This window comes from Ambystoma mexicanum, chromosome 2p (genome assembly GCF_040938575.1).
Source record: "Ambystoma mexicanum isolate Mex_15411 chromosome 2p, UKY_AmexF1_1, whole genome shotgun sequence".
NCBI lineage: Eukaryota > Metazoa > Chordata > Amphibia > Caudata > Ambystomatidae > Ambystoma > Ambystoma mexicanum.
In genome coordinates, this window is record NC_090923.1 from 1,438,819,420 (window position 1) to 1,438,891,508 (window position 72,089).

Below are 72,089 nucleotides of genomic sequence, written 5' to 3' on the forward strand. Positions count from 1 at the left end.
GATGTATGTTCCCAATAGTTACACCGGTAGTGTACAATTTCCAACATCATAATCTCTTAAAAACTACTTCTGCCCCCCCCCCCACACCCTCAACCCCTTGCGGATGTTTTGGGTTTACAGTATAATATGATACGTCTTCTGACCGCTAATTTAATAAGAAGAAGACATGATTTTCTAACATGATCTGCTCTTTTTAGCCCATCACTGCTATCCAACATGCACGGTTGGGGTTTGGCTAATAGTAAGACCCAAAGTCCTGTCCATACCTTTAAAAACACCCTTACAATCGTGCTTGTACTATAGGCACAGGCACCCTATGTTCTTAATTCCCTCACTAGATCAGATATTTCAGAAACGAAAGCAGCAAGAGGCCTGCAAGAGGGGATGAGCACTAGAACCTGTATAGACAGCGTTCCCCATGTGCTCCTGGCCCAGAGACAATACCCCCTGAGGTCTAGCAAGCTTTGCTCCTGGTGCTAACCTAGCCCCATATCAACACAAAGGCTGACACTCCCCTTCTCACTCCTAACCCACGCTGTGTTCCTCATTAGGAGGATGGCAGAAGTGCCTGTGGTAACGCCACCGCGTCGCTGCCCTCGGGCAGTGAGAGGAATCCTGAATGTTGTTACCCGCCATGGCTTCCCATTGGACTTCAATAGGGTTCTGAAGAATTAACTTCAGGGGGAAAAGTGCTGGAAGTATTTCCTTAACTATCCTCCGCCCTCATAATATTTCACAGTGGTAACAGTGCTGCTGCCTCTTTTACCAACATGTTCTTACAGCGACCACCATCCTCGGTGTGAGGCTCTTCGTCTTCCCATTTCCTCTACATTCCTTCATTCCCCTCTTCCCACAGTCAGCTAAACACATTGTACAGCCTCAAGACATTGCCAGTGATGTCACTATTTTAAACTATTGCTTTAATTATTCCACTAAATTGCATTGTATTGTAGTAGTCATTTATATAGCGCTTAAAATGAACACTTACTTGGCTTCTGGACTTAATAACTGTGATGTCTATTGGGTTAGCACACATTATCAGCTACACTGCATGCCTCCCCTGGGATCCATTGCCTCAGGAGCTTTCCTCATCCAGCCTTTTCCCATTTCATAGAGATTATAAGGGTTAACCTTGAATAGACTTCCGATCAGCGGGCAGCAATGCCCCAACAAGGCTTAGCATATACTTGCTGTTTCAGGGATTCCTGATGTAGTGTGAGCCCAAGCAATTTAAGGCATTTTAATCTGTGCTCTACCCTGCTCCAAGCTGGATGTACATTTAGTATGAAATTATGTCAATGATGTTTAAATTACCATCATGTTTCACATGTGGGATGCTAGGATCTGAACACATACACATGCGTACATTAATACCATATATTTCAGCATTATATTAATGAAAGCTATCATTGTATCTTGACCAGTAAGCCCTTTAACATACTATATAGCTGTGGCTGAATAAGAAACTTAAGGGTAAAGAAGGGCTCACCCCCACCTCTATGTTGTACTTAAAATATTAACATTTGTGTTGAATGATGCAATCATATTTACAAGGCAAAAGTTAATTATTAGCTATTTACTCCTAAAAAGAATATGCTCTAAGAATGCATGGCATCAGTGGCCTAGATAGGGAGTGGTGTGAGGGGCAAGGCCCATCCTCACTGTCCCAGGGCCCAGGGAACTGCCATGGTGGCCAGTGACCAGCTGTGTTCAGAGTTATTCTGACAGCTAATGAGTGTGCATATTTCCTTATTTTAAGTTAAAAAAAAGTGTAAACCGATATGTGGAACTACACCTGTTATTTTCATTATGCATACAAACAAGCAGCTTGTGTAAAAAATGACTACATGCATGTGATGTTATCGCACAAACTCTTCTGGGGTATGTGTCTAAATCCTGTAGTAGTGCAACTCATTTGGTATAATCTCAAGTTGTTCCATGCCAGGTGCGAATTAATGAACCTTTCTCAGTTTTTGGACTCACATTATAATGCATGCTGTTACTTCTAGTCCTGTATGTATACATAATACAGGAATGTCAAACGACAGGTGCTAACAATGCCAAGACTTACTTAACATTCTTTGAGGGCTCAGTTCCAGCACAGCTTTATGAAACACAAGTTTGAATGAAGTAACTGGGTGTGAAAAGCAGACAGTGGATTCTCTGCATTATTAGATTTAAAATTCTAAGTCCAGCACATATTTTGCTTTCAGATTACTGACGTGAAGTTGAACTCATTTACCTATATGTGCATATATGCAAGTGTAGATGTACATCAGTTATCTAGCGCAAACCTACCTACCATGGAATGAATTCATAAAAGGAGGGGAGAATTCAGAGAGAAAGACCACCGCAAAAGGCCCTGAAGGGGAGGTTGATTATTAGGGTAATCCTATTGGTATGCACGTTCAGATCTACGCCCCTCCTAGACGATTTAGATTGCGAAAAACATATTAAAATATGGAAATGAGAGCCAGATGGTAGAGGAGCAAGGGGGGCGTGTTATAGGTGGGGACAATTGGCGGGAGTGGGAAATTATATAGGGGGAAGTTAACCAATAGTGTTTTAATTGAACTATGCAGGATGTAGTACATGTATATATACACAACAGTCATAACATGAACTAACACTGCGTTTACAAGTAGGCCCGAATCCTCGCAGGCCGTGTTTTCACAGAAACACAAAACAACAAGGTTTGATCTCTTGCCTCACCATTGCACCTCAATTCCAATGCCCGGCAAAGAACACGCATATACCCCCACTTCAGTCAGGCCTTTGAACCAATTAGGTAGGAATGTGAGCAGCCAAAGAAGTGAAGGGCTGCAGCCTAGTGCTAAGGGCGTATACCTGAGAGTGAAAGCAGAGGTCTTGGGATGCCAAAACACAAACCAAGATTTAAGACATTAGCGCCCCCATAATGACGGTCACTCTACTTGAACTACCAGATGTGCAGGGAAATGGGATCTAAATCCTTTGTGAACTGGATTGATTAGTGAGACGTTAGACTCAGTCTTGGGGAGGGGAACTGATAAAGGCGAAAGCACAGAACAACATGATCTATGTTTTGTGCCAAGGGGAACTAAGAATGACGTCCATATACTGGCGAGGGCATGGTGGGGGTGCCAATGTGTCGGGATGATGTTCACAAGGCCCAGGCTGGCCTCGAAGTTGCCCACTGAGTTCACTTTGATAACCAGGTGCATGTCAAGTGGTTAGGATCAAAGGTAGGGTGGTGCCAGTTGATGTTAACCAGTTGCTTTGTAGCATCCCCTGATTGACAATGACGTTACTTATGTGTGGTGAAGAGGAGCTAGAAGACAGCGTAACCAATTGGAAGATGGGCTATATGTAACCATTAGCATGTATATAGGTGATAGACAATGAGGGTGTGGGATTAATACTGTGTATCGAGTGCATCATGAGTGGCGAATTGTGTGTTGTTTATAACCTGGATCTTTTATGAAAGACATCAAAGAGCTTGTTGGAAGTGCATTTGTAATGCTCAGTTGCCTTATTCTTTTGTATACAAAATAAAGCTCTTGTCTTTCTCAAAAGAGGGTGCAACTAGCCTTTTTTCCCTAGCTGGTTGTATTTTCTTGGTCTGATCACTGGGAGTTGCCCTACAATCCCATGGGTCCAGGTTCATAGATATATATATAGACTAAAGAACAAACTAAGGTCCTCAAATACGGCTTCAATGTTTGCTCCATGGCACACTTTGATTATTCCGAAAGCATAATTGACTTTGACAAATACATTCAGAAAATTCAGTAAAAAAAAATGTTTCTGTGTGACTTCACCAAAAGCCAAAGCAAACATCAGATGGGACGGCACGATAGAAGATCTCAGCACGTTATTGGATATGGCACACTTACAATCTCGTGCCCTGGCAGATGTAGTGGTTCCCAAACTCAATTTAGATATGCTGAATATCAGTACGGATTGGCCTGTGAAGAGCAAATTGAAAAACAAATCCGATCCAATCCACTGTTCCAACCAGGTGGGCATATTGAAGCCTTTCAGGATTTAGTTATACATGATCGCAAGAAGGCTAGGCTACAGAAAAGTAATGTAAAGAACAATTGCACAAAAAAAAGAGAAATTCTCAAAGAATTACTGAACCTTCCTGACTGAATCATTAAAGCCTCTGACAAGGGCACAAACATTGTCATCCAAAATTAAATTGATTATTGTTAAGTAAGTAAAATGGCAACTCTCTGATGGTCGATGTTATCAAAAACTTGAATCAGACCTGTCATTTGAGATCAGTACAAAATTGACCACCCTACTTTCTAAATGGACAGATAAGGGTATCCTTGATGAGGATGATTGCAGCTATCTCCATACCAAGTTCCCTACAATGCCTACAATCTATTTTCTGCCCAAACTGCATAAAAGCATGACAAAACCCCCGGGTAGACCTATAGTGACCCTAAACACAGCATTATTGAAAAATATTTCTAAATATGTGGACAAATCTTTGCTTCCTTTGGTTGTCACCTTCCTACATACCTTCAAGACACCAAGGATTTCCTGAGTAAAATCATTGGTGTAGCGTGGGAAGCCAATTTCATGTTAGCAACATTGGATGTTGTTTCATTACATACCTCAATACAACACTCTGATGGAAAACGAGCATGCAAATATTTTTGGGAAAGTAGGTCACTCACTGGGCCTCATTACGACCCAGGCGCTAATGGGTTAACAGCGCCGTAAAAGGCTGTGGCGCCGTTAACCTATTAGTGCCTAATTACGAGGTCCCTTTGCGGGACCCGACCTTAACGGCTGGTGTAGACCAGCCGTTAAAGTAGGGACCCGCAAAAGGACCTTGCTGTTAATTACGGTGCCGCAATTTGCGGCACCATACTTAGCGCCTTCCCCATTCCCATTGAGCCCTATGGGGCAAAAATGGGAATGGGGAAGGGCCATGGAGGAAGGGGGAATTACCGCCCTGCCAACCTTGTAATGGGGTGGTAATTCCCCCTTTCTCCATGGCGGAGTCGGTAATTTACCGGCATGGACCATGGTGCTAATAGCACCATGGTCTTCCGCCAGGGTCGTAATGAGGCCCAATGTCTTGTCCCATGGAGAGATGATTTTAGAGAAGATTGACATTTGACTGACCAACAATGTTTTCTTTTTCAATAATGATTGTTACATCCAATTGCAAGACACAGCAATGGGCACTACATTTGCCCCATCCTATGTCAACCTCACTATGGGTTGGAGGGAAAAATTCATTGTTTTGGGCAGATGAAAATAGCAAACATACAGACAAGATCATTTTAGAGATGATTGACATTTCACTGACCAACAGTGTTTTCTTTTTCAATAATGATTGTTACATCCAATTGCAAGACACAGCAATGGGTACTACCTTTGCCCCACCTATGTCTACCTCACTATGGGTTGGTGGGAAAAATTCTTTGTTTGGACAGATGAAAATAGCAAACATACAGACAAGATAATTGTGTGGCTGCATTTCATTGACAACCTCTTCATTTTGTAGAATGGAGATGAAAAAGAATGGAAAGATTGTGTTCAAGTCCTCAATGTCAATACGCTTAACTTGAAGTTTAGAGAAAGACACAGCAGGGAATCTACAATCTTTTTGGATATCCTTGTCAAATCCAAACAAGGGGAAACTGTCACAGAATTATATTGCAAACCAACAAGCTCTAATGTGCCATTGTTTGCTAGGAGCAATCACCCCTCCACGTTAAAATGGAGCACATCATATGGGCAATGTGTTAGGATACGACAAAAGTGCACAAAGCTGGAATCTTTCGATGTCATCAGTGTTCTCATACAACATGTAATTAGTGATGTCATCAGTGATGTGATCTGTGATGTCATCATTGTGGTCATAGGCTGCGCAACAGGGGGCACAAAGTTAAAGTGGCTTTAGCTGAATTTCAGGGGTTTTGCTGCATTAAATTCTCACCTTAACATCCCTGCAACTAAAGTTCTTTCTTTGAATTTCAAAGGTTTTGTTACAATGTATTGCTCACCTTAAAATCCCTGCAACTAAAGGGTTATTCATTGAATTTCAAGGGATTTGTAATTCTATACATAATTAACATTAATAATACAGACCTACTCCTTAGACGAAAGCATTCAAGATAAAATAGCATTGGACTTTTAAAAAAAGTAATGAACAGCAGAAAAATAAATCGAGAGAAGAAATATTCCCAAAAATATGCTGGCAAAGTATAAAAGGTGGTCACCTTTAAAACCCAGCAATCTGTCATGAAATATTCCCTGGAAAACGAAATCCCAATACAAAACAAGTGCTTGTGGTCTTGTGAGTAAGTGACTGGGAATATGACAACCTGAGTAAACTCCTGGTGGCCAAATACTTGCTATACTTGAGCAAGCTTTCAAACCTAAATAAAAAAAAACAAGGGGTTCAGTCCGCCTTTTGAAAATAGGTTATGCACTTCACCCACATGTGTCCTTTAGTTGTGCCCTGAAAAGCAGCCAAAATCAGGGGAAAATAACTCCACCAATGTCCGGGATTGAAAATTCTATTGCCACATCGTGGGCAAATACTCATGACTTACTTGCCCTCTCATCATTTCCCTTCCTCACCCCCATGTCTGGCTTTCAGCAATACTCTGCTTTATATAGCTAACTTGAAAAGTACACATACCATAGTGTCACTCAAATGTAAAAATCATTATAGAACTATGTTAGGCAAAAAGAACTCACAATGTTTTAGGCAATGCACAGTGAGATTAAATTATTTGCCATGGAGCACACACTTTGGTAAAGCAGCGTTCTCCAAGCGGTACACCACTTTTCGGTGCCATAACTTTGGCACGGGCTGATTTGCCACGGGCAATCCGCTGCAGCGCCCATTTTGGCGTGCCCTTTTCGGCGCAAAATCCATTCCGGCTCCATTATTTTGGCGCAAGGGATGTTTGGACATGGCTGACATTGCAGCAATGTCTAAATGTCCTCATGCTAAATAAGATCACAAGGGTTCAATGCAACAAACTTCACAACTTCCCACTTGTGTTGCTTTAAAAAAAAAAATTAAATTAAAACATGCAGCCTTGAACCCAGGTCATCCAGAGTTTGAACCCCAGCATTTAGCCACTAGTCCACAATGGCTTGGTGCTTCACTGGGGCATACATTTCATAATTAGCCTATCATTTAATATGTTCAATGATAAAGGTCTAGGTATGAAACTTGTGAAAATCCAAACAATAACATCATTGTAGTATACGGGTTAAGTGCTGTGTCTTGAGCTTATTAAGGACAGGGTTCTCTGATAGCAATGATAGGACTGTGGACTGTCTGCCATCCATGCAGTAACTGGGACGGACCCTGCTTAGTTTCAAAGCGAGGAAGGATCCAGCCCCCTTACGCTATTTTTCTCTAAGTATTCTTCTAAGGTGGGGGGCATATATAAGGCAACATGTCCTTAGTGGGCTGGCCCCTTCCTCACTTTGAAGCCATCCCAGTTAATGCAGGGATGGGAAACCCACTGTTGCTGTAAAATACCTGTTTTTTTATTTTTTTTTTTATTATTGACAGGGATACTACAAATACCAGAATGCAATTCAGCAAAAGACAAAAAATTGTCTCTGAGTGCTAAACCTTCAAGGACTGACAGTAGCATGGTTTAAAAAAAGTAAATAATTCAGATGCCCATTCGGTCGTCCATCAATGCAGTAATTAGGACTGACCCTGCTTAGCTTCAAAGTGGGGCTGACCCTGCTTAGCTTCAAAGCAAGAAAAGGGCCAGCCCATTCCTCATAGTGGTCTTGTAAGTTAGTCGCATTTATCGGGCAACATGGCCTGGGGATGCTGGCACCTTCTTCACCTTGAAGCTAAGCAGAGTCTGTCCTGTTTGCTGCATGAAAGGGAGACCTGAATGGCAATTGAGTCACTGGCCTTTGGCTGTGGCCAGTAACTTTTCACCCCCGATGGGTACCTGCTTCTGGGACGCAGTTTGCTTTCAGGTGGTGGCTATAGCCGAGGTTACAGAAAGCTTTGTGTTGCAAACTCAGCCCCTAGACCCTCTCCAACGCCCAAATTTCACTCAGTGCTTTCTAGCCATCCCCTACCTCTACCCTGATGGCATGTGTATGTTTTTTTTCTTCCTGAAAATAGCATTTTACTGCGTTTCATATTCCCATAATTCCGGCTATAGCCTCGAATATCTCTTGCATCGAGAGAAAAACAAGATGGCGTTTCATTTCTGGAAAACCACGATCCCGCAATACACCATGGGAGATATAACCATAATTTCTGGAGAAGGGGCACCCCGTACTACGTCAAAATTTAAAATAACAATAGCACGGTCAAACCCCAAACCACACATGGCGTGCGGGTCAACGCTGTGTGCTTAAATTGTTTCGGACGTCATTCAAATCCATCCAGCGGTTGAGCTGTACGCTTTGGCAAAAATTGACCTTTTTTGTCTATGGGAAAATTAATGGGAAGTAGACCGCACTTTTGAAAAAAAAATAATCTTTGGACGCTTAATAACTTTGATTTTTTAACAAACCTTTACAAAACTTTGCAGTCTGGAGGGGCCCTGCACACTTTTAATCACTTTTGATATTTTTCCCAAATCCGTTACTTGAATCAAAAGTTATTAACAATAGAATTTTGAGGGGTTCCTATATGTCTCTGACTCACCTTAAGTATAGGGCGGCGATCACAGAGATCTTCCTGCAACCTACGCATATATGTTCAGATTCTGGTAGGGTCATTTAGTCCTTTCATCGTACAAAGTTTTTAAACTGAGGATCGTTTAGTTGGGTAATAGTAACACCTGTTATTTACATATCAAACGTTTGTGTGGGCATGGAGGCATGCAGAAGTATACACTCCAGTTAAAGAAATATAGTTTTTCAATTAATGGGGCCCTCGCCCTGTGCCACGTGTGTTTCATGCATGCCAACCCACTAGTGAAACTTCAGCCACAGCAGGGCACAGGGTGAAATGAAGTAAGGCCCGGGAGAAGGAATGTTCACACTTACGTCTTCACTATGAACGTGGCGGTAACAGAACCATCATGTGGGATTTTAAATGCCACTTCTTTTAAAAATATCGCCTGGCTAATATTTGAGTTCGCACAGAATATGTTTAGGACATACAAAGTGCTGCGTGAAGAAAATGTTGACTACGTTGCGCATACAGCGCTCTCTAGGCGCACCATGAGCTAAATGTGGCATGCAATGCCAAATCATAGTTAAGTGGTAGCTCATATATATGGGGTATATAAAATGCATGTTTTCACAGTTAAAAATATGGCCTCAAGGAGAAAACAATAGTGAAATGCTTAGGTGCTTGCGATGGAACTGTACTTTGTGCAGTGGTCGAAGTGAGTGGGAACGGTTAGGAGCGGTGTTCCACTACTTTTATGTTTTACTGTTGACAGCTCCACTACCTTTTGCAACCATTTTCACCATTTAACTGTTCTTTGTGAAGTTAAAGCACACTTCTCCATTTTACCCCCGGATATCAGTCACACCTAAACTGAAATCTGTTTTAACTCACTTAGCTGTCAATCAGCAGGACTGCAACCCTTGAAATATGTATTGCACGGTACTCCCTTCCTTCCTACTCTGTGCCCCTCCAGAGTCACATTTCGACTACTTTTTTTGTACACTTCTATCACTGAGTTCGTGGAACTGTATAGTGAGGCTCGCTCACCGACACGCACACGCACACAACTTGTGAGAAAATAGTCACCCACAAGTTGACTGTATTCATATACGAAGTGATATCCAACCAGTGCCAACATTGATTGTGATGGTCTTATTTGCAGACAGGAAAGGCCCCCTTAAACTATTTGTTTCCCTGACACGCGTGTCAAATATGAACGAGTGTACCAGAAACTTGTTTCCAAACTTTTTTTTAACATGCTGGAGATTATAAAGGTTTGCTATCTCGCTTAGGGCCTTAAACCTGACTTTGGAAAGCTTTATGCAATCTGCTTGAGACGGCCCTCTAGGGTGCCAAGGAAAAGGTACAAGGAGCCGGTCAAGTGGCAGAGCGAGTAGAGCGCTCGCTTTGACATCAGTGCAGAGCCTGCGAATGCAGGTTCGAATCCCGTAGCGCTATATAAATGCCAAATTATTAATATTATGGACTACAGATTCTGCTTTCTTTTCTAGTGTCTGCCCCGCCCCCTATCATCCCCCTATCCCCGGCTTCTGAAGGACCCTCCACAGTAAATACTCTACTAACCTCTGTGTTTACTGAATACAATTTTCCATAAAAAAAGAAAACCTTCCGGTAACAATTAAAATGTAATTAATCATCAAAAAGAAATAATAACATTCACTTCAAACTGCTACTCAAAATTAAAGTTGCCCAACAGATAGTCAAAAGAAGGTTTCAAAACGAATCCTTGAAATAAATCCTCAGGGAATCCCAATTGGTTTGGTGAATAAAATCACCTTACACATCTGTCGCAGCTTGCAATTATACATCGGTGAATGGCGTAGCTGCAGGAGAGGTCAACAGCATTTCCAATATCAGAGATCAGCCACTATGAGCTGGCAGTTATTTCCTGGAGGGTATACCTTATCTAAATACTGCAAACAATGGCCCCTGAGGTGGGGCGTAGTAAGTGAGCGCTCATGGGCAACGACTCGCTTGACTTTGGCGTGGCTTCGTAGAAAGATAGTGAGGCTTTTCCTAGAGGTGATGACGGCATGGAATGTATTTATTATTTTATTTATGCTTTTACCCCCTGACAAAGCCTAAAACATTCCCACTCATGGCCACTTCTGAACTCTGCCCTTCTTCGCTCTGTTTAGATGAAGACGATTCGACTAGGTGCCCAAACAAATGCGTTTGACTTGTGCTGATCCGATTGGTTCTGTGAATGAGCAACAGTGTAGATGAATGGGTGTGCAAGCATTGTCTCTTCAGAGGTTTGGGGCTACAACGCCCATCATCCTCCCTAGCCAGCATAGTCAATGGCGAGGGGTCATGGGAATGGTTCTCTGAAACATCTGGCGAGCCACGGGTAGCAGAGCTCTGAGGCAGATAAATAATGCCAGGGTGTTGCAGCGGAGGATGGCTCCAGACCCTCAGGAAGGGAACATTTCTCCAGAAAAGTGCATTATAAATCGAAATCTTGTTTGAAAAATGGTGCTTTCCGCTTCTTCCTGAGTTTCTGGGACTTTGATTGCTCCCTGATGGCCAGGGTGAGGTTGGACCGCAGTCGGGCACGAAGAGCGTTTAATGTCCTTCTTTCATGTTTATTTCTGCTTGGTGATGTGCGCTGAGCAGAATTCCATTTTTGGAGTTCTTTTGCCCAACTCTGAGGAGCCCCTCCACCTTTCGCTGCATTCCTTGTTTTTTTGTTACACTCCTCTTCTCTATAAACCAAGCTGAACCCCAAATCAGACTGAGAATGTTGCTCTGTTTTTATGCCGTTTGCTTTAAGGAGGGGCGAATACTTTTGTTTTTCCCAAGGGAAACCGGGGCGGTAGGAGTGGGGTGGGCAACGGCCAGGGGTGTTGCTAGGTCTGGAAAAGATCAGGGGCTAAACTAATGCCGGGACTGGCGAGATTCAGGGCTAGCTGTAGCCTTTTGGTTGTAGTCCCTGAGCTTCTATCCGGGGCTACAACCAAAATACCCGGGGTTGTAGCCCCCTCAGCCGCCCCCCACCCCCCCACGCCCCCCTCCACCCCTAGCAACGTTTCTGGAAACGGCTACAACAACAAAAAAACGTCCTATCATACGTATAGGGACTAATGGAAAATAGTGTACGTCCACTCCATCAGTGGCGTGTGTGTGGCTTCTGTGAATAACACTAGGCCCCATTTCATCCCTTACAGCTGCTTGAGCAATTCCTTTAACGTTATCCGGTCATTTTGGCTACTCTGAAGAAAAACGGCTTTGATAAATATTGACTATCCTAAAAGTCGAACCGGCCACGTGTAGCAAACATTCAACGCTATATGGAGAGGGAATCCATGACCGCCAGTGTCAAAAGGTCACTGGACACACTACAGAGCAAAAGGCTGCTGCCCTTCACACAGCGGCGCGTCGATATATGTTTAATGAGCAGCAGCAGGAGACGCTTGGAAAACCTAAATGCATTTTTCCGCACCGTGGCACAAATACATTTCTTTTTTTACCGCTTCGGGGCTCATTATGAGTGTGGCACTAATGGTCAGACAGGCAGTATTCCCAAATACCGCCTCATTTACCACACCACCGGATTATAGGTTTCACAACCCATAGGCAAAACAATGCCTGTTACCAGTAATATTACTCCCATTCACAATGACGGTAATGTTACTGCATGAGGAAATACCACTACTCCCCAATGCAGTTATGCAGTTCAATGGGACTTCAGAAGGGAAGTAGCTAGCACCCATAATCATCGAGTGAATTCAAATGTCCTCTCGCAGTGGCAGTTGGTGAGCAGGTCACATGGCATAAGCCCCACCCACCACCTTAGCCCTGCTTCTTCCTTTCTGCTCTTAACTCTTAGATCAAGGGCATCTTTCGCTAGGGCGTCCAAAGTGATGGGCAAACGAATAAAAGGGCAATTCCTGTTTAGACCTATTCCGACCGGGAGGACCCAGGGCCCGAACCCCTGCTCAGACAACAGGTAAGCACGCGCTGACATGTGTTTTCTCCCTCTATACTCAGACAACGCCAACATCAACATCGCCCCTCCTCTAAGGCATGGACTCCGTAATGCAGCAACCTCACCCACATCAACCTCAAGCCCAAGCCCATCAACACCCCCCCACCTTCCACAACACGGAATTTGATGCTCACCAACGCCTGCTAACCTATGCCCCATGCAGCAGACATTGCCGACCTCATCACTACACATGACCTTGATGCCATCTACATCACAAAGACCTGGGTGACACCCACCTCCGCACACATCCTAGAGGTCCTTGTCCCCGACGGCTACAGCATCCAACACAGACACTGGGCGATCAAGACAGGCAGAGGCCTTGCAGTCATACACAAGACCTCAGGCCCGGCAGCAGACTTGACATAGACAACATTGGCTCCTTCGAAGTCCTCTCCTGCCACTTCCCGCTGTCCCTGACGGACACACTCACCTTTCATCTCATCCACAGGCCACCCAAACCCAACACCACCGTAATTGGAGACTTCACCAACCTGGTCACAACCATGTCCCTCACGCACGCCAACATCTTCCTAGGTGACTTCAACCTCCCAGGCAACAAGGCTACCAAACCGATGAAGGAAGCTCTCCTCATTCTTCTCAACATCCCCAGCCTCACACAGCACACGAGAGACCCAAAACACAAGAAAGGTAACATCCTCAACCTAATCATCACTGCACTGTCTTCCCTCCACTACAGCACTCCTCTGCTGCTTGACTGGTCTGACCATCTAGCCGTACCTTTCAACAAGCTGCACACTACCCCAGTCAAGCACTCCCAGCAGAACCCCAGCAGACAAACCTTAGGGTCCTTCAAAAACTTCCCATTGGAAGCTCTCACAGAAGACCTTGCCAACCTACACCTTACATGGACCGAACACCCCCAACCAAACTGCGCCACCCTCTCAGCCCCCTTCGACCAACATGCACCACTGAAACTGCGCACCTGCAAACCGACATCGCCAGAACCTTGATACATGCAATAACTGAACCTCAGCAAAATAATCATCAGGAAACAAGAGAAAACCTGGCGTCGCTTCAGGACTGCATCCGACCTGGCACTGCTCAAGGAACTCTGAGCAACTTGCAGACAACTAATCCGCACATCCAAGGCCTCCTGTCAGAATACCATAGCAGAAGCCGACAACAAAAGCATAGCCCTCTTCAAAGCGGTCAAGCATTGCATCAACCCACCAACCAACCCTGCCAATACCATACTCCATTGTGCGGACCCAGGAATTGAATCTGTGTTGCTCTGCATCATCTTGCTTCCAAGGCGAGCACGTTGCCCTTGAGCTATCATGTCCCTCCTCGCAATATCTCCACAACCTGGACAACATTCAAGACACTCTGGTAGAAACCCTGGCTGCCTTCACAGCCACATCATATACAGATGACATTCTCCCACAATCCATCCTCAAGACCCTCCCCATAGAAGCTCTCCTTCCCTACCTGGAGATCATCAATAGCTCCCCAACTCAAGGCACATTACTATCAACTCTAAAAACAGGACAAATCCCCTCTCTACTAAAGAAACCCACTGTGGATTCCGACAGCCTGGGTAACTATCGCCCCATCACCCATCTTCCCTTCCAAGGTCAGATCTTCAAGAAAGCGGTAGCCGCACAAATTCAGCAACACATCGACACCAACAATCTCCTCTAAACCTACCAATCTGGATTCAGACGCAGATGCAGCATGGAGAAAGCAACCATATAGGTGGTCGACGACACCCCCAACATCCTTGATGACGGCCACCCCTTCTTTCTGGTTCTACTCAACCTCTTGGCCGCTTTCAACAAAGTAGACCTCCTGGCGCTTACAGGCACCCTACATCAGCTCATGGGGATCAGCAACCTTGTCCTAGGCTGGTTGAAGTCCTACCTCGTCAACCGCAAGCAGTTTGTTCAGATGGACTCCTCTAGATCGGCAATGTTGCCTGTTACCTGTGGATTCCGGCAGGGTTCCAACCTCTCCCCAGTGATCTTTAATCTATACATTGCACCACTGGGAGCCCTTCTATCCACACACAACATCCACATCCACCAATACACCAATGACATATAGCTATACCTCAGGATCGACTCCATCAAGGACCTCCATAGACTCAAAACCTGCCTCTCGCTGATCCTTTCTTGGATGCCCAGTGCATACTTGAACCTCAACCTTTTCAAGACCGAATTCCTACTCCTCACCAACAACACTGAACACCCAGACATACAGACCCGGCATTCAACCCTGAATTCTGAGGGCTTCACACCGGAGCTCACCTGTGCCAAGTCCTAGGGTTCCACATCCACCTCTACTTCAAAACACACATAGCTAAGAAAAATCAGACAGCTTGGTATCAGCTCTCCCTCTGGCGAAAAAGTCAAGCCCTTCCTCCTTCCTGGACAGCTTTAGATCCATTGTTCAAGCACTGGTCATATCCCACCTGGATGGGGGCGATGCATTCCTCGAAGGCCTACCGTCATCCTCCCTTGTGCTCCTGAGAAGTGTCCTGCACACAGCTGCACGCCTCATCAAGGGTCTATACAGATACGACCACATCATACCAGCCCTCATCAACCATCACTGGCTCTGAATGTATGCACCAATCACCTTCAAGTCTTGCTGCATCATCTATAAGGCAGTCGCCCTCAAGTCACCCAGCTACCTTGCAGAGAAACTCAGCATCCCCGGCGGACAGCGCACCACCAGGACACGTGCAGACTTGAAATCCGCTGCTGCAAAAAAAAAGCACCAAAAAACAAGCCTTCTCTTCCTACACCCCAAGACTATGGAACCTCCTCCCCGTCAGCACCAGACTCGCCCCCACACTCCTACAATTCAGAAAATAACTCAAGACCCACCTCTTCAAGGAGTCTCTCCTCCTCAACACCTAGGCCATCATGTCGCCCCTGGTGCCACCTGACTCGCTATATGCAGCCTGCCCCTCTCCTCCCCGCCACCCTGTATAGCTGTACCCTTCCTCTGTCCCCCTCTGTATCCTACCGCCCGCTGTATATCTGTTCTGTTATTACCACTGAAGGGCGCTTTATCATGCATCTGTAATTTGTACACCTCTGTAAAGCGCTCCGTTATGTATCTGTATTGGTGCATACCTCTGTAAAGCGCTATGTTGCTTCTTGAAGCTCAGCCCACACTCAGTAAATTCAATAATAATAATAATAATAATAATAATAATAATAATAATAAAAAGTGACACTAATTCAGTTTGGTGGTAGAGGCAATGCCAATCACGCCGCATTCGCAATTAGGTTCAAAAGGTCAAGTGGATATACAAGTCCAAGTTTTTAGTAGCACTTTACTGACTTTTTCCACATATCTACGCGCTTCAAATTTTGCAGATTAAAAGAGAGAACGAGCCAACAAAGAGGTAAAGTCACGTGCACAGAGGCGCCCACAGTGGGCCAGTGAGAGAGCTGGGCCTAGAATCTGGGACTTCCACGTGCTTCATCCAACACCGGCGTTCACCTGCTGGTGGAGGCTGCACCCGCGCGGTCATCTGGGGACCCGGGGGCTCCGTGCGGCGTGTTCTGTCCAGCATGCACACCGTCCAGATGGGCACCAGCCAGCGCCTTGCCTGTTGGGCGCAGCCGCTGGAGACCTCAGTTCTAGTACCATGCATGCATCCATCGTCATGAAAACCTCTGCAATGCCTCGCTTCGGTTCTGTGGAATGCCAGCTGAGGGCAAGATGCACATCAGTCCCAGCTGCTCCTGTGGGGACTCTGACACTTGTCCCTGTCGTTTGCTGTCTGCTTTTTCTTGTACTCCCAGTTTTGCCTCTGCTCAGATCCCTGTCCAGGCTACCTTCCCTGCCTCTTGTCTTGCTACCTTCTGGAGCCCTATCACTGTTCCCAGTCCTCAGCCTCTGCATGAATGCATTCTGGATTCATCTGGTCTCCTGCCTTAATCGTGCCATCACCTCCAGACAGTGCTTTCAGTGGCATGCCAAATCGAGCTGGGGCTCTTAGGTGGGCCGTAACCAAAAAGGGGCAGGGCCTAGCAGGGGGTCAGCGCCACAATTTAAAGGCAACACTTGCCTCGGCTGAATGCCGCCAGCTCGATCGTGGCCTAACAGGAGTCATTTAAATCAGGTAAGTATTGCCTCCTAATTGCGACACCGACCCCCTGCCAGACACCACTTTGTATCAATCATCACCCTTGCACCTGAGGCGCAATGGTGAGGAACCCTGCATTTCTAATGAAAGGGGTGCCTTGCAGGGGGCCGGTGCCGCAATGAAAAGGCAGGCAAGGCATTTTTCTAAAGCCTGAAGCCCTCGCGTATATGTGAGAGCTTCAGGCTTTGTCTTCTAGTGGGCTGGGACATTAAGTGGGTCCCGCACGGCACTGCCACAGACACAATTGTCTCTGCCCCTGCTAGCCCCTGCCCACTTAAAGCCCTGCTTCCAGGTGAACACTCGATTCTACTCGTGGCCATCTCCGCTACCCACTTTTAGGGCTTGCACTCTCCAATCTGCACTTGAATAGTAGGTGGTGGCATCCATGGTGTTTAAGCCTGTGTCACCGAAGATTGGGTTATTTCAGTTCTGGTATAATAAACAAAGGGTACCTGGTGTATATCTATGGTCCTCCAGGTGAGTATACACAGCACTCAAAATTATGGACCAATAGAACAAAGATGACAGGATTCAATATACTTATTATCAAATTTTAGCAAAACATGATGTTTATTTCAAATTTTAAACACAAATCTTTAACTCAGTAAAAAGGCTCAACAAAGCTTTTCCCATCATTCACAACTCAGTCATAACTCATACATACTATCTTCATACCAACATATATTCCTAAACTGGGTACATTATGTTTCCATGTTAAAAGCGGGAATTATCCAGGAATGGCTCCAGGTGAGGAATATACCTTGCATCTTTGTTGATAACCCAAAATTCCCAAAATATTTTAGCGGAGTGGGGATTGAGAAGTAATTTCTAGAAAATAAAAACATACAAGACGCAAAAAAAACAACTTGAAAATCTCGATTTAGAAATCAAGAAATTCAGACAACTAAACCTTGATCGCAAAATATTCAAACTACAAAAGGATATATCAAATTACAAAGAAGACAACACATATCAATACCTGAAAGAAGGTTTCTTCATCAGTCCAGCAGCAAATCAAAATCAAAATTATCACATAAGCAGTAGGACAGTAACGTTCTCAAATTCACAGGGATCGTCAAGTGGCTCAGACCCTTCATTGTGTCGATCATTTGGGGTACCACAGAGAGGTCGAGGACAATACCCACAACAAGGTTTTTTTTTTTTAGAGTGGGCCCAGGGGACGACCACGACAAAGAGCGGCCCAACAACAGGGTGTCCGGACACGACAATGGTACTCAAACCAATGGGTTCCAAAATTGCATACCAATTTCCAATCTGTCCACATACAACCTGAGTTCTGTTGAATCGGACCTTCCATCTAAGGGACTATCATATGTCCCTGTGACTAAAGCAGATCCGTTCAACGTCGAGCTTGAGTTAAATCGTTTCTACAGAAACATCCGGCTCAAACACTTTTTTGAAATATACCTACCTAGCCAGAGCCGAGAAAGAACAGAAAGTACGACTCATAGTGAGCTAGAGGTCAATACTACCGGACTCGAAACGAGATCCACTTTCAATCCTCCACTACATGTCTGCCCCCCAGACATAATTACCTTCGAAAAGCTGGTCACTAAATAAGTGTTAGAAGTTACGAAGAAGAAAATCTACCAAAGAGATAATAATCTGAATAGAGCAGAGTGAACTTGCTTAAAGAATTTAAGTGAAAGGGAGGAATTGTCAATAAAACCTGCAGATAAGGGGGGCGAATTGTAGTGATGGACACTACCAAGTACGAAACAGCGTGTCTAAGAGTTTTGAACGATACCAACTCCTATAAAAAACTCAACCACGATCCAAAAGAAAGGCTCCAAGACGAGATCAAAAGTCTCACGGATCATGCCATGAGTGAAGAATGGATATGCACGCAGGAAGGGCGCTTTTTAAATAAACAACATCCAAAAAAAGCTGCATTTTATATCTTGCCAAAGATGTATAAAGACAGAGACAACCCCCCCGGCAGACCCATAGTGTCCACAATCGATTCACTACTGGAACCACTGTCAATATACAGTGAGTTCTTTCTCAAACCTTTTGTACTCGGTATGCCAACGTACATAAAGGATACTACGGATCTGATTAAAATACTACAAGGACTCACTATTGGAGAAGATGATCTACTGGTGACGATGGACGTTGAGTCATTATACATGTCCATACCCCAAATGGAATGTCTGTGCCTATTTGGAGATTATTTAGACATACAAGCTATACTCTTGCAAAAATCATAGCAACCCCGACTGGGGTACACTTGCTGAGCCACTTATTAGCTGAGTGTTTCATTAAGTTTTCCTGAAGTGACAGTTATTTGGGTCCAGGTGTCTCTGGACTTCCATCAGTCAGCTCCTTACAATTTGAAACGACGTAACAGCCAAATTGTTACAACCTTTTTTCATTTTAGTGGTGCCCACCTTTCCCCTTTCAATCACTCATCCTACAACCAGCATACTAAGGAAGGGACATTGATGACTGTGGCCCTCACATTTCAGTTACCCCTTTCTCTGAACCAAAGAATCTTGACTTCCATAACCCTTAACGTGTATGGTAATTGGGTGGAGTTACTAATTTACCCTATTTCCTCATCTGGCAACTCACAGATACTTGTATTGTCCCTCATGGGATGCAAAGTATATTTATGAGACAGAGAGAGGGAGAGAGGGAGAGAGAGAGAGAGGGAGAGAGAGAGAGAGAGAGAGAGAGAGAGTGAGAGAGAGAGAGAGAGATTGCCCAGTGGCATTGTGAGCTAGAGAAATAGGACATGTCTGACCAGGGGTAGGAATACACAGATGCCTTGCCTTGTAAGGACTACTCACTCCTGCCCCTAAATAACCCACTCCCTCTAAGATCTCCTGCCACCTTACACTACACATGCAAACTTTCTAACCCACACAGACAGCCACCACTGGCCTAGCTATTAGCACATGATCTCTACCCAAACTGTTAGGGCAAAGGCAAAAGATTAAATGAATACCGTTATTTGGGTACAAAATGTAAGGGACATGGATTGCATGAACATGTAGCATTTAGTGATATTGACACTCTGATTCGTAAATGTGAAATACATGTACACATAATGGAAAATGCATCGATGATACTAGTATACATTAATATGTTAACTGCTTTGCTGCACTGGGAATGCTAAATGCTCAACGAATTCATTTTCTAAAATACTGTAAAAATCAGTGTGTCACATTGCTAAAATGTACTAAGCCATAGAGGGTTACATTTTAGTTTAGTTTAGTTTCGTTTTTTTTGTTTTGTAGAGTGCATCGAACCCTTAGGCATCTGGGTGATAATCTTACAGGTTACAGAAAACAAAGCATGTATACGTGTTATGATACAACAAAGTAGCAGATATACAATGGACATAAGGAGTGATACAGAATTGCATTGCATATATGCGATAGGTTTTACAAGATACAGGAATTTACACGGGTGTGTACATGACTGGTTGTGGTTATACTAACGGATTGGGTCTTGCTCATGGAGCCAAGCTTTGACCTTTTTTCGGAATAGGAGGTAGGAGGGTTCCTCTCAGCGATGGAGGGAGGGCAATCCAATTTTTAGCAGCGAGGACAGGGAAACTAACCCCACCTGCTCGTTGTTGCTTGAAGCGTGGAATGTTGACACAGTGCATCTGGGCTCTTCTGCTAGGCCGTGTTGTTGTGTGACGGGAGATGGTACTGGACGAGTAAATGGAAGCCTGGTTAGATAGGCACTTGTGGGTGAGGGACAAGGTTTTGAATGCTATTATTTGCTTAATGTCGAGCTATTTTAATGTGTGCCTAGTTTCAGAGATGTACTGTTTCCTTGGGATGTTCAAGGCTGCTCTAATGGCATTGTTCTGTGAAACTTGCATTTTGTTGAGGTTCTGTTGGGATGTGCCAAGATTAAGTGCATTACAATAGTCGAGCTTCGAGAGGACTAAGGCTCTTGCTATTGTGATGCAGTAGAATAGGAAATGCAGGATTAAAAATAAGCAGGCAAACTTTGTATCAGTTGGAAAGAAATGGCAGGCAGTGTGTGAGCATTAGGCAAAGACATCATTCCTCCTACACGAGGGACAAGTAAACCAGACCAGGATAAAAGGTGCTGCTATATGTTTGTTGAGGAAGGGACAGATTTTCACGGAAATTAGAAAATATTTAGATGACAATGAGGGCTACTGTGCTCAGAATTAAGCGTTAATGGCATGACATCACATTATTATTAGACAAGACACATTAGGCTTCCATTCATTTATCAAATGTATAAGCCGATAAAAACCAAATGTATTTACTTGAATGTATGAGAAAAAAGTGAGATACATGAGATACAAGCATGGAACACTGTGAGATACAGGCTTGCACTATGCTCTTTATATTATGAGGACCTAACAAGACTAGAGATCTGCTCCCTAGCACCTTATCACACAGCACTTTAATGCATAGGCCCATAAAGATTAGGCGCACCAGGGCATGTTTAAGCAAACAACTATAATTCACAAACACATAGGTTTTCCTTGCTGTCACACTTGGGAGTAAAACTGTAAGCGTCAAAAATGAAAAACATTCCAGCAAATGTGTCCATGAGAAGCAGGTGCACTACGCACGGCATAACCACTTCTGAACTAAGCACTTTGGGCAATTATAACAATGCACTTTGCACTTTACGCTCTGATACATTTTTATGCCTGAGAGCCTGAATGACCTGTGAGCACGAAAGCATAAAAGTGAACAAAATACATTGCATGCAAGATGCACTATGAACTATACTTTATGAATTCGACCAATCGAATGCAAGGAAAAATATGCAGAATATTGTAAAAAAAATCTACCTATGGGAAGCAGGTGTACTACTCACTTTACATTACCCCTGCACCAGGCACTTTAGGCAACAGAGCCGTGCACTCGGCAGTTTACAGTCTGGCGCCTTTGATATTTTACAGCATTAGGACTCATAGAGAGCACGATCACCTGGTGAGCGTGAGAGTACAAAAGTGAACAGAATACGTTGCAGAAAATGTACTACGAGTAATAACTTATGAAGTGCACCAGTTTCTGAATGACCGCTAATTTAGAAACCATTTGCACAAATCAGCTTGGAGACACATAGATAGACACTTCAACAAGTGATATCACAATAAGTGTGAACATGTGAGCAGCCTGGTACATATAGTAATATTACAACCATATATGGTAAATGCATTGATGGTACTAGTATACCTTAAAATGTTAACTGCTTTGCTGCACTGGGAAGGCTAAATGCTCGAAGGATGCATTTTCTAAAATACTGTAAAAGTCAGGGTGCCATATTGCTAAACATTTACAAAGCCACAGAGGGCTACATTTCTGTGAAATGGGAAATGCAGGATTACAAGTGAGCAGGCAAACTCTGTATCAGTGGGAAAGAAATGAGACACAGTACGTGAGTATTTAGGCAAGCACATCATTCCTGCTACATGAGGGACAAGTAAACCAAACAAGGATAAGAGGTGATGCTATATGTTTGCTACGGAAGGGACCGCTATCCCCGGAAATTAGAATATATTTAGATGGAAATGCGGGCTACTGTGCTCAGAATTAAGCATTAGTGGCATGAAATCACATTATGATGACGTTTTTGGTGGGTGAATAAAGAGATTCTAATTGGCTGAACATATATAGATGCCTATGGAAAGTGTATAGATAGGACAAAGGAGCTATAAGAAGTACCTGCATGTCTACCTAAAAAGAAATAAGGCTTTTTGCTTTTGATTTTTCTTGGGTGTTTTTACTGAAATGCGAGCTGGATGATGAGGGCTGACTTTTACTGAATGCAACGAGGGTCCTGCATTTGCGTTAGCAGAATGCAAGCTAGCTTCTCCCGCTGAACATTTTACAAAATAAAGGCCATTTAAAGCCAACTGGGACTGGCCTGAACACTAACTCTGGCTTTCATTCAACTGCAAAAGAGTGGTCGGGGGAGTAGCAAGGTTAAAGACTGCAGGCTCCTTTCTGACAGCCGTGTGAGGGTCAACATTGGACAGATGAAATAAAATCAGACCAACACATTCCGTAAGTATTTAATTCAGTGCACGGGAGACAAGTGATTCAACTTTTTCACTGTTCAAATATTTTCAAAGACGAGGTCACGTATTTGCCAGAGTGACTCAAAGACTCACAGTTTAAAGTACCGTTAATTAATGTTGCCTTGAAGAACTTAGACAAAACGATAGGTTCTGGTATTTTGGTCTTTTTCACTATCAGTGTCATATGCCTGTTTGTTTTTTTGGAATTAATCTACTGCAAATAAATTTAACGTGAATATTGATGACTCCCTAATTGTTGTACATTCAAATGACAATACTGTGTGCAGGTCTGGCCATTAGCTCATCAACACTAACCAACCCATGACTGAGCTCTCCTCTTCAGCTCTATCACGCACTCCCACATCACTGGCTAATCAGATTGAAAGTGTTGTAGTCAAACAAATCTTGGGCCCTTCCCTATGGATACCATACTCCAAAGTTTTTCTACCAAAAAACCCATAGAAAGACGATAAGCACTCAGGAAAAGAATACTTCCAACCTGCACTTATGAGACCACAGGCTTCACACGTGCCTCTTCCACTGTCCCACTAATGACCCCCACTTTTCATATAGAACCACACGCAGCATGGCTACCAATAGAAGCAGAGGCCCACTACACAAGACCCCTTACAGTATATTACATCACTTTAGAGGAAAATGAGGACGCCCCTATACAGGAGCTGTGTCTAAAAAAGGCCCACTCTTTCACTGGGAATTAGTCATATGCCAACTGTGGCATATATAAGTCCGGCAGATCAGCAATTTATGATATGATATGATAGTTTATTTATATAGCGCCTATACACAATGTGTTTCAAAGCGCTTCAAGGCAAGGGAGGGAACAAGGGAAAATATAACGACATTCTTACCGGCCATGAACAGTAAAGATGTGAAATTAACTATCGAACTCAGCCTGACGACATTTCAGACAGTGCAAGAGCTAAGACATAGATAAGGAAGGGAGGGGGAGAGTGGGAAGGAAATGCAAACAGACAGGCGACTATCGTACTAGGCCTGATGACATTTCTGGTAGAGCCGGAGGAAAACAAAAGGTGAGGTAGAGGGGTGCAGAAAGGGAGGGGAGGAACAAAACAAGCGACTATCGTACTAGGCCTGACAACGTTTCAGATAGTGCTGGAGGGAGGGGGGGACAGTAAGGGGATGGGCGAGCGACAGATGAGGTTGCTATCATACTAGGCCCAGGGACAATTCTGATAGAATAAGTGCATAGAAGAAAGGAAGGGGAGGACGGGAGGATATAGGAAAAGGGAAAGGGGAGGGGAGGAGAGAACAGAGAATAAGCAGTCAAAAAGAGTGGAGAAGCAAGAGTTGAGAGCGAATACAATTGCAGAAGTCAGTAGTAACACATAATGTTGCAAGCCAGGATACAAGATGAAGATGGGAACAGCACGTGCATCTGTGGGTGTGTGTGTGTGTGTGTGTGTGTGGGAGAGAGAGAGGGAGAGAGAGAGGGATCTGGGGTTGTGTTTTATACACAGTATTGTTTTGCTGCTTTACATATTATGTATGATATCTAATACTCAAATAATCATTTTAGACAGTACTATGAAATGAAAAAGTTATCCAGTTCATTTCAATGTAAGGACTAGCCTCACTCCCAAATAAAGATCTAAGAATATGGTTTTAATATGCGCTCACTAAACAGAATTTCCTTAAAAGGCATGGAACCAATTAACAAGCAATGTTTCATCCCCAAGAGGCCAAATTCGATTAAATGCCCAGCTCGTCTTATTGATATGATATGATATGGCATTTGTAACGCGCCTCTACACCAGTGTTTCAGCCAAAGGAAAGCGGCACATTTCAGAAGGCGAGGTGGCAGGCGTGAAGATGCAAGGCATCTGCCCTGATCAGGCAGAATTTCAGAAGCTACTCCTGTACATCAGTCAATCAAGCAAAAGAATAAAATTCACTGAGTGGATTCGCAAATGACCCAGTCAGAATCAATAGCAAAATCACTGACCCCAGTATCTTCATCGACTCCCCACAACTCTGTGAAGAGCTGCTATTGTTCTTCAACACAAACATCTGGAACCTCTGCAGACTCCATTTTACAAACCCCCCCCCCCCCACTCATGTGTCCGCCCACCATTCCTCTTTGCTCATGTCCAGACTTAGGAGTGGGTCCAGGTCATCGACATGTCGATCACCATAAAGATATCAACCTGTCGGCTTTCCTGGCACAAAGTATTCCCTCAGGCTGAATACGGGGGTTACACACTGAATAAACATTTGTCTCCTAAAAGGATCTGGTCCCAAGTCATGAAGATGTGCAGTGATCGCACCGCTCCTGAAGAAATACAATTCAGACCACAAATTAAAGTGCTATTTCTAACCTCAGTTTCCCTTACACAATCTCAAACAGGGAAGCCACACGTACTAACAACATGAACATGCTGTGGCCTACAACCGGCTACACAGCAGGAAGCCAGGCTTAGAACACAAAGCGGAACCGAAACATGCTATTGGAACTTAGATAGTACCTTCTCTCTGCCCTGAATAAGGACCACATGGTGGCATGAAGCCTCCATAACCTAGTCTTGACCTACAACAGGGTGGATCACCAGAGCCTAAACATGACGTTATTGGCTGGCAAGTTGTTTCATCTCGGTATGCAGCAGTCTGGGGAAAAGCATTTGCCTCAGTTAGAAACCAGCAGGTGTTGACTGGTGCCGGTCACTAAAGCATTTTTTTACTCACACGTGCACCGCGCGGCCCCATCATGATTCCACACCTATTCAAATTGACCAATTGCAAAGATCATTGAACCTGGCCACCTTCATTTCCAAATGAGCATCGCTGGTACCCAGATGTTCCAGCTGTGGGGCCAGGTTCGAAATCATCCTGAAAACTATCTACTATAGAAACATGTCCACACTGTCTCGGCCTCAAACATTTGAGGTCAGATGAGGAAACGTTGCTTTTGTGAAGCCGAACTCCCTGAGCACAAGGATCAGTGCTCCAGAATCATTTGCCTCAGGCCCTGATAAAGAAGTAGATGAAAACATTTAAAGGCGCATTCACCACTCTTCAAACCTTTGTTGCTTCAATGTAAAACAAAACCCTCACCCTTATTTTTAAAGATGCGGTTTCAGGAGTGATAGAGTTGTTTTTCATGGTAAAGTTCTACATTAAATTCCTGTTTAAGAGAATCGATTCCTTAAGGATCCATTCTGTCATATTGTATTACTAATGGCACTGCAAACATTACAAATTACAAAAATGATGACATTCCACCCCGAAAATCACTCATCACTTAATATTGACTCAATTCCATATCTCCTCTTTCACTGTCACTTGTCCTCCATAATCCACCGATATTTATCACACTTTTCCTCAGCACCAGACATCCTCTGTCTCACATTTTTGGTTCCCATAGCTCCAGCTCACCCTCTCCTCAGCAACTGCTGTGTCTTTTTTATCCTTCCAGAATAGGACTGCAAGACATATCCTTGGCCTCAAGCCCTAAACTCTCTCCACTGGCTCCCAGTGGCTGCAAGGATCAAATTCAAATCCCTCTGCATCATCCACAAGGCTGTCTGGGGCCAGGGACTATGCTATCTACAACTGGCTCTCACTAAATACACTCCCTCTGGATCTTTACGCTCCTCTGGCGCCAACTCCCTGCGTGTCAAGCGCTTCTCTAAACAGCAAGCTGGTGGCCGATTTCTTTCCTCTGCTGCTCCCTCCTCTAGAACAGCCTCCCCCTTCCTCTCCATCTTGAGCCGGATTGCCTCAAATTCCAGAAGCGCCTCAAGACTTTCCTTTTCATCTCCTCCTTCCCCTCCCTTGCTAAACCACGCAGTTGCTGAGAGTGGTGACCTATGCCCTCCTGTATCCTTCAGGGTCCTGCCCCCCCCAATTGCCTCCAGCCTCCGCCCACTCCCAGTACTTGACTTTGGGCACCCACTGTCCTGTGCTGTCTCACAGGCCTGTGGCAGTTGACCACTCTCAAAAAGTGATCTCTACCAGTCACTTAACAACTGCTTGCTACTTACCTCCTAGTACTTCCTCGGTGGAACACCTAGCACGTACCCTCTTCCCTCACTTGTCCCTTCTCCCTTCTGCACTTGCACGTTCTGAATGGCCTAGTAGCACCACCTCCTTCTTTCACTTAATTGTTAATATATTTGCCTTTCATTCCCATGTTCCCTCCCTGCTGCCCTGTGAGCGCTTTGAAACAAAATGTACTTGATGTATAAGCGCCTTACAATTGCACAATAAAATAAATAAATAAAATAGAATCTGGCTCTTTCCCTTGCTATCTTTTATCATGTTTCTCTCATTGCATCCCCTTATGCCCATCTCCCTCTAAGCAGACATTTTGTTCTGGGTTCCTTTTGATGAATTCACAATATTGGGAGATGTTGTTTGCAATTAACTTAATGAGGTTTAGCTCAGTGCTTGCAAATTTACCAGCGATAGTGTGTGTATGTGTGTGTGTGTGTGTGTGTGAGAGAGAGAGACAGAAAGAGAGAGAGAGGAGGGCTATTCACAAATCAGAAAATCTAGGAATGCCGGGAGCATCTTTAAGATGTCCATAAGCAAATCTCCATGTGCTCCAGTATTAGGCTTCCTGGATCGGGTATGTGGGAGCAAGTGCAAGCATAAGATGCTCAAGGAGGACATGCATCCTTTTGCTCCAGTGAAAAGCAGTGTGAATCAGACCCAGGCAGTTTCTAGGAGAGTGGAGGCAGGTGCAGGTAAGAGAAAGAGCAAGGCCGGGGATGTGAGGATCAGCACGAGGAGAGAAAGTGAGAAATAAGGGGAAACGAGAAAGTAAGAGAGAGAGAAAGTAGCGATGATGTCCCCAGATTGGTTTTGCTTCTCGGCATCACCACTGAATTTGACGGAATGACTCGACTCATGAGCAGATGGGCTCCCACCGCTCGTGTGCTCGTTGACCTGAGAACCCAACCGTTGAGACGCGGCGTTCCATGCTGTGAAATTAAACATGGCGGTACCCAGCCACCGGCAGGCCCCAAGGTTGTGTTCCACTGGTGCCGTGGCTGACATCAGCCATAGCATTGTTGCGTTGCAAGTAAAACACATTCTCTAATTGCCTCTATCAGAAATTTGACCAAATCCTCTCAAATGGCACGCCAAGCGTTAAGTGCCCTGCTACACTGTAACCCTCAGCAGTTACTGTGTGGGCTGCAGATGATATTGTGACCATGAGTGCATGTCTGAGTAAATCGTGATGCAGAAGCTCATGCTTTGGACTAGCTAGCCATGTACCATTCGGAATGCACATCAAAGGTAGCAGGGAGCAAGACACATGTCCCGATGTTTCACAATTTACACTAGTCAATGTATCAGGGGGAGGAAGGATAGCTCAGGGGCAACGGGTTTGTCATGGAAGCAAGACAACGTGGCGCAACACAGAGCTGAATCACGGTCCCGCGCTCAGAAAACACTCGCTAGTATTAAGCTTGTTTTAAATGAACAATGAATAAAAAAATTAAATAAAATGAATGCGACAGGGATTGCGTTATCATGTTTCGAATTTGTACTGTCTTGATAACAAAAGACATAGTTATCCAAGAAATCCAGAGGCCCATTCTTTGCTTCAGTCAGTAATTATTATTTCAGAAACAATGAACCAAAATCCATAAAAGTACAAAACTCATAGATAAATACTACCGAATTAAAATCATAACATACAAAGTACATTTTCCCAAAATGAATAAGCTCTTATGCATAAAATAACAATAAACACCTGTGCGTGTACATCCTATGTATGTGTCACTTATTAATGATCAACAATTTGTTCCTGAAATAAAGTGCATGTTCAATATAGAGCTACATTACATTGGTCGGGTATTGCTCAGCTGGTACGAGCAGGAAACTCAAGGCCAAGTCTACCCGGTTAATCCCTACACATCTAAAAAGGGGAAGGAAGTGCCTTCTTCTTGCTGCTGCCTAAAGTGGGCAGAATGTTGTTACAAAACCATTTGCCATTACTCCCAGGCCTGGTATCCCGTCGCCTACCGGATGCGGCTACAGGAGAAAGTGTGTTCGTTATTAGTTTCATGCCAAGTGTTCTGCGCCTTAACTTGATTGGCCAGTCCAAAAAGTTATTAGGATGCGGATCTCCTAACTGGTGACGATAATATGTCGCTGTAGGTTTAACCGACTGGACCTGTTCTCACTCCTTCTCCCCAGGGATTTAAACATTATTCCATATCTCCCCCGGTATCTCCCGTGGTTTTACTTTCACACCTGCCTCCATAAGTTTATTATCCGAGGGTCGATATAGTCTAAACAATTCCCTTTTAATGTATCCAGCCAACAGCAGCTTGAATAAGTGTCAGAAGATACCATGGGGGTCATCATGAGTTGGGGGGAGCGGAGAAATGCTGCGGTAATGCTATTACCGCTGCATTTACCATTCCACGCAACCGCGTGTTCCAAGGAAATTCACCTCCAGCTCTGAGCTGGAGGTGAATGCGCCAGCTTTAAGGCCATTTTTGGCACTATCACCGGTGGCGATATTACCGCTGGTGGTAATAGTGCCCCCCCAACCAATGGGTCCAATGAATCCAATGGGAATGGGGACTTACCGTCCCCTCCACCCCCGCAAAGCAGGAACCGGCGCAAAGTGCACCAGACTGAGTTGAGGTAGCGCTAATTGCGTTGGACGGTATCCCGGCACAATTAGCGCCAGGATACCGCTCAACTCATTATAGAGTCACATGTCTTGAAAAAGCTGTTGTGTTCATTTTAGATGTTTATTTTCACATAGTTTAGCCCAATGTGAAAAAGGGCTAAGGGCAGTCAGGTTTGTAATGTAACTAAGGGTTAGTTCTCACTTAAGTGTAAAGCCAGAAAAATCTGGGGCAGACCCATGATTGTGCAAATAAACTGGTTTTCCTTTATTTGTATCAAAGTGGGGTTGCAATAGTGCCAAAGGGGTGCAACATTGGTGCCAATCGCAATTGACTTCGCCTTCTAAATCCTAATGGCAGTATTATCAGGCATTCCACCAATTTTCTCCCATAGTTAATTAGAGCGCCATTCTGCCTAGTTATTGTTTTTGCTTGATGTGCAATGTCAGCAGACCAATTAAGGTCCAGTGTTATGGTTATGCCCAAGTAACTAAAAGAGTTCACCCACTCAAGTTGACCATCGTCAAAACGTATGGGGTGCATGGACTGTTTCAGCTTGCACGCACACGTGACTTTTGATTTGGCTACATTCAGCTTAAGATCCTTTTCCTTCATTTAGGTTTTGTACCTATTTACCAATGTCTACCGTGTGTTGTGTTTTCCTGGCAATCCAAACCACATTATCTGGATGAGCCAAGGCGAACATCTTAATACCCCTCCCATTTTTGGAATGTCTGATGTTAAAAAGCTTGATTGTGAAAATAAAGAATTGAGAGAATGGTTAAATAACAATGGAGCTAGGACCCAGCCCTGTCATACCCCAGTGTTTAAATTGAATTTAGATGATAGTTTGCCATTGTTGCCATGCCGACCTCTAGCTGATAAGTCTCTATGCGGTTCCATTTAAGGGAGCAGAAGTGTAGATGCCATTCCAACTACACGCAGAATAAGCCAGAGTTTATCTCCATTGATAAAATGAAAGGCATAGTCGAGGTCCGTGAAACCCAGGTACATCTGTCACCGATATCTATTAGCATCTTTGTCGAGAATCAGTCTTAGGTTAAGTACTTGACCACGGTCCCCATTCTTTGCTTGTCATGCACTAATAAGGGATGCTTAGACTACCAACAGTGGCCTGATTCATGGATTATTTGCGCCAAAAAAAAAATTGATTTGTGTGCCATTCTGCCTGCAAATCCCCATTAGTTAATCAGGGATTTGCGAGCAGAATGGCGCACAAATCCCGTTTTTTTTGGAGCAAATAATCCATGAATCACTTTCTGGCACGAAACTCTCAGGGCCCGATTGATTGAATGTTTGGCGCGGTTCAACGTGACTTTGCACTGCTGAAAAGAGACTTTGCACTACCGACACAAACCCTGATTCCTGGCGCTGTGCAAAGGGTATTTTTGCAGTACAAAGTCATTTTTGCAGTACAAAATGAACTTTGCACTGACTTTGCACTGCAAAAATACCCTTTGCACAGTTCCATGAATCAGGGTTTGTGTCGGCAGTGCAAAGCCACTTTGAACCGTGCAAAGAATTCCATGAATCTGACCCTCAGTGAGGCTATGACGCTCATGACGTCACAGATCCAGACCCTGCTGAGAGGCAGGCACAACCTTTCAAAAAAATGTTTTAGGAACACTCTGCATGCAGTTTTGATCTGGCAGGAGGAAAAGTAGTTTGAGATTCGGAGTGCACCTGCTAGGCACTGCCCCCCCCCATTGATGACTAATGCTACAGAAATGTGGATGTTATTTATCATTGCGAAACCACTATCACCCCAAAAATGAATGCAGTGAGCTGTAACACTTATCAGCACCTTCATTTACTCGCACGGCTTCTCCCACAGCTAAATGTATCTGATGAAGGGGGTGATCATAACCAAACGGAGCTATTGCAGCCCCTTTACCAGGGCCCAGTAGCTGCTGCTCTAAAATGGGTGGGGAAAAATCATTTCTCAGAATTGGCACAAGCAAGCTCAAACAAAGTCAAGACGATTTGGGGAGGTTCTGAGGGTTATAGGACAAAGGATCGAATCCAAAGGACCGAAATGCAATAGGGTCGAATCAAAAGGACTGAAAACCAAAGGGTTGAATTTTTTTTTTTTTTTTTTTGGGGGTGGTGCCCCCACAAACCCCCATTTTTGGTTTAAAAACCACTTTTTTTTTACTATACGAAAACCAAAAAAACACATTTCCATTCTGGATTTGCCCAAATAAATCTATGACACCCTGTCACAATATATGCCAGAATTGCCGCTGTAACATACATTTTCATGATTTAAGTGCCCCAAGAGTAACATGAGGACTGTGTCAAAAATGTATTTTAGCCCACTTTGCGTTTTGCTTTTGCCCAAAAAACATTGCCCCCCTTGCGCATTATGCCAGTGCTGATCCGCAGTCATGCTAACCAAGGAATACAATGAGCAGATTTCAAAGGTATATGCAAACACTGCCACCCGTCATGCTAGTTGCGCCCAAAAATATTACGAGGCATGTTTCAACAATATATGCCAGCCCTACCTCCTTTCATGTTCATTGTGACTAAAGAAACAAAAAACGTATATGAAGCTGTCTAAAAAAAGCAAGAACTGCCACTGTAAAACACCTTACCACAAGGCCTGTTTCAACAAGATATGTCAGCGGTGGCCCCCATGTCATTCTGCTTCAACAACATATACTAAAAATGCCAGTGTAAAACACATTTAAAGCTCAAACAATAGCACAAGACCTGTCTCAAGAATATATGCCAGCATAACCACTGCAAAACATATTTTCATGTTGCTTAAGAAAAACACAAGGCGGTTATCAATAGTATATGACAGCAGTGGTACTATAGAATACAGTTTTGTCTGAACAATATTTGTCAGTGCTGCAAACCTTTCATACTACTATTGCCCAATGAACATAGAAGCCCTTTTACAACAGTATGTGCTAGTACTGACCCACATCTCATGCTGTTTTCGTCCAAATAAATGTGTTAAAACTGGTTCAATTATATTTATTGACGCTTCAATAAGAAAGAGCTACACCTATATATATATATATATATATATATATATATATATATATATATATATATATATATATATATATTAGGCAGGGTAATCAGGGAAGTGGGTGCCTTAAAAAATAATTTTCAACAAAGCAAAGTGAAGCAGGTGATGCGGAGTAAATGAACTGAGAAGATAATCATTTGGCATTTATATAGCGCTACAAACCCTCAGGCATCTGAGCACTGCTTATTATTACCCACGTTGTGTGGTGCTCATTTATTGACGTTGGAAGGATGAAAAGCTGAGTTTGGTTCTGCTGGGATTTGAGCCTGCCTCTGAAGGCTCTGCAGGATGTCAAAGTGAGCTCTCTACTTGCTGTGCTATCTGACCGGCTATTTGGAGACGACCCCAAATTAATAATGGAGGTGGAGGTGAGAGGATTTAAGGGATGGGAGGTATTTGCCGGGCTAGTGAGGTGGCACCTTCAAGCATGAGGTCTGGCTTGAATGCATGAATGTTGCTCATGTTTTTGATAGCAGGAGCTAGGGAGCGAGCAGGCCATAGAGGCCATGAGAGGATCAGTTTATCCCAGGGTAGGCCCCATTCATGCTGCATGCTGCTTGTGCCCAACGAACATCATGAAGTCTGTCTCAACAATATATGCCAGTCCTGAACCCGCTGTCATGCTACTCATGACCAAAGAACCCTGTCTCATCAATATATGCTAGCACTACTCCCCTTTTTGCTGTGCCCCCACTTCACATGCACACATCCACACACACACAGGTATGCAGTCTTTTCACCGAAAGAATTTACTTCGAGAGCTTTTTCATGTAAAGTCATTCACAGAATTTTTCGATGAAAAAGTCTTTCAGTAAATATTTTCAGATGAAAAAAATGTCGAATGTTTGAGGATTATTTAAGGTCTTAAAACAGGGGTTGGGGGGGGGCAATAAAAAAATAAAACAAAAGTCATTGGGCGCTGTCCAGTGCTGAACTTCATTGATGACTGTGTGTAAGTCATCGGCACTGTCCAGTTCTGAAATTCCTCGCTGACACTCACTTGTTTAGTGTCAGTGAATAATTGCAGAACTGGACAGCGCCCGGTATGCAAGTCAACAGTTAGAGAGCATGTTGCACTGATTATTTTTGCATAAAGTGCATTTACCGATTTTACATTAAAAAAATGAAAAGTGTTTACGGTAAAAGTCTTTCAGTGTATAGACTCTTTTCACTTTATGTATGTAAATTCGGTGAAACATTTTTCGGTAAAAATAATTTGGTGACATGTAAGACATGTAACCAAACACACACACACAAACACACACACACACCCACATGCAAACACACACACCTGCATACACACACATATATGTGGAGATATTCACACACACTGAAACACCAACACATTTGTTCACCCAAGCACTCACAAAAAGCACCTTTATTTTTAAATGTATTTTTTTCCGTCCCGGTCTCTCCTCTTTGCTCCTCCTCAGCAGTGCAGCTACAGCTTGAGGACCCATAGAGAAACACTGAAGAGGGAGGAAGGTTTGTGGATAACTTCCCCCCGAGTCCCATGCCCTCATAATCAGTGTATGAAAGGAGAGCATTAAGATAGGTGCCCTCATGGCCTCCTATGGACAAGCTCTTCCTAGGGGTATGCTTCAGTATGGCTGGCAGAACCTTAGCAACCAGTACATTTAGGAAAAGTAATACAAATGCCGGCACAATGTTGTGTGCTCAAACGTCTGCATTTCTATTGTGTCGGATAACCAATAAGGTGGCACCTACACAGAGCACAGGGACAGAGGAAGTATGATTCCTTTATCTCTAAGGTGGAAGCTGTAAGAGGTGGCTGAATCGGACAGGAGGAAGCAGACTAGCAGCGAGGGGTCAGGACCAACCCCTAAGGAGACGGAAGAGCAGCAAAGTGCAGTGAGGAGTCAAGACGAGCCGAGGAGACGGAAGAGCAGCAAAGTGCAGTGAGGAGTCAGGACGGGCCGAGGAGATGGAAGAGCAGCAAAGTGCAGTGAGGAGTCAGGACGGGCCGAGGAGACGGAAGGGGAGCAAAGTGGACGGGCCGAGGAGACGGAAGAGCAGCAAAGTGCAGTGAGGAGTCAGGATGGGCCGAGGAGACGCAAGAGCAGCAAAGTGCAGTGAGGAGTCAGGACGGGCCGAGGAGATGGAAGAGCAGCAAAGTGCAGTGAGTAGTCAGGACGGGCCGAGGAGATGGAAGAGCAGCAAAGTGCAGTGAGGAGTCAAGACGAGCCGAGGAGACGGAAGAGCAGCAAAGTGCAGTGAGGAGTCAGGACGGGCCGAGGAGATGGAAGAGCAGCAAAGTGCAGTGAGGAGTCAGGACGGGCCGAGGAGACGGAAGAGGAGCAAAGTGGACGGGCCGAGGAGACGGAAGAGCAGCAAAGTGCAGTGAGGAGTCAGGATGGGCCGAGGAGACGCAAGAGCAGCAAAGTGCAGTGAGGAGTCAGGACGGGCTGAGGGGATGGAAGAGCAGCAAAGTGCAGTGAAGAGTCAGGACGGGCTGAGGGGATGGAAGAGCAGCAAAGTGCAGTGCGGAGTCAGGTCGGGCCGAGGGGTTGGGAGAGCAGCAAAGTGTAGTGCGGAGTCAGGACGGGCCGAGGGGATGGAAGAGCAGCAAAGTGCAGTGAGGAGTCAGGACGGGCCGAGGAGACGGAAGAGCAGCAAAGTGAAGTGAGGAGTCAGGACGGGCCAAGGAGACGGAAGAGCAGCAAAGTGCAGTGAGGAGTCAGGACGGGCAGAGGAGACGGAAGAGCAACAAAGTGCAGTGAGGAGTCAGGACGGTCCGAGGAGACGGAAGAGCAACAAAGTGCAGTGAGGAGTCAGGACGGGCCGAGGAGATGGAAGAGCAGCAAAGTGCAGTGAGGAGTCAGGACGGGCGGAGGAGATGGGAGAGCAGCAAAGTGCAGTGAGGTACAGCAAGGCTTAGGAGGTGAGTACTGGCATATGGTGGTAAAAAAAAGGGAGAAGGAGGCAGTGGAAGATTCGAGGAGCAAGGCGGAGAGAATGCTAGGGACACCATCGGTGTTACAAGGTATCAAAAGGCTCAGTGTCAGAGGTTGGGTCAGGAACCGACCTTGGTGGAAAGCCTGGTGGCTACATGAAGGTAGTACAGGCCCATGGTGACATTGGGCATTCCGAGCGCCATGTCTCTCACTATCTTGGCTATTGCGTATGTGACCCGGTCTGTCCCTGAAACTGCTCAGCCTCTGGTGATTGCGCCGGATAGATTGGAACTCTACCTATTGTGTAGGATCCGGTCTGCTCTGGGAACTGCTGCGCCTTTGATGATTGTTCATGAGAAACTAGAACTCTACTAACTTGGGCATGAACCAGTCTGACCCTGAGATGCCCTGCTACTGGTGATTGACATGGCAAATAGGACCCCTGCTAATGTGTGTAGGACCCAGATGGCCCTAGAAACTAATCGGCCTCTGGTATTTGTGCATGAGGAAGTTTGTGTATGTCCTGGCATGCCATATCAACTGCTATGCCTTTTGTGTTTTTACCTAGCATACTACTTGCTGAGCCATTGGACTCATTCAGGCCCAGGTGACTAGGACCTGCCTCAGGAAGTTCAGGTGCCATTGTACCTGACTCGTTCCTGGAATCCTGGTCTGTATCCAGACAGGGTGTTATCTACCGTCCTTGTGCTGTCCGTTCCGGCTGGTACTTCGCTCCGCCCTTGTGCCGTCGCCTCAGACTGTTGATCCACTCCAAGGGGTAAGACTGGGGGTAGTTGGCCCTGTGGATTTTCTAAAGTCCTCCAAGCCTGATACTCAGAGAGTGGAGATATCGAAAGAGGGTCGAAAAGGGCACCAGTCAGCAACCACATAGGCGGAAAAAACCGTCGGAAAAGTGTGGGGTGAGAAAGCGGAAGTCGATTCCACCACCTACATACTACCTAGGCCTCTGCCCCTGCAACCACTAGGTGGGGCTGTCACATAGTATGATCAATATCAAGTTTACTGACTTCGGAGCAGGACATTTCGGCGCAGCCTGTCCGGCGCGGGATGATTTGGTGCGGCTGGTTCGGCGCAGGAGCCGGTTCGGCACAGCCCCCACCCTCGTGAGCCCGGCAGATCTAATCTGCCCTGTGCGCCGCACACCAGCGCACATCGCCTGCTGTTTAGGGAAACGTTCAGTGCTGTGCACTGAAAGTGCGAGTTTCAACTTCATCCCACACTGTTTTAAAATGAAACCGCTCTAGGACAGTTTCATTTTAAAATAGTGTGGGATGGAGTTGAAACTCGCACTTTCAGTGCACTGCACTGAACGTTTCCCTAAACAGCAGGTGATGTGCACTGGTGTGCGGCGCGCCAAAACATCCCAGCGGCGAAACATCCCGTCGACCGAACTGGCCGCGCCGAACTGGCCGCAGCGAATCGGCCCGCGCCAAACCGGCGCGCCGAAACGGGGTGTACCGACTGACTTGGCACGCTGTGCATGACAAGACAGTGGTGGCCCCTCCATAAAGGATGGGCACTAACCAACCTCCTATTAGGATGTCTGGAAGGTCACCACTGGGGAACCAGAATTTGGACGAAACTGGTCCAGAACAGCTTTTCAGTTGAATTCCTGCAGACACACATAAAACGATATCTCCCAGGACCTGACTCTCTATAGTGCGTGTGTGATTAGAAATGTGTATAAATACTTATAAGGGAAACAAATCGTAGGTCTGTAGTTGGTTGTTCTTCTGAGGTGCAGTGTACTACGAGCTCTCTTTAGAAAGCCTGCAGCCATTTTAAGTTACATGTGAGGTTGCAGGACAGAGGTGAAGGTTTGGGTGGATTTGTGATGGGTTCCTTAACATACCACTCGACCATTTGAGTTGTCAGCAGGGTCGGACTGTGCCATAGAATTGTCTCGGGCACCAATGAAAAAGTGGCCCACGGTTGCAAATGGCAATTCACTCCTTTTGTGACACTGTTTGAATAGTACTCAAGGGGGAGTTTTTTGATTGAATGTGATGCAAATTGTGCATTTTAAAGCATATGTATTCAGCAACACTGGTCAAAACTACTAGCCGCAGAGTGAAGTAACTCATCCAACTGGCCCACGTGGGCTAAAAAAGTGGCCCACTTTGACCAACAAAAACTGCCCTATACCAAAATTTTGGATCGGCCATGAGCCTATTGCTCTATAAGCAAGTCCAATTCTGGTTGTCAGGGTGTCTGAAAACTGTGAAGTTTGTTTTTTGGTGGTGAGAGTCCATTAAAGTCTCTGGGTGAGTTTACTGATTCTATGTTGCATTGCACCAGCCAACAGCACACGAGTCGAACAGGTTTGCCTCAGTTGTGCACCTGAAGACCAGAGATCCGGTCAAAGATGGCAGCGCCCACTCCCTGTGGACCTAGGTTCCTTGCTCACAAGTCAGGTGGCGTTCATGGGCTAGCCCAGGTTGAAACTACTTTTCAATGTTGTTGTGCGGCGCAGCAGGTAATCCCGGAACTCCAAGTCTAGATTTGGAGACAAGATACAGGACGAGCGAAGAAGGCCGAAGCAAGTACACGGTCAGAAATCCGGCACTTGGAGATAAAAGAGTTTGGGTGTCACATAGTTGTAAACATTGTAGCATCCAAGAGACCCTCTTGGACATGCATCATAGTGAAGGGAAGTAGAACAGCACAGAGGAACACTACATAGTAGTTTAGTATTCCTACACGCTCCCACTGTAAAGCGGAATTAGACTACACAGCACGACACTCTACAGGGTAGTTAATATTCCAGCCCAGGCCCCACAGGGAAAGAATAATGAGTGTGGAGCTGTCTTATTATACCGAAAACTGCAGAAGGGAGTTATTTCCCTCAGAAAGCAGTTAGAGAGATAACGGTATTTTGAACGTGATAGGATTCCGTAAAGTTGCTTTCTCCTCCCGATAAAACTCAAATTAGGGAGAAGCTCTTGTTTAAGGGCAGGAGATAAGTGCAGCACCCATCACTGAGGGTGAGTGGTGCCCCGAGCAGACAGAATGAGGCAGTAGCTTCTAACCCCGCATTTATTTGTTTAAGTAATTGAAGGAGGAATAGGCAGTTATGGATAGGTCAGTGATAGTGTTATTTTGGTTGCAATTTAAGTAAACAATTAAGGGGTCATTTTATAAGAGGTGGTGTAAAGTAAGGCGTAATAGCAAGGAATACGTTCTTTATGCTGTCCTTTTACACTGTAGGGAATTTTCAATGCACTTGAAGGAGGAGCAGGGGCACAAAACCGATTTAGCATTTCTGCTGTCCATTCCTCCTCCTTCAAAGGCCTCCTGGTTTTACGGTGAGATTTTCATGCAGACTTAAAACAAATGGATTCCTACAGAATGCAGCATAGCAAAGTGTAAAAACAAGGTGCAAAGCCAGTTACACCTTGCTCTACTTCTGCGGGAGATTTTAGGGACATGTTTGCAGGCAGAGTGGAAGACGGGAGGGGGAAATATGGACGGATCTCTATGGAATCCACCTGCTAGCACCTGCTAAAAGCAAGCAGATTCCATAGGAATCCACTAGTGAATGCTGCCCACAGAGCGTCATTTGCAGACGGAATGTACTTTTTTACAAGGCGGAAAATAGAAGTGAAGAGCAAAGGTGGCGCTACTGTACACCTTTGTACGCCACCTTGCAAATGTTGAAAAGTGCACGCGGGGGACCCAACAGCATTTAAAGGCTGATGTTGGAGGGGCCCTCCATCCCATTAGGATGTTTACAATGACCTTAGTGCCCTCTGAACAGCGTAACTTACAGGCAGTATTTACATTTTGTTTACAAAACGGGTCAAAATAAGAATATGTTGAGCAGAAGCTAAAATCACGTCTGGGGCACGAGGAGCTTGTATATAGAGTTGCAATGGCTGGGAAAAGACAAACACACCAACTAATTAGTAAGAGGTGATTTTAACGCAGCTTGTGTCTGGTCAAAATGAAACACCACATCCGAACGAAGTGGAAATAGCAGAACAAGGAGAGAACAAATAGGAGGTCCTCCTTGGCAGATTGAGAACTGTGACCTTGTGTTCCAGATGAAAAGGTTCTAAAGGACTTTCATAAATGGGGAGGGGGAACCATACCTCTTGGATCGATCACATTTACGTATCCTCAGAGCTGAATAGCAATCAGCTCAAACAGGGGAGGCAATGGGGCGTGATCATCTCCCTCTGGCATGCAAATAACTAAGCACCAAACTGTGCTGTTCCTGGCATACACAACGATGGCTAGGGGTGGCTCTGCCATAAGATGGAACATGAGGGCAATGAGAGTGCTTATGAACACATGGTCTAAGGAAGTAGCACGGATGCGAGAGTTGTATGTACGCTAAACAGCTTGGAACTATAAGGCAAGGCTACACACATGCATTGATCATCTCAGAAGGGTACATGGCAGGGAATTGCTGTACACCAAAATCGCTTTGATATTAGAATCAGGCAAGCAAAAAGAATTAAAACTTGCTAGGCACAAAGCCACTTCTCACCAATTATTCAGAGAAGAAAAGAGGACGATAACAATGTGCTACCAGGGAGCAGTGCATATAATCAGGGGGGAAACTTAGATCAAAAGAATATCAGGAGATGGTAGATATACTGATCAAGAAAGACGCAGGGACATTTTGGGCGCTTATGGCCGGAGTAACTAAGAAAACCTCTAGCGCGATAGATGAGTGCCAAATTCTTGTGCAAGTATGGGAACAACACTTGAGGGAGAAATATGCTCCGCCTCTAAATGAACCCCCACTTGATCAGGAGTGTAAGGAGTCTCTTGGGGAGGAAACATGCACCTGGGATAGGAGTGATGTTGTCTGGGCAATTGGTAAAGCCAAATCTAAAAGGGCCCGTACAACATACCCCTGGTTATCATCAAAGAAAACATCGAAATTTGGACTTCCCCGGTGTGGAATTTGTTTCAACACGTTCATGGTTCAGGTACGGTTCCAGAAATGTGGAAACAATCCTTAATTGTCCCAATCTACAAAAAAAGAGGACAAGCAAAGCCCTGCAAATTTTAGACCAATAGCATTGCTAGACTCCTCAAGTAAGATCTTCAGGACCTTCTATTGAGAGATTTTAAAAAGGAGATTACTAAACATCAACTCCTTTCCATCTGCCAAATTGGCTTTAGAGCAGGGATGGGGACAGCTTAATGCCTTTATCCTAGCACATATGAGGGAAGCGGTTAAGAGGAACGCAATAGGCACGGTTTATATGGCCTCAATCGTTATGTCTAACGCATTTGATACAGTTATTTGTGGTCAATTGTGGGGAAAGCTTAGGCAGGCGGGCGTCCTTACTAGCTTAGTGAAAATGCTTACCCTATTACATACAAACACCTCTGTAAGAGTGAGGTTAGATAGAGGAGGATCTACAACCTTTCTGGTTCCCACTTATGTGGGACTCAGACACGGATGCGTGGTAGCTCCCACCCTCTACAATATGTATACAGCAGACATAGCAAAGGTGTGGGATGGGGGGTGAACACATCCAGTGAGGCTTGTTACAGTAACCTTGGACTGGATAGCCTTTGCAGATGGTCTGGTGCTGTTTGATCTTCCTCCTCTTGGGATACAGTAGAAGCTGTTTCTGTTTCACACGTATGCTATGGAAAACAATCAAAGTGAATGGGACAAAATCAAGGGTATGTATATTTTCAACTAAGCGAGCTCCAAAAACAATGTTGTGGCTAATGGGAGATGAACCACTGGAGCGAGTATCTGGCTTGACCTATTTGGGATATGAAGTCCTAAACTCCTCATCCAAGATAGGGGGGTTAAACTATCTCGGTGCTAAATATGGCCCCTTAATTTCTAAAATGAGGCAAGTTTATGCACACCTGTGTACCTTTTCGCTGACTCCGCGGATACAGTTCTACCAAATGCAAGTGGAGCCGACGATACTGTGCGGGCTTGACATAAACTTAAACGATATGGGGACAAACCTTAATACATTCCAAGGTAAGCTGTGGAAAGAGACCCTGAGGCTAGCACTTTCAGTTCCTAACTCAGTAATACAACACAAATTTGGTCTAATTTCCTTTAATACAAGGGCATTGTGGAGGAAAATGATGAGCTATGCAACATTAATATACCCCCCCACCGAGTCACTCCCTATATGAAAAATGGGGAACAGCACAAACGAGTAACTCGGATAGATCAATAAGTACTCTGAAGGAACAGATGACCAACAAACTGAATGAAATTGGCAGTTCAAGAGAAGAGCTAATCATAAATCAAGCAAAAGTAAAAGATAAAAAGCTGTTCCAGTTTGATTGGGGGAAAATAATCACATGACATAGCTAAGCACACCCTCTACAAGGAATATGCTAAATTGACATACAATAGGGGAAAGATCTCAAGGTACATTCTCATCTTCCCATGTCCAAAAAGGAGGGTACTGTGCCTCAGTTTCCATCTACATCAACTGCCCAAGCTTGAAAGAGTTGGTAGCTGGAATGGTGGAAGAGGGAGCCTAAATTGCAGGCTATGTGGTATGGGAGACATGAAAGAAACCACTAACCAGCTGGTCATGGGCTGTACTGCCTTAAGAGAAAAGCGTACAAAATTCATAGACATGCTGTTCGGAAATGAAGCATTGTGGGTCAGTTTGAAGGGTGGATAAGCACAGAGTCGTATCTTGCCTCTATGTGAATTCCAATACAAAATGTTGGGAATTCTTGGAAGGATCACAGACGAAGATAAACCATTCGAATTGCTACACCTCACGTCTGTATGAATGACTTACTGCTTTCCTTTCCTAATTTTTATTGGACTAAATATGACTGTACATTTTTGTAAATGTTATGTTTTTTTCAATTCCTTTTAAATGATACTGTTTTGTGTTAGAGTCTTGTCTGTTTTCAAATGGGAGTCAAAACGCAATAAAAAATAAAAACATCTTTCACATGAGAGTCAAACTATGAACCATTGACTTACTGATTTAATAAATAATCTACAATAAATTAAAAGTATGACCTTACGTGGAGTGAAAAGAACGGCACCCCATTTCTCTTGCTGGAATTTTCTACATGGATGAGGTAGGTGAACTGATATGCATTTAAAGTAATAGCCGTTGCATGGTGGGTGGTCTAGCGTAGTTGAAAATATATGGCTCAAACCTTGTCTGCTCCTGCTGCAATGAAAAATTATCATTAGCTCTTTTAATCTAGCATTGGTCAAAAATAGGATCCATCACACAAATAAACCATGAGGACATATTAGCATGTAGAGGCATAGAAGCTAATGAGTACAATGACGCTGTGAATGATTGGACAGATTCCCCTGGGACTACCTGGTGGTTGGGTTGGGATGCATGATGAAAAGAGATTAAAGATCAACATTAACAACTTGTTTATTTCTTTGAGGCGTTCAAGTGACGTTAGGCAAATACAGTCTAAGGATAAGGAAAGTTCAGGGCAGATACATGAAAGTCAATGTTTCCCCCACAACTGTTTATATCATATAGCAGATATTTAAATTTGGAAATCTGTCCTGGGGAATGCATGCTTTCATTAGAGATCTGTGAAGAAGCTTAAATCAGCATTGCAAAAAGTGTTGAAAAGTGCAAAGTTTGTAAAAAATAACTTGGATGCTGACACAAATATGTTTTAATGTAATATCTTAAAATGTTTAGCGTGAATATATTAGGACAACATGGATTAGTTAATGATTAGCATATCGGTAGGTAATTAGAAGAATTTTATAGAGCAGCTAGTATTGACATGTTTAATTGAAAATGTAACTTTTTTAATAGATCTGGACAATTAGTACACATTATGTGACCTATGTAATTTAAATACATTTCAAATAACTGTGCGATTTCTTTAAAATCAGATAACTATAATAAAAAGTATTGAAGAAGAAAACCCAGACAGCCTGGTATATTTCAGCCTATAGAATTTCCATATGAATAAAAATATATACAACTGAGTTGGTTTTTAATTTCTAATGTTTCCAGTCACTACTACTGATACTGCCCATTCATCCAAATTTGATTGACACCAATATTGTTTTCAATGAAAGAAACACAACTTTCAATCTGCTATCGTCTGATGTATTTTTAAATAATATCTAAGATTACTATGGCTGCTCCTTTATCTCGTTCCCTATCAATTGTTTCTTCAATGGCAGCTAATAATCATAAAAATAACAATATCACACTAGCTAGAGTAAAAAGGTATGAATAACAAAGCCATAGCAGAAAGGATAATACAATTGCGAGCAGCAACCTAACAACAAAAAAACAATATCAGCACAGGTGTTGTCCTAAAATATGCTAAAGTTGCATATGTTATTCACACACACCAAGGGCGCTAATTAAAATCAGGTGGTCAGAAAATGCCAGTGTACGCCTGTGTTGCATCTGCCACCTGCGCCCTTTCCACAAGTGACATCATGTTTTTTAATGCACCTCAGTGCCTTTGCCCCTAGTCCCTCCCCCACTCCCTTGCCCCTACATCATCCCCAAACAACCTCATCTCCCTCTGACTTAGCTGCAGGCCAAGCTGTATTTCTCCTTCCCTTGTCCACACCAGGTCACTGCAATAGAAACAGAAAAAGGGCTTGGCTTTTTTCTACTTAGAATGGCAGCCTCCATCTTTCTGTTTTTTTTTTATACAGGAGATTGGGCATGTGCTAGATGCACAGCCCATCTCCCATAAAAAATACTTAAACCATTTTAACTATGTGCACGCTGCACAAAGCCATCTGGTGGAAATAGCAGCCACTCCCTTGCCGGGGTGGTACAGGACTGGTAATGGCACTGAACCCTTGCCTGAGGCCCTCACTTTGCTACAGCCTACCTACGCTCCGTCTAGCGGGTTGTTGCCAGCCCTGTATACCCCCAGATGGGGGTGCTAGCTATATTATTCACACCAGAGGAATTATCTTTTGCAAATACAGAATCAATAGCAACTTGAACAACCAATATTGCATATTTGTATTGCATCCAAGAGAGTAAAAGGACAAAACATTTGTAGCATAAGATACCCTCCTCTTTTGAGCACCTATAGACCTTACATCTTTTCATGCTACAGACTATTTCCTGAAGACAACATCTGCCTCCGATAACAAACAAAAGAAAATGCTAATAGAGATGTATGTTAACAGTCATACTCAACAGCAACATTTTATATTTTTTGGGTCTCATACAAAGAAATGCAGAGGACTGCTTTACGGCAAAACATGTCCCAATATATGCCACCCTTTCTATTGAACAAGCATGGACACAACAAGAATTTACAGAAGAAAATAAATTGTGATTTAATTTGGGAGATGCAATGATGATATTAACCATGAATGACAGTCAAGAGAAAATTGACTTATTTTGGACTTAAAACCATCCATAAAAAAACAGTCTGCATCTGACACTGTATAGAAAACCAACATCTAATTGACATGTAAGGTGATACAACACAAAACCACACAATTAACAACATTCCTTATAGGGAATTTCTGTCAGGAACTTCTATAACAAAAAATAGAAAAATAACACAAGATGTCATTTGTCTAACAACTAACAGTTCTAAAACATAAATGGTAATACATTTTCAGAGATAACACTGGAGTATATCACTATCAGATGGCCTTATTAAACACATGTAAAAAATGCATCAACGATTAGGAGACTAGTAAGTCAAAGCCATCTAAAATTGAATGACCAAATCAAAAGAGAAACAAGTACAAAAGGAACAGACTGTCTGAACATTAAAATTAGAGATCATTCAAATAAGGTACATGTTACTTCTGTCATCATTTAATGTACAGAACTAAATAATTTAAATGGCGTGATGTACAATATTAAAATATAAACTGTAACGCAAAGCATGTATATGCAGTACAGTGTGTTTGCAAACAATTATATGAAGGAAGCACCATTAAAATATGAATACAACAACATGTAGGAGCAATCAAAATTAAAGACTCAAAATACCTGATGGCCATACACTGGAACACTGAACATCCCCATGAAAATAAGCATAAGATGCCTGCACATGAGTATGTAGAATTACCATGACGAGGAGGGGACCACCAACTCCTCTTAAGAGAATATGAATCATACAGGACACATTGTAAAGACAACTGCCAGAAAGGTCTTAATAGGGGCAATTAACTATATTTCTTTAGAAAAATAGTCTTATAAGTCTCATAATGTACACATTGGTAATGACGTATCTGTAATTTATCTGACTTTTATTCTGTCCTTGACTTCTATTTCAAAAGAAATGTAAGGATCACTAGGACATACCAAGAGATTACAGATATACCAAAAAATGAGAAAAAGTCATATAATGGATTGTCCGACAACGCATAACATGAGAGCACATCAGTGTCTCACAAATATGAAAATATATTTTAAAAAATCTCAGTCAACCAAAATAATGAAAGATCAGATTCCAATATAGAACAAACACAAAAACACAAAAATGTACAAGCTCAACAATCTCAAAATGTCTAATATCATAGATCATCTTATACATAATGCTATGCAAGACAAAAATTAGTATAGTTTCTGACACAATCCTTGGTGCAGTAGAATAACCTATACACATATAAATACTTTCCCCCCAAATATACACATTAAAGCACAATATTTAAGGGTTTAAAGTCAATCACGCAAGCAATTATGCAAAATAATAAACAAAGTGAAAATAAATTTGGTGCTCCCAGACAAATATCACAACAATTATTCGAATTTCAGTTTTTGTTCTTTGTTTCTAGTACTGGTTGATAACACCCACAGAATACAGAAGTGGACCATTCAATGGTTACACGTGTGCACAACACGTAGAGAAGGGGCTTACTCCTGTGCACTCCAAAGCAAATGAAAACAAGGCTTCAGTATGTGTATGTGTGTGTGTATAGATAGCATGCACACTTGGAAGGCAGCAAATTATTGGAATTAAGTTGCTTGAAGACTCTGCAGCAGAATAAACTTTACCTCTGAACAGTGGAGTTGCTAGGTCTGGAAAAGACCTGGGGATAAGCTGATGTTGGAACTGTTGGGGTTGGGGGCTAGCTAGTCTTTTGGCTGTAGCTCCTGAGATTCTATCAGGGGCTACAACCAAAAGATCAGGGGCTATAGCCCCTTTAGCCCCCCCCCCCCCTAGCAAAGCGCCTGCCTCTGAATCGAAACAAAAAAGTGTAATTCAGGTAACTGCCAATTATTTTCAGTAACAGCAAAAATTGATAATGTTTTTATTTTATTTTATTTATACTTGCGTGTTTAGTTGTCATGCAACCTTACACAAGTATCTACTCAAATTACAAATATTGACAATTTGTTGTTCTATTATTTTAAAAAAAGTGCAGTTTAAACATTACATTCAACTTCAAACTCACAATTGCCCATTACATTCAACTCCAAACACATGAAGAGCCCATTGTTGCAAGAAATCATAATGATCAGCATTGTTGGTCAAATATACCAAAAAGGTTTATGTGTCACATTCCTGAGAACAAAGAGTACATCAGCATGACGAGGGACTATGAGACTTTAGATTACAATATCTGTTCCCACTGATCACATTCAAGCTTCAATGCTACTAAGAAGTTAATTGTTGCCAGGTTTAAGGATACGGATTGTGAGTTGAAAATCATTTTCCATAAATCATTAGATGAGAGTATGTAGAACTTCCCCAACTATTTAAAGAAACTCTCTTTTCTTTGCTTCTCAAGGGCTTGGCAACTAGTTAGTAGGTGCTCAAGTGTTTCTTTAATGGAGTTATTCATACAGAATCTACATTTTGGTTTGGCCTCAGATAGACTTTTACTGGAGGCCAGGGCTTCTCTAGATGGCCAGATATTGAAGCAAAGCCTCAGCAAACTAGCTCTATAATTGAGATCTGGGAATTTCAAAAGATAAATGGGCACTTGATCCAAGGGTTTCATTGTGGATGCTCCTCATCTAAAAGCATTGCAAGGTAGGCAGACTTCCCACACACAAATCCATTCAGATTCTTTACATTTTTTCGAGGCTGACTCAGGTCTTTCTATTAGAAGTGGTAGGGCAATGTTAGCTTTCTGGTGTAGAAAATTGATAATTAACAATAAAATTTGCTTAAGTACCTACTTTAAACTCATAGCCACTTAAAAATGCATACAGTCTCATTTTACAGACTTTTCTTAATTGCAAGCAGTTGACCACCAACATTAGCACGTCCCCTGCATTGAATTCTAAACCTTCTCGAGGCAGAAGGGGTCAAGGAAACAATTAAAGCAAAGCAAACTCTCCTTTACTCTTCTGTTTTCCTTTCTGTCTCGAGAACAAGTAAATGTATATGCCTGGTTTTGAGCCGGTGTAAAATCAAGGCAGATTCCATAGGAATCCATTCATTCTCACCTGCATGAAAGTCTCACATGAAGGAGATCAGCAATGGTGGAGATCTTATCTCTGCCCCATGTCCCTCATCCAACTTGTGTCAGCGCAAAAAGGGGCTGGAGCAAGCCAAACCTTGCTTTCCACCTCCATTCAGTGCGCCACCCATTTTAAAATGAGACTGCGATGTTGGTGATCTAGGGAGAGATGCTCAAGGGAAGGACTGGGCACAATGCAGCATTGCCTAAAGCCCTGCCTAGAGCGGTGCCTCAGAGACAGTCAGAGAGAGAGAGAAAGTTACAGAACCCTAGCTGGGGAGTGTAGCTGAGTCACATTGTGGCCTGGGCCAGCATGTCTGCGATACTGCGCTGCGCATTTTCAGAAGTGCAGTATAGAAGCAGATGCACGATCTCCATGTGCGCTGGCACCAGCCTCACTCATTTGCTCCTTTGCAAACGCATGCCTTCAGAGCAAGTGTGGCGGCCCACTGCTGTGGGTTGCAAAGGGGGGCACCATGAGGATCTAGGAGGGTGTCTGGATGTGGCCAAATTCATTTCTGCCCACATACAGTAGCCCCACCACTGTGTGGGGCCAGAATCTTAGGGTATCAGGACATGTAGCTCCCCAGTTATCCCACACATTACAGCTCCACCCATGTGATTGTTCTGAGAGCACTGATCGATGGAGATCAACAGGGAATTTCCTGAGGTGCACCACAGCGGTACTCTTAGGGTCAATACCAAATACGTTTCCCGTAGTATCAGAACCCCGTTACTTCACAGCGTTTAATTAGAAGCTTTAAGGAACCCCTCCCTGTAGAGCAGGTTGAAGAAAATAAGAGTCTGCAAAGCACTAAGCATTGTATGTCAATGTAACATAACAATTCCTCAGAAAAAGGATGAAAATGTACCCCCAGTGGCAATACGTCCTGGATTTCTCCAGTTTTGAAACCGGAATCACCACATCCTCTCAATCACGTTCCCATTCAGACACAATATTTTTGTTTTATTTTACAAAATGCAGGCAAAAGCCTTTCCAAGCAAAATCATCCACCACCAGGAGGACTGTCTCCTAGGGAGGATCCAGGAAACTCTCAGATACGCCCTAAAGCTGAGCTCTGCGCTGGAAGACTGACAGCAGAAACAGCCAAAGCCTCACATACTGCTTCTGAAGTGGCTGGAAGACTGCCAGCAGAAACAGCCAAAGCCTCACATACTGCTCCTCAAGTGGCTGGAAAACTGACAGGAGAAACAGCCAAAGCCTTACATACTGCTCCTCAAGTGGCTGGAAGACTGACAGCAGAAGCCTCACATACTGCTTCTGAAGTGGCTGGAAGACTGACAGCAGAAACATCCAAAGCCTCACATACTGCTCCTCAAGTGGCTAGAAGACTGACAGCAGAAACAGCCAATGCCTCAAATACTGTTAGTCAACTATCCAATTTGGTATTTATGTCTTGCCATTTACAGACTTTCTTTGTTACAGTGAGTGTCGTGACTAATAAAAAGAGCAGAATCCAAATTTCATCATTCGCTCAAAAGGGTTTCTTGCTGAATCACTGACAGACATGTTTCAAATGTCAAAATGTGGGCATTCTTATGTTCCCATAAAGCTCTTTGCTTTTATGCAAATGACCAGAATTGTGTTCGGTGAATAGATACGTGTGGGTTGATCTGGCCTGGGTTGACACTTCTCAGGCCTGCCAGCCTCTCTACAGGTCCACCCCCCAATGAGGAGAGGGTACACCAGTGTATTTTTCCCCATTTCTAGCACCGATTGGAAACAATTATTAAATATGCTCTCTAGAGGCCTATAAGTGAAGGTTCAAAGCCCGTTTTTCTTGTATTGATGTTTAACGCGCAATAATATTGTCTTTTTTCTGGGATTATTTCTCGCTCTGTATTCACAATCATCTAAAGCAGTACTTTTTTTGCTCCCCAATGTTTATTCAGTTCACCACGCCATACACACTGTATCAGCGATGGCCCCAAAGTCAGGCGCTATTTCTCATGTGGCAGAGACGTTTGCCTGTAGCCACCCAGAATGTCTACTCATTTCAATATGGGCGCATACCTGCATTTGCGCTGCAGATACGCAATGTTGGATACACTGTGGCATATCTTGACGAATTGCATCAATCCTTGGATTTTCTTTCCAAGCTCTCCTTGGTAAGAAACCTGTCGAGCCCCAAACGCCAGACGTAATGAAGATTGTCAGGAAGCGCGCCTTGCCCGCTGCGGCACTGCACACGGACCCTGTTCATGCCCTGCGTGCAGACATGGCAGGGAAGGATGCAGAGCGCTGCAGAGGCATTCCTGCATGCCAGATCATTAATAGGACCATGATAGCTGGCGGGCAGCTACCTCGGAGGCAGGGGCGTTGTTAGGGGGGGCTAAGGGGGCTATAGCCCCTGATCTTTTGGTTGTAGCCCTGGATAGAATCTCAGGAGCTACAGCCAAAAGGCTAGCTAGCCCCCAGTCCCAACAGTTCCGACATCAGCTTAGCCCCGGGTCTTTTCCAGACCTAGCAACTCCCCTGCTCGGAGGACTGGCTGGGAGTCACTTATCTGAAAGGCTTCCTAATTCACAGGTAACTGGATTCCAGTGCTGTACATTTTTTAACAGAGAACATGTGTTTACAGCAACGAACCTTTAAATCAAACGTTATAGTATTTGCTTTTAGGGGCTAATGTTTTTAGGGAATTGTATTGTTTCCACCTTTCCAGTTGTTTCATCCCCTTAAGTTTGAATTCTTTTTGAAACTTAACATTTGTTTTAGATAACCCCTTGGTGCACATACTATGGTGCTCCGCTTGTTCCACCAATAAAACAATGGCGCAAAACCTTGGTCAAAAAGAGCACCAGAATGTCTTTACTACCTGCCTAATGACCATAAACATCACTTTGTTGCTTTGGCAGGTAGGTATGTGTTAATGTTAATGTTAAAGGATATTTGTACCGTGCACTATCACCACCGGAGTGGTCCCCTGGCGCTGTAGTGGATCCGACAAAGAAAGGGGGTTGAGGGGTGTCGTTAGTGGGAACGCGCGGGATAAGTGCGCGAGATGTGCTTTTGGCAACTTCAGTTGGGTTAACACTGTTCGCTGACCTTTGGGGTGCTTTCTGGTCGGTAGCCGTTGTGTGCTGTTGTGAGAAGCTATGTGTGGTTTGTTTTGTTGTTGCGGTGTAGTGAAGTTTGTGCGGTTTGTTGTGCTTTAGGGTTGTGGTTGTGTTTGGTTTAAGTTTGAGAAGTGTATGCAGAGGGGTGAAATTGTTAGTGGGTTGGTTATTGGCCTCACTATCTAGAAGTGATATGTGCTAAATTTCCACATTCTTTCTAGATGTGGCGCGTGACTATCTCTGCATTTCCATCTAGATCCGACACTGGCTAATATTCACAATCCCGTCTATATATGACGCACGCCAATATTTACAATGATATCCAAATGTGGCACTGTATGAAAATGTTGATGTCTTTGATAGCACTGGGGCTCACTGTAAGTTTGCACGTCTGGTTGTATACTAATTGACGCCAAGCCTGGGCGCTTATCTACTTTCAAAACTCAGAAAATACTAGGCACTGCGGGAGCCAGTCAGATGTGACACATTTGCCCATGTGCGTGCACACGCCATTCATGAAATCTGCCCTCGCTGGTGTCTTTACGGATTTCAGCAAATGGCAGCCTTGCGGTCTTGAAACAGTCAGGAATTCCCAGTGCTTTAAGTGGGCTCGGGCCAGCCGGGGCTGGGCCTCTGCAGTCTCCTAAAAGTGAGGTTGAGCCGAGCCCACCCCCCGCCCGGTCCCACCACAATGTTGGCGGGACACGTTAGCCTGCGGCGGCCGCATCCGCAACGGGTGATGCACAGTGGCGTCACCAGGAATCAAATTTCGGAGCGGCACAGAGGGGGTCAAAGCAAAATGTAGGGGGGCCACAGACAAAAGTGGGGGGGGCACCTATGAAAGGTAATGTGTGACATCACAAGCACTGCTGAAGAGAGGCTTTTGTGCACACCAACTACCCACATCCCATTGCACCTCCCCTCCCATCAGAATGCAGGCGCGAAACCATTCAGTGACTAATGGCCCATCATTAGCAGGAAGGGGCTGCAAGCTGCTCTGCACTCTATGCAGGTCGCTCTGCAGAAGCCAGGCAGGAACACCTGAGTAGTGGCTCGTGCTCATGTTCCTAGCAATGCCAGAATGCATACCAAGATCACTGCTTGCTTTGAGACAAAAGGAGAGTATTTGCAGCGTGATATGCAGACATTTGCCTTAGTGAGTGTCACAAATAACCCCACGAACAGAGGACACAGTCACTGCTCGCCTTAGGCAGGAGGGCACAAGGGAGGGCCCAGGATTTCAGGGGCGGGGGCCGGGTCTCCCATTACCCCCCTAGTGATGCCACTGGGGATGCACCCACCATTAAGTCAGGCAAGCTGACAGAAGTGATAGAAGACTGTGGCTGGCTGGCACTTCTGTCAGTCACTGTAACTTCCTCTGGTGACCCCTCACACGAGGGGTCAACAGAGGAAGTTACTGTCCCTTTGTTTCCCCAGGTCGCTGAGGCGTCTTTAACCCTCTGTGAACCTGGGGTCTCCTTGACATATTTCGAGGTTTATAAAAGATGGCTTGAAAAGTACACAATTCAAGCCATGTTTTATAAAGCTTTGCCGACGGACAAAGACACCTCAGGCTTTGTCCGTCGGGAAAGCTTTATAAACGATGGATTGAATTGTGTATTTTTCAAGCCATCTTTGATAAACATAGAAATATTTTTAAAAGATGGCTTGAAAAGTATGCAAACCATAAGGTACGCACACAAATATATAAATGTTATTTATTTGTGTGCCCACCTTACCATGGTTTGTGTACTTTTCAAGTCATCTTGAAGTTCACAAACCATAGTAAGACACGCTAACTAATATATAAATGTAAGCATTTATATATCTTTTTTTAATTTATTTTTTATTATTTGTTTTAGTTGAAATTAATCAACCTTTCAAATATAGATACAAATACATAAACATATAAAACTTTATCATAAAATCATAAAATTTGTACTTGAATTAAATGGAAAGAGAAAGAAGACAAAAACAATATAACAAAAGGTAACAAAAATACATGAAAAATCAAGTACAAATGAATAATCAATATAGTCAATAAAATAATTGAATAGCTAATAGCTAAACGATTACTTAGGCTCTAGATTTAGGTTTACGAGAAAAATTATATTTATGTGTGTACCTTACTATGGTTTGTGTACCTTTTTCGGCCACGCCCATCCCACAGGCCACCCCCCAAATGAGGGCTCCCCTCGATTTCTTACCCCACTTAAATCCCTGGGAATTCCTTTAATTGTGTCTTGCGGCATTTCCTGTTCATACCTAGTCCTCCTTGAAAGTGCTTTTATTGTTCCGGATGGTTCTCTTCAGTGTACAGGCCCGTACATCGCCGCGCGAGGCGACCGGTCCAAAATGGCCAGTCGTGCAGTTCCTCACATGGCATTAGGGAGGGACTGTGAGGGCAACGGGTATTGCTTCCCTCGACGGCCCTAAGAGCTGCTGAACTGAGCAGCTATATAGAGAGCAATCTAGAGTATGCTGGCAACACACTTGAAGGTAATGCTGATCTGTTTATGTTCTTGCAGTTGCGATTGTACTTGCACAGGGAAAAGGCTGTGCAGTGTGCATTAAATGGTTATCCTCCTTGCACAGTATTTTATTTTGTTACCTCTATTGGTATATAATTGACTGCTGTCATGTTTCGCTTTGTGCCAGTGGCGCATTGTAGCAAGCACTGGTGTGGCATGCCTTTTCATTTGTCTCCTGTAGGTAGGTCCATTGTTCCAATTGGGAGCACACTTTTTAGACTCATGTGTACATGATTTGCTGCAGCAAAATGCTCCTGTGTACTGTGTGTGATCTGCATTGGAAGATGAAATGTTACCCGCCAAAACTGACCGTGAATCCTATGGCTTATCAAACGTCAACTAAAATTGCTCTGTAAAATGCACCACGTTGACCAATGTTTCTAAATATTTCCTTGGGGGAGAACCCCACCCACCTCCAAACCCACCTGGATGGCACCTGGCTGAGTCACGACGCTCACTTGGGCACATTCTGGGAACACGTGTGTCCCCGGTACCATTCACCGGCAGCCAGTCCTGCATTGGCGACCTTTTGGGACAGCGCCAGCACAGGCCTGCGCGTTTCTTTATGTTTAGGGTGACCAGACGTCCCGGTTTTTCCGGGACTGTCCCGGTTTTTGCTGCTCTGTCCCCCTTTCTCAAGATTATGTTCCCATTGGAAACTGCAGTGGTCCCGGTTTTTGGTAGTGTGTCTTCATAGCTGGCAGGCATAGCTCGCAAAGAAGAAATGCTGCATTTTACAAATTAAGATAGTGTTCGTTTGTTAGAAATTGATTATAAAATGTGTTTATTTTAACAGTAACACTGAAACCGCCTCTCCTCCAAACGCTACTTAAGTGTAGTGCCTTGACAGTGCCACTTTCAAGAGTTAGTCCTACTTTTATGTTAGTTGCCCTGTCCCGGTTTTTTACTTTTTAAATCTGGTCACCCTATTTATGTTGCCATTCAATGGCTGGCGCTTTCGGGTTCTTTCCTTTGAGAATGGAAGCACTGGAGAGAGAAGCGCTACTGGGCTCACTGGAGTTTGTCATTGAGGAAGCCAGAGGGAGCGGAATCTGCTGAACGGGGCACTTGTGCTGGAAGGAGAGGGGCGCATGCGTGTGATTTATTGAGCTGACACGGTAAATACACTCGCTGCATTTGTATTCCGAGGAATGAGTCAGAATGTTTATTGGCTTTCAGAGAGAGAGGGACTAATAACTCTCTGCTGGGAGGAATGCTGCGCTCGTGGGGTGCACGTGTGGACTCACTCATTATTGTATTCGTCCCCCCTAAAGGCTAAGAGGTGCCCAAGATCCCAGACAGGCCCAAGTGCCGCGCTGCCCATCACTGTGCCCTGGGTCTTCTGCTGGGCGGCTTCCATCTCCTCTGTCACCCAGAGAGAGGAGAAGGGGGAGTGCTGTGGACCGTTCTGGACAGGCTGTATGCTGTCGTCCCACCCCCAGGGAAAGCTGGGAGTCTTTATTAAGGAGAGTGCCAAGATTCCCCACCAAATGCACAGGGCTCCGGGAGCTGAGGCGTGGGATGTGGTGCATTCCGGGTGAGATTTTGTGTGAAAACAAACTCCAGAGCCACAGGAGGCTGCTCTGGTTGGACCGGTTAACTAGTGTAACCCAAGGCTTTGAATATTTGGTACTCAGGGTTAAGGGATTCCCCCCGCCCCCCGGAATTGGCATAGTCATGGCAGAGCACGGAAGGGGCAATTGGGGTGGTCTCCCCCCAAGGGTCCCTCCTCCGTGTGCAAGCACACTTCTCCCTTGCCCCATTGGTGTGTGTGTGTCTCTGCATATGTGTGTGTGTGGTTGTGCGCATGGGTGTGCATGTGTGCGGTGGTGGGCCTTTGTGCATGTGTATATGCATGCTTCTGTGGGTCTATGTGTGACTGTGATTGAGTGAGTGTGTGGATGCATTTGCAATTGATGCATGCGTTTGGGTGGAGGCGCGGGAGCAGGGCGCATCAGAATCCTGAAAGTGCAGTACAGTGGCAATAGTGTGAGCACGGGATCATTAAAGTCATTTAGAGTGGGCATGTTACCATATGTTTTGGATCAGAGCAATTTACAGTGGCAATACTACCCCATTCCTGACACTGACACCTCTGTCAGTGGACTCAGGATTACCAGAACCACCTAGGTTAAGAGCAGGAGTGAATTAAGTATGATTATCTGGTATCTGGTTAGAAGCCCCCACAACCCATAGGCACTCTTGAGCACATCACAAGGACATCCTGTATCGACAACACGACTTAGCATTCTATCACCACCACACTAGTAGTTCCTGCAATGACCGTTCTGCTGGACAATCATGCAAGCTCTTGTTAATTGTCTTGATTACAATTTCTTCTGGTCAAAACACCAGAAACTATACATGCATTCAACAATAAATATCACGCACCCTTATGTATTCATTTCGGTAAATATAGTTAAGTCTGTACGTGTTTGTCTCTCTAATTTTCCCTACTCTTCCCATTTCCCACTCTCCTTAACTCTCTTTCCTTATCCTACAGAACATAGTCTGGCTGCCACCATGGGCAGGGTCATAATTCATCTCTATGCAGACAAGACTTGGTGCTTTAAGTCCACCACAGTGAAGATCTGTGCAGTATAAAAGATTAATAACATAACATCTATTGTGGTGTGGCATCATGAAAATGACTTACAGTTGGAATGCGGCCAGATACTGTGGGTGGGACAACATCAAAGCGATTCACTGTGGCAATGCCTGCATATGATGTTGTCAAAGAATCATGAAAGTTATTTACAGTCGGAAAACTGGCATACATTGTAGGAGGAGCATTGTGAAGTTATTTAGTGTGGCAATGTTGCCATTTCTTTTAGGTGGAGCATCATGACACGTATTTACAGTGAACATGCGGCCACCATACATTTTGAGCACAACAAAGTGATTTACTGGGGCTGTGCTTGCATATTTGGTGGGTGCAACATCATGAAAGTGATTTACAGAGGCAATCCTGGCATATATCGTGGGCACAAACATCATCAAAAAGATTTGTAGTATGAATGCTAGCATATTTTGTGGGGCCAACATCATGAGTGATTTATAGAAGCAATGGCATAATATATTGTGGGCGCATATATGCTGGTTTTACAATGACTCACAATGGCACTGAATGCATGTATTGCTGATACAAACACCAAGAAAATGTTATAAAATACTCCTCTGTACAGTTGCTAACCTGTCATATATTGGACTTGTTGATGTGAAAACCAAGATGACTGATTTTAAATTGTCCCCCAACTCATAACTTTGCACCGTTGGATGGACATCTTAAAACTTTCCCAAAAACGTTCAGAGTTAACTGACCATTTGCAAACAGGGGTCACTTTTTTATTGGTGTGCGAGACAATGTAATGCCCCAGTCCGACCCGATAGTCAATGGATTATTGAAAATAATGATTTCACCAGTAGTACCATGATCCCTTCTGGATTCCGCGGGACTATTTTGCTCATTTGGGCACAGGTTTTAGCATCCCTCAGATTGCCCCCTCCCCCATTATGGCCCTGATTTTGAGCATTAGTAAAAATGGGTGATGTCATCCTGCCCAAATGCCCAGAGAAAAGAAGATTAATCACATGAGACTGCTCAGGTGCTGCGGTAAAAAGATGTTCGGAGTCTTTCTTGCATCTCTTCATTTCTTGCTTTTGTCAAGGCTCACTTCTCGCCAGCTCCTGCTCTCTCACCTTTTTAGCTAAATTCCTACCATGGGTCTCTATTGGTCTTCCTCCTATTGACTTTGTGCGACTCACTTCTCTCTAAATCTTCTTCTCAATGCTTTATGTAATCCATACATCTCGGAGCCTAACCAGTCTTGCGACTCTCAGAAATTCATGGACCCATCCTTAAAAAAGTTTCTGAAAACGAATGTGCTTTTACAACTCCGTTGCTGACAGTGCGAGGTACAAATACCTTTAACATTTAACGTTTAAGATTTAACAAACCCTGGGTGGAAGAGGCAGCAGAGAGCTAGAATATGTGAAGGCACTCTGATTATGCGCACACATGAAAAGCAATGCAATGGTGCACTGCACACTCATTCTGTTTTCTTTACCCACAATTGATATTGGGAGGCAACGATTCAGAGCAGAGATTGAATTTCGTGTATGTGCCACTCCATCGGCATGTGAGCTGAACTGCGTGGCAAGAAATGGCAATTGCACGTGAGCAAACACACCTCTCTAGAGAATAATGTGGTACAGTTGCCTCAAGTTCTGCAAACACATAAAGACTTTCCTCTCTCCCTCCAGTGATAAACCATACAGTAGCTGTGATTGGTGACCTGGGCCCCTATGTGTCCTTTAGGGTCCTGGCCTTCTGCCCATCTGCCCAATCACCTGCAGCATTCGCCCTCTCCCTACACTTGCCTTCGGGCACTATTTGGCGTGTGCTGCCCCACAGGCCTGCAGTTATTGTATGCGCTGGTGACCCCCCTGTATCCTGGCACTTTTCCTGTTTGCTTTCTCAACCGGCTTTTGCACTTACCTGTTGCCTTGCAACGGTCTCCCTTGCACTTCACCTCTCTGTAGATCCTCTAGCACTTACCCCCTTCCCTTCTCTCCCTCTGCACTTGCACAATCCCAATGCTCACAAGGCCTAGCAGGACCACATTTATTTTGCTGTATTTTGCATACTCCATTGTCTTGCTGTTTTTCCCTGGTTCCCTTCCCTTTGCCGCGTGAGCGCTTTGATAAACAATGTTCTTGCTGTATAAGCCCCTTACAAATGCCCAGTAAAATAAATAAATAAATAAGGATACCTGGCCTAAAGAAGGATACGGTGCAGGTTAATCAGCACAGACTGGTAGAAGAAAGTCATGTGTGCTTCTCTCTTCTCCAGGAGTTTATGTAGGAGGATAAAGATTCCAGAGGAAAAGGTTAAATGGTTTTAAGAACATTTAAATGTAGAGCCAATATTTTGTATTTCACCATGTAGAACTTTAATATGTTGTGTTAATGTGATTTATACTGTTATTACGGTCTCCAAGCTCTCTGGTGGATATGCAAAGAAAGACAGGGATAGGTGGACTTTTAATTGGAGGAGAGGGAGAGCGTTTGCTGTTCTGTTGGTAGTTTCAGTTTGGAAAAACCAGTCGGTGTGAATTGAGTTTGCGTCTAGGCGGTGTAGTTTGGTGGGTGCTCAGGTATGTGAGCCCATATCGGTTTTTGTGTGGTTGTGGTAGGGTTTGGAATCAAGTGTCTTGTGATTATATGGGTTTAGGAGGACGTTTGGATTTTGCTGTATGATTTTAGGGTTGATGTTGTCGTAATCGTGGGTGGGAGTTTTTTCGCAGGCTTAGTGGTAGGGAGGGAAGATCCTTAGGCCGAAGTTGCATCGATTTATGGGTGTTTGGACTGATATCCTGTGTGTGGTCCATCTTTGTTGGCTTGGCCTTGGAATCCCAAAGCGTGACACCATAATTCAGGGTATACTTTATTATATTAAGGTTGCACGCTGCTTCTAGACTTTAGTTTGGCTTTTTAGGCTGTCAAATCAAAGAACCAGCCTTTTAGGGATTTCCTGAAGGTCAGATGTTCACCTATAATGCGTATTTCCCTGGGAAGAGAGTTCTGGAGTTGGTAGATTTCAGTTATTTTTGGTCTATAGATGGAGATTTCTTTTTGTAGGAAATCTGGTCCATGGCCATGAATTGCTCTGTGAATGCTGCAGAGTGTTTTGAAGCAAATCCTTCTTTTGACTTGTAGGCAGTATAGGGATCTTACGGAGTCTGAGTAGTAGTCTTGGCGCTGCATTCTGTATCTAGTGCAGTTTTTGTTGAGGTAGCACAGTATTATTTCAAGGTAGATGCTGTTGGCATAGTCTATTCATGACAGGACGAGAGAGATGGTGGCAAGTGTTACGTGTGGGAAGAAGAGAAATGGTTGCATCCATTTGATTGTGTGTAGATATAAGAAGCATTTCTTCACGACTGCATTAACTTGGAGTTTTCCATCAATATTCTGTGATTTTTAACTACTTTGGGTGCTTCGGGTCTGTTTCCCATTTTGGAAGGCCATGGCATGTGCTGTTGAAAGGGGTTGTATGTGATATTAGTGTTTACAAAATATCGATTTTCAAAAAAACGGGTGAAAAAATTAAAAATAAATATAATATATTGGTGTCTGATTAAAACCATAGCAAATGGGAAAATATCTATATTAAAACACCTACCGCTATTATTACTATGCATTTCCTCTCAGTCACAAGCGCTATCTATATGGCTTAACACAGAGCATGCATGCCGCAGGTCCACACACGTCCTTGTATTTGGGTCCTTTACTCTGCCCCTGAAGAGGTTGCTCCCTCCAAGTCAGTGGAGTGTACTTCACTCATATTATGTTCCTTTATCAGACCATGGCAAAGTCGCTCCTTCAAACACAGCATAGCCAGTCTGGCAGCACCACTGTGCTGGTGTACCTGTATCGTTACCAATGTCAATTTTACTGGCCAACACCTGTGTGACCTCAAGCATTGAGTACCACCTTGGAATCCAGCAGGCTCAACAACACTGCAACGTGAAAGTGTCCGCTCCACCGCTGACTAGGTGGGTAGCTGCTGCTTATGTTGAGGAGTACTTGCAGGTCGTTGTTGCTCGAGACTTGGCTCCTCCCCCATACAGAAGGGGCCCTCGCTGTTACCCAGGTGTCATCGGATGTGAATAAAAAGAGTAATCAAAAATCGTCAGTGAAATACTTTATGTTAATAAGGAAATCAATATGATTTCAGAGACTTTTTTTACTCTTTTTTTCAGCAGCGATTTCACTGGCCACCGTTGAGGGGGGAGTTGTTGGTCGTAATGATAATTTTAGTTTTGTCCGGGGTTAAGGCTGTCGCTGCTCATCCATCAGCTGGTAAGGGTCTGCTCTATCTCTCTGCTGGTGTTGATTATTTATATGGTTTGCATGTCATTTGCATAGATGGAGCAAGTGAGACCCTGTTCTTTGATGTGTTTCATCAGTGGGAACATGTAAATGTTGAAGAGTAGTGGTCAGAGGGATGAGTCTAATGGATGCCCACAGGTGGGTGTGTGATGTTTTAAGCTGAAGGGTGCAAACCAGGTGGTTTCCGTTCTTTCTGATAGAAAGGATTTTATCCATGGTAGAGTGGTGTTGTTTATCTGCATTCCTTGTTGCGTGGCCAATTTCGTCAAAGGCCACTGAGCTGGAAGCTTTACTAATACCAGTGCAGAAGGGCTGTTGAAGCATGAGTTTGTTTTTAGGTCATCCCATATGGAGAGTAGATCTGATTCCATTCCTCACATAGGCCTGAAGCTGACTTGTGCTTCGTCAAGTCGATGGTTGGTTTCTTCATGTATCAGGATTTGTCCAAATATGTAGGTTTCTATGAGCTTCAATGGGTAAGGGATGTTTAATATGGGTCGGTAGTTTGTGGGGCTGACTGTGTTTTTGAAGGGATCTTTGATCAGTGGTTTATTATGGACCACTTTTAAGCTCCTTGGTATGGTTCCTATTGCCAGCGAGTGGCTCATGAGGTTGCAGACATATTCTGCTGTTGTCTCATTGCTGAGGATGTTCTTGTAGATGTCTTTTTGGCAAAGGACTACTGGTGATCTAGATGTGTTGCTTTCCTTCACTCGTTTATTGAAGCCTTCTGTCGAAATTGGTGTGAAGTCGTCCAATCCTGTGGTTGCCGCTGGAATTGGGTCACTGGTGTAGTTGTTGGGGCATAGTGTTCATGAATTGTTGTTGGATGTTTATCACTTTGTTTTTGAAGTGATGTGCATGATCATCACATCGTTTCTGTGAGGGAGTGGGTGCGTTATTGCGAGGTCTTAGGTTTCTTATATCATTGATGATGTTGAATATCTCTTTCTGTGAGTTGTTTGCTTTTGAGATGTGTTTAGCGTCGTGTCGATTTTTTACTTTCCGGATTTCAAGTTTTATAGAACTGTATCTGTTTCTGATATGCAATTTTGTCCCGTTGGTTGTGGCCTTTCCTCCATGCTTCCAGTTTCTTTTTTGTTTTCTTCAGTGCTCTGAGGCGGGGCGTGAACTATCTGGCAGCCATTTTCTTTTGTGAGAGGGTGAAAGGTTTCTTTCGTGCGACTGCATCTAGAGCTTCCATGATTTATTTTCTCTCTTCTATTGGGGTTGTCCCTATGAGGTTGTTTGGTAGTTTGTGGATTCCAGTTTGTTTACGTGATTCATGGTGTTGAGGGATTTCCAGTTTCTATTCAGAGTAGTAGTTACGTTTATGTAGGAGGTTGTAATCGTGTTGGGACATGAATCACAAAAGATATCATTAGGTGGCCACTTCAGAGAATGTGTATTAGGGGTGCAGTTATAGCACAGCTTTTCTGGAGAACATTGCATCTAAAGGATTTTAAACACCAAGCAACCGACCTAGACCAAAGACTAAGAACAAGAGGGTATCCAAACAGATTAATCACACACCCTAGAAAGAGAGCTCACAATACCCTGAGGGAAGACCTACTTGCTGAACAAGAAAAGAGACCAGAAAATGTCCTGACGTGTGTAATGACACATACTCCACGTCAACGCTTTTAAAAAGGTGATAACAAAACTCTGCAAAATGTACCAGATTGGGGGATGCTGAGATTTTCAATTAAAAAGAGCCAATAATCTAAACGTTCATCTAGTACATTCTAGCTATGTTAAAAACTTGAGCAAACAATTGCATGTGGGTTTTGGGACCCTTGCTCGGCCATTTTCCATGTGGCCAGTGCAGCGTATGCAAATATACAAAAAAGTGCAGTCCTTCAAAGTAGGGAATAGACAATGAGTAACTGTAAACAAGTAATGTGGTATATTGCATAAAATGCTCATGCAACGTATTGTATGTGGGTCTGACCTGCAGAGAGGTTTGTGTTAGAATTGGTGAACATGGATGGAGAATCAAGTTTGAAAGAATTGTGTCCCCTTTGGTCCAGCATTCCACTGAAAAACAGCACACTCAAGATGAAATCTCCTGGTGGGTTATTGATACTGTGACTTGGTCAAGTGATGTAGAGGGAGCGCTATTACATAAAGAAGCTCAATGGAGCCACAGAATGCAGAAACATAGCAAGTCCCTTAACGAATGCTTTCAGCCAGTATGATTTATTTATTTATTTATTGTTTGCTTGCTAGGTGCTTATACAATAAGACATGTTGTTTGAAAGCGCCCACAGGGCCAGGGAGGGAGCAGGAGTGAGAAATACATTAAAATACATTACAAACACAATATTTAAGAGCAGTGGGCGGAAAAGGAAGAGGATGAACCTACTATGCCTTCTGAGTATTCATAGTGTGCAAATGAAGCAAGGAAGAGTGCAGGGGGCAAGTTCTGGGGAGTCTGAGCTCAGGGGTGAGCCACAGATGATGTGCTAGGAATGTTGAGTGCTATACGGCCTGGAGCCGTGAGGGGTGTAAGTGCGAGCCTGCACGGCAGAGGGTGGATCAGTAAGAGACCTAACCGCTTGCTGAGTCAAATGAAGTAAACTTTGTATTATGGGGTTTAATAACAACATTTTTCAAAAGAGAAGAACAGCAGAAGTGCTTCTACATCTAGGCATCCATGTTCTTTTAGCACAATCTTATTAATTATGCTATTTTTGGGCATGAGTGGCAATATGTACCAAGAATTCAGAGATATAGGGGGTCATTACGAGGTTGGAGGTAACCATGGTGCTATTAGCCCCATGGCTGCCTCCAAACCCTCACCGACTCCGCCGTGGTGAATGGAGCTATTACCGCCCCATTCCAAGGTTGGCGGGGGCGGTAATTCCCCATTCACCAGGGCCCTTCCCCATTTCCATTTGAGCCCCCATAGGGCTCAATGGGAATGTGGAAGGCGATAATAACAGTACCGCAAATAGCTGTACCGTTATTAGCTCTAAGGTCCCTTTGCCGGTCCTGTCCTTAACGCCTGGTAAAACCAGGCGTTAAGGGAGGACCCGCAAAGGGAACTCGTAGTAGGGCGGTAAGGGATTACCGGTACCGGTAATCCCTTACCGCCCGGGTCGTAATGAGGCCCATAAAGTCCCATAAAAGGTAGACCGATTGAATAATGTGATGACTGGAAAGGGTCGAGAAATATGTATGTGTCCTTATTTTCTATTCTGAGCAATTAAAAGGCTAATGATTTATATGTATTTACCAACAAATGTTGCCTCCATGAAAATGTTTTGTATTTATAAGTCTGTAATTTAATGCCATCAGGAGAATAAGACTACCAAGTCAGATCGCATGTTTCATTTCATCATTATTGTGTAATAAGAAATCTGCGCTGTGTACGTAATGGGAAAACAACAAGTAGATACGTCATAGTTAACTGTTCTATAATATAAAATATCCAGTACTTTAAATAGTCACTGCTCGAGGATTGTAATACACTATAGTCCTCTGTTTGATAAATATGAAATAATTAGATGAGTACGAAAATATAGTTTGGTCAGTGTGCTTGGTAGGGTAACAAAAACCTGGTAGCGGAAAAGAACAAAACACAATAGAATATTCAACATGATTTAGATGACATCCTCATCTACAGGCTGGTCTATTGCAACAGCCTCTTTCTCAACCTTCCTACTTCTACTCTCCGTCCTCGACAATCCAGAACAGAACCGCAAGACTTATCCTTGGCCTCAAGCCCAGGAACCGCATACCTCTGGTGCTTAAATCCCTGAACTGGCTCCCCGTGGCTGCAAGGATCAGGTTCATTAGCCACAAGGCTTTCTGGGGCTGGGTCCCGCACTATCTACTCTCTCTCCCTGAACACCCTCTAGAGTCCTCCGCTCATCATCCTCCAACTCTCTGCGGGTGAGCCGCTTTCACAAACAGAGATTTGGAGGAAGATATTTATCCTCTGCAGGTGCCTCCCTCTGGAACAGCCTCGCTGCCTAGCTTTGTGTTGAGCCGCAGCACCTTAAGTTACGGAAACCTCCTCTCTCCCTCTACCCAGCTAACCTCCATTCCTTTCTCCACCCTCCTTCATCCTTCTCCTCCTCCCTTATTCTGTTCAGTTTTTTGGCTGACTGGTTGCCTGGTTAACCTCCAGAGCCGTACAGGTCACAGGCCTCCCTCCCAGTCTTTTCACTTGCCTCCGCACTATGTTCAGAATTACTGCACTTTCTGCTTATACTCTATGAGTGTGGCAACCTCTCTGCACTTATCCAGGGCCTTTTGTGACTGGACGCATTTGTTCCCCCCATCCACTCATCCTCGCACCTCTGTCTGTATGCATGCACTACCTAAATGTACTAGGACTAGTAAGCCTGTCTGTCCTGTCCCCCCCACCTTTTTTCTGTCCCCCCCACCCTAGATGGGTCGAAACTGTAACACTTCATGCACTTGCAATAGGAGAAACGCTGTCAAGCCTAGTTTGCTGGTTTTCTGTTTAGATCATTCAGAATCTTCAAGGCCTAAAAATGATTACTGTATTCACCAGTTCCCTTCCTGCCTCAAAACGCTTTGAAGCACCCAACCTGTGTATAAGCGCTGTACAAATAAACAATTACAATTACAATAATAAAAAGTGAATTGCAAACATTTCTCCACTTATGAACAAGGTTTCCACTATGTTAAAAAGATCCTATACTCTTTGCACCTGCCAAGGTGGCACCCACTGGAACTAACAGAGAGCACATGCCGGCAAGTACCCATGTAGTCTGTTCCGAATCGGGAGGGACGAGCACAGACAGCCCACAGCAGAAAGATGGCAGACAGATGCAGCATTTAATAAGTAAGTAGTGGACCTGAAACCAGCCCACAACAGCACCATACCTTTTTAGTTTGGGCTATTAAGTGGTGCTGAAAGCGCTACATTTAAGGCAAAATTACTGTCATTAAAATAAAAGCTTAGCTTCAAATATGGGCTTTGAATGAGGGTATCTAATGCATTTCGATAGAGATGACATTTGAGGAGGGATATACAGTTGTTCGGTTATTGAATCCCTTCCATTGCCTGTATCTAGCCATGCTAATCCCTATGGCTAATCCCACCCTTTCCTGCCCATCTCAGAACTCTTTGAGCTCTTCCATGAAGGCAGCCATCTTGGATGACTGTCTCTAAGGAAGCCCTCTGGATACAAGCCGAAACTAGGCGGTGATCTTTGAATGCGAAAAATACCATGAATTTTAGTGTGGATGATCTGCATTCAGAATATGTTTGACCTTCTTTTCTGTATACACTGCAAGTCCCTGCCTTCACATTTATCAGTTTTCGTCTTTGAAGGGGTAGTTCTCTCAAAAATGCTATGCTTTAAAAATGTTGCCCATAATAAAAAAGATATATTGGCATTGTTTTAATAAAAAAGTTCCTATGGAAAATCATTTTTAAATTGACCTTTCGAGTGTTGATTAAAAGCAGAGAACCTATTTAAGTGGAGAGAGGGAAGAGCTGATCTCATCAGGGCCATTTGACGCTTACTTCACAGGTGTATTCACCTGCTGTGTTTATTCACTGATGCCTCGAAAGCGAGGTCACTCCAGAGGAACCAACCAACATATGGTGCAGGCAGATAAACCTACACAATAAGCTTCAATGCAACTGTACTGAAGCATGATGCCTGCACGGGGATCCAGCTGAAACATGAAGCCGTGCTGCACCATCATTTGCCCATTTCCCCCACTCAAAGTTTCACTACAAAGCCATTTTGGCAACAAGATATCATGCAGAATTTGCCAGGAACACCACAGTGCTCACGTCGGAGAGGATCTCTGGGTGTTTACCCCTGAGATCCTCTACGACGTGAGCACTATCCTCTGTGTGTTTGCTTCTTAAGGAACAACCAAATTTGGCAATTCAAATGCCTGCCGTTCGGACTAGCCTCAGAGCTGGTCCTCAGGTAACACCTGGAATTCCTAGGATTTGTGGTGGACACAACGAAAGCAACACTGGAACTGCCTGTGACAAAGTTGAGGGCGATAAAGAAGGAGTTGAGAACGGCTTTGGAGAAGCCTTTGATATCTCTACAGCGTGGACTGTCGGGCTTCTGGCAGCCTCCATCTAGGCCATCTTCCCGGGCACCCTGCATTACAGAGCCTTTCAGAGGCATAACATTCACCACTTGCAGGAGCATCTAGGGTACCACAAGTTAGTACCCCTCTATCATGAGGGGAAAGTAGAGTTAGAATGGTGGCTTCAAAACATGGAAGCATGGAACGGACAAGCTATCTTCGGAAATGTCCCAGAGCTAGTCATAGAGTCAGACGCCAGCAGAGCTGGCTTGGGAGTGAGATCTGGGCATCTGGAGACAGGTGGCAGATGGTCACAGGAGGAACTATCCCTCCTCATCAACTGCCTAGAATTTTCTTGCAGGCTCTTTCGCGATTAAAGCCTTCACCCAGAGCATTGCGGAATGGTGCATCCTGCTCAGGGTGGACAACATCTCAACAGTCCGATACATCAACCACCTAGAGGGCACATGATCGTGCATGCTGGTGGAATTGACCATGGACTTCTGGCATTACTGCCTCAACCGAAAGATCTCTGTGACAGCAGAGTATCTCCCAGGCGTGCAGAATGCACTAGCGGACTGGAACTCCCACTATTGGCACAAGTGGTGTTCACGCAGATTGTGGACATCTGGAGTCCTCTAAACACCGACCTATTCGCCTCCAGGTTGAACACACAGTTACCAATGTTTTTCAGCTGGATACTAGACTCAGAAGTGCAAGGGGCGGACCTTTTCTTCAAGCGTGGTCCAGCACAGTACACTATGCTTTTCCCCCATTCATGATGTTGGCGAGAGTTCTAGCGAAGATCAGGAGAGAGAGAGAGAGCAGAAGTCATCTTAATAACCCCGAAACTGGAAATCGCAAGCTTGGTGTTCTATTCTGATGTAACATTTGTCGGATTTCCCGCAAGTGCTTCCTCTCCGGGAAAATCTACTGTTGGATCCGACCGGGGCCTTCTATCCTCTGATGAGGACGAGGCAACTGCCTCTAATAGCGTGCAGAGTATCGGGGGCAGATGGAGCATGCCAGGCATTTCGGGAACGGCTGCAGAATTTATCAAGCAATCCTGGGCAATAGTTATGAGGCAGCATGGGGAGATTGCTCTTATGGTGCAGCCAGTGCGGCCTTCATCCTGTTTCAGCCCCTTTAGTACCGGTACTGAATTTCCTAGCCTCCGTGGCCACAGAGGAAAAGGCTTCTTCAGACCGTAGCAGTATAAAGATCAGCTATTTCAGGCGGTCATGTTCCTTTGGACAGAGCACCCATAGGGAAACACCCAGCAGCGGTGAGTTTGATGCGGGCATCAAAGTTAGTGTACCCCCTTATTCCTAGGTTCGCACAACTATGGGACATTGATGCAGGATATTCATGAACTGGTGGTGTAACAAGGATTTGTCGGGCCAACAGCTGTCCGGCAAGCTTTTGATGTTGTTGTGCCTGGTGTCCTGTAGGAGAGTGTCCGATTTGAAGGCACTCAAAATTAACACGAAAACTTTCTGTCCAGGAGGAAGGACCTTCTCCATTGCTAGAAGGACTAATGGCCTCATTACACGGATGGCGGTAAGGATTTACCGGTACCGGTAAAATACCGGTACCGGTAAATCCTTACCGCCTTACTACGAGGTCCCTTTGCGGGTTGGGGGATTTAACGGCTGCTTTTTGCAGGTGTTAAAATCCAACCCGCTAAGGGACCTCGGAGCTAATTACGGCACTGCAAAATTGCGGTGCCGTAATTAGCGCCTTCCCCATTCCCATAGAGCCCTATGGGGCAGAAATGGGAATGGGGAAGGGCAATGGTGGAAGGGGGATTTACCGCCCCTCCAACCTTGGAATGGGGCGGTAAATCCCCTTTCCGCCAAGGCGGTGCCGGTATTTTACCGGCATGAGCCATGGCGCTAATAGCGCCATGGCACACCGCCTACCGTGTAATGAGGCCCTAAGTGTCACTCCTTGACAATTTCAAATCCTATTTCCTAGTCCAGCCTAAGCTGTGTGTAGCCAACTGTACAAAGGAATATGAAGTGAGAACGGCCGAGGTGAGGCCGGTCATTGTTTCCCAGTTTCTCATTATGCGCAAAAAAATGTTTCAACTGGTAGCAGCAGCAACTATAGCCCGATGGGTGAGAGAAATCATGACCCTAGCAGGCATAGATATGGCGCGTTTTGGAGCACATTCGGTTAGAGGAGCTATGGCCTCCAAAGCTTTTAGGGTCGGAGCGAGTCTTCAGGGCATCCTGAAGGTGGCATATTGGTCCAGTGACACCACTTCTAACACTTTTTACTTAAAGCCAATTACTACTGTGGCAGCAACAGTAGTAGACAGCTTTGAACAAGCATAATGTTCGCCTCCGGTCTTGACATAGAATGAAGATTACCCATGCTGTAGCGCAGGGAGTCTTTATTCTATTAAAGAAACAGAGGGAAACATTATCCTGCCCGGGGATGCATGGGGTGAATGAGTGATGTATTTGTTAATGCCAGTTGTCTGTTTGTAATTGATTGCATTGCATGACCCTCCCTAACGTATATATGTCTTCTCTGACAGGGGATGACCAGAAGACTGGCTGAGGACCTGTAGGAAGAAGAGACGAAGTTGTCACGATTGGTACCGCCAGCATTGGCTATGTGAGGGCTCCGGATGGGAAGAAGCCGAAGCAGCGTAGCCGGAGGCGGCATATATTTTTTTCTGTTTGGAGTGCATTGCTGGTTACCAGATGTCAGTTGTAAGGCATCAAGGAAGAGCAAAGGACCTGTCTAGTGGTGGCTCATGGACATAGGACATAGACATGGCACTACCAGATACACTGGGGTTCATGTGATGAGATGTTTTTGGATATGGTTTTCTGTTTGAAGTAACAAAAGAAAAGAAAAGATAAAAATATATATACATATATGTACATATATACATATATATAAATATATATATATATATATGGAAATGTTATAAAAAGCTAAAAAGGAAAGATTTAAATCTCCAGGAAGAGTAGAATTAAAGGAGGTTTAAGCATAATGCTCGCCTCCGTGTCTTTAACAGAATCAAGACTCCCTGCACTACAGCAGGGGTATTCTTAATTGTTTCAACCTCAGTTTTGCATAGGTGTCATTTTCATATGCAATCCCCGACCAACTACTGACATGCTCCAAAGTCAGAAGGACATTAAACCGCATGCCGGTAGTCAATCTTCTTAATTGCACAATTGAAAACCTTGTAAGATATTTACACAGCAAGTTTGGGCGAAAACCTTGGTAGCTGTATTCCTTATAATGATTCTTATAATGTAATGCACCTAAGATATTATTACAATCCCATGTCCTGTTTTTTCCCTTTAGGATGGCAAATGCGTTGGGAAGGGTGAGCAGATGTGGCCTCGTTATCCCAAGTTTAGCCAAGTGTGCATCAACAATATCCCGCAGTTCAGCAAGGAAGTGGTTCGATTGTTCAGAGTTGTATTGCCTTGCAATAAGTCCCAACAATACATCAGAATTCAATAAAGGAGAAATCAGAGACAAAAGCAAATTGCAATGTAATAATATCCATGAGGATCTCAGGGAGGGTAGCCCTATTTCCAATCTCAGTGCTTCTAATGGTACAGATGAGGGAACTCCCAAGATGGAACAAAGGAGTGTGCCCTCTAATCTATCAATTCATCTTATTTGTTGTGCGGGAAGCACAACAAGAACGTACAGAATGCCTGGTACAATGCTCATCTTATAAATATTGACAAGAACCTCAACGTTGTTACCTCCCTTATTTCCAATAAATGTTTTCACGACCAACCACTCACTTAAAACACTAGGCACAATGATATTACCATAGTAATCACTGCTAGGATACGATTTAATAGGAATGCCCAAATAAATATAAGATTCAACCACATCAAGAGGTTTATGCTCAATCTTCCAAATGTAACGTAATTTCATTCTGGTCCGGCCTCCAATGATGAAAATATTGGTCTTTGAGGTGTTAATGCATAGACCTTTTTGCTTAGTATATGCAGCGAATGCATCTATTGAGCGATGTAGACCTATAGGCATGTAATCCAGCATAACAGTATCGTCAGTGTAACCTAACCATGCTATTTTTTCACCCCCAATAGAGGGTGGAAAATTGCAGGAGGCACTGATAGCAACATTCAAATCTGATATATAGAGATTAAAAAGCAGGGGAGCTAACACACATCCCTGCTTTAGTCCCATGTTTGTTGCCACTGATTTAGAGATCAAGCCCTCGCTGTTTAGTCGTACCGCCACTAATGTGTCTGAACAAAGTACCTTTAGCCCGTGCAGCAGACAGGGGTCAATTCCTGAATTAGTTACTTTAGCTCATAAGAGGGGACGAGGTACTAGGGTGAAGGCTTTTGTGAATTCCACAAAACAAAGGTAGAGCTTCTTAGGATGGTGGCCTACGACCTTAGCTATGGTGCAACAAAGCACAGAGATACTGTGTATTATACTGAGACCTTTATGAAATCCAGTCTGCTGCCTTTGGATCAGGCCTTTTTTGTGGCACAGGAATGTAGTTGTTTTAGGCGAGGCAAAGAGCTTTTGTCCACTATCCATCATGGCCAATAGTCTACAGTTGACGGGATCCACCCTAATGTCTTTCTTAAAAACTGGGATAGGATGGATTCCCGCCAACTAGGTGGTATAATCCCTTTGGCCATGATGTCCAGAAAAAGATGTTCCAAAGTGTACACCCAAAAGATGGGGTTGGTTGGAAATACCATCGGGCCAGAAGCTCTAGAATTCTTTAATCGCTTAATAATAAAATACAAATCAGTGGGGTCGAATACAAAATCATTCTTCAGGAACAAGATATGAACTTTAGGTTCAGTTGTTACAATTGCTGGATCATAGTATAGTTCCATGATAGCATTCGTCCATACGGACTCTGAGATAACATTCTGATCCAGAGGTTCGCGCCCTAAAGAGAAGTGTCTGATCCTAGCCCTGCATGTTTATTGTCATTGCTCCTAAGTAGGTGGTACAAAGGTTTCCAATTAACACTGGAAGTAGAGAATGTGTGTGTGCTAAGCCAAATCTTATAATGGGTCCATAGTTTGGTTAATTTGTGACACTCTGTCCTCAAGTGACAACCACCTTCTTGATTTAATCCTTGCTCTGCAGCGTCGATATACCCTTTTTAAAAAAAATGTATTAGCATATCGAAGGGCTTCTTATGCGTATAATTCTTGATTCCATCCTTAAGTTCAGGCACAATAGCTTCCCCCAGGGTTCACATCATGCTGCAAATATCCTAATTATTGTACTCAAGCCATTTCACCAAGGATATGATATGACATTTATAACGTGCCTATAAACAAGTGTTTCAAGGCGTGACGAGGCGAGGGAGGGGAAATCAAAGGGAGGACAAAGACAACGATCTTACTAGGCCTAGTGACATTGAGATCCCGCAAGTGCAGTGGAGAGGGGAAGGGAAAAGTGCCAGGGGGAGGAAGGGCAAGTGCAGGACACAGGATCAAAAACAAGTAGTGCGGCCAGCAGGTGGCAGTGCAAGGGTTGAGTACAGACAACAGGTGTCTGAGAAGTGCAGGTAAAGGGATTGTAGGGTTGCAGACACAGACCCAAGTGCAAGGGTTGCCAGGAGACAGTGCAGGTGTGTAGCTGAGCGGGCAGGGACCTGGGCCCGAAGTTCAGAGGGTAGCCAGGTGGCCAGTGCAGTATCAGACAGGAGATCAGCAGGGAAGAGGAAGAGAGAAGGCAGAAGCAAAGAGGAAAGTCTTGAGATG